The sequence below is a fragment of the Poecilia reticulata genome, chromosome 17, assembly GCF_904066995.2.
Source record: "Poecilia reticulata chromosome 17, P_reticulata-male-v2, whole genome shotgun sequence".
In the NCBI taxonomy this organism is placed as follows: Eukaryota; Metazoa; Chordata; class Actinopteri; order Cyprinodontiformes; family Poeciliidae; genus Poecilia; species Poecilia reticulata.
The window spans coordinates 486,859-558,947 of NC_088846.1; the positions used below are offsets into that span (position 1 = coordinate 486,859).

The following is a 72,089-nucleotide window of genomic DNA, read 5'->3' on the forward strand; positions in this document are numbered from 1 at the left end:
GATTTGTAACAATGGCACTTTACAAATGTTTACTGTGTTACGTAACTTTGTATCTTTTGTCTTTTATGATGTAAAGCACTTTGAATTGGATTGTGATATACAAATAAACGTGACTGATGACTATTATTGACATAACACATACAGTGCCTTGCGAAAGTATTCGGCCCCTTGAACTTTTCAACCTTTTGCCATTTTTCAGGCTTCAAACATAAAGATCTAAAATTCCATCCATCCATCCATCCATCCATCCATCCATCCATCCATCCATCCATCCATCCATCCATCCATCCATCCATCCATCCATCCATCCATCCATCCATCCATCCATCCATCCATCCATCCATCCATCCATCCATCCATCCATCCATCCATCCATCCAGTTTTTTCCACTTATCCGGGGTCGGGTCGCGGGGGCAGCAGCTTCAGAAGGGAGGCCCAGACTTCCCTCTCCCCAGCCACTTCTTCCAGCTCCTCCAGGAATCCCAAGGCGTTCCCAGGCCAGCTGAGAGACATAGTCCCTCCAGCGTGTCCTGGGTCTTCCCCGAGGCCTCCTCCCTGTGGAACGTGTCTGGAACACCTCACCAGGGAGGCGTCCAGGAGGCATCCTGACCAGATGCCCGAGCTTCAACTGGCTCCTCTCATCGTGGAGGAGCAGCGGCTCTACTCTGAGTCCCTCCCGGATGACCGAGCTTCTCACCCTATCTCTAAGGGAGAGCCCACCCACCCTGCGGAGGAGGAAACTCATTTCGGCCGCTTGTACCCGTGATCTCGTTCTTTCGGTCATGACCCAAAGCTCATGACCATAGATGAGGGTGGGAACGTAGATCGACCGGTAAATCGAGAGCTTCGCTTTTTGGCTCAGCTCTCTCTTTACCACAACGGACCGGTACAGTGCCTAAGGCCACCAAAACGGATCCCCTCAACACCTCGGCTGCGCCTAGAAATTCTGTCCATGAAAATAATGAACAGAATCAGTGACAAAGTGCAGCCTTGGCGGAGTCCAACTCTCACCGGAAACGAGCCCGACTTACTGCCGGCAATGCGGACCAGACTCTGACACCGGTCATACAGAGACCTGACAGCCCGTATCAAAGGGCCCGGTACCCCATACTCTCGGAGGACCCCCCACAAGGCCTCCCTGGGGACACGGTCGAACGCCTTCTCCAAGTCCACAAAACACATGTAGACTGGTTGGGCGAACTCCCATGCACCCTCCAGGACCCTGCTGAGGGTGTAGAGCTGGTCCAGTGTTCCACGACCAGGATGAAAACCACACTGCTCTTCCTGAATCCGAGGTTCGACTATCCGATGGACCCTCCTCTCCAGGATCCCTGAATAGACCTTACCAGGGAGGCTTAAGAGTGTGACCCCCCTATAATTGGAGCACACCCTCCGGTCCACTCAGACTCAATGTCCCCCACCTCCCCGAGAACGTGTTCGAAGTTCTGCCGGAGATGGGAGTTAAAGCTCCGTCTCACAGGGGACTATATATTACATATATATATATATATATATATATATATATATATATATATATATATATATATATATATATATTGGAAAGGGGCTTCCATAGTTAAATTTAAACATTTACTGATCGTGGTTGTTTAATTTCTATGTTTTATTTGGTTATTTTGGCCGCAGAGAGGGGCAGGTACATACAATATGCAGTGGAAAGTTTCCACATGCATTTTCCACCTCACAAAAGAAACAATCTACATCTATGTCATTTTCTCCCAAAAGTCGCTGGGCGACGTCACTTTCGTTGTGGTCGCGTAACCTCGGAATACTCAAATGAAAGCTAAATATATTTTAAAAACACGTTTAGGATTAGCAGGACAACTCTACTTTCAGGAGAGATAATCCGTAAACGTTGCCAGAATTTTAACTAATTAAATACGTAGAGCAAACAACACTATGTGTTTGCAACATAGGAACAAAAAAATGAAGAACACTATGCAAAGTTAAATTTACCTAAGCAAATTCAATTAAACCTGTGCAAGCATTTGTTCTGCCATACACTAAATTTGGCATCGAAACGGAAAGTAGATATCCACCGACAGGTTGTTGTTGTTAGCTAATTTTCCCACTGCATGTGAAGGCAGCATGGCAGAGGAGGCGGAGAGAGGCAGAGGATGAACGAGCGTCAGAGAGAAAGAAGGTAGAGAAGCGGGGTAGCAGGACTTAGCTAACACCAACACTGTCAGCTTGTTTATCGGAACCTTAGTGCCGTGTTAACGACGTTGATGCTGCACTTCCAGCAAAATTACAGTGTGACTCAGCAGACACTTCGTTTAGAGATGAAAAATGACAAAAATGTGTTGTGAGCGGGGATAGAGAGAAGACAAGGGCATCTCTGACCGATTCAGCAGCAGCAGCCGCTCGTGTTGAAGTCTGTGTGGAAAGCCGTCAGTTCAGTAGCACAACCAGCTGAGCTCTGCTGTCGAGCACAACCAGCTGATTTTTGTCAGTAAAAGCAGGAGAGGGGGAGAAACAGCAGGCTGTCGAAATGAAATTCACAGAGCATCTCTCAGCTCACATCACGCCGGAGTGGAGGAAACAGTACATCCAGTATGAGGTGAGTGAGCTTAAAAGGTTAGCCTAGTTAGATCAGTGGAGATCTGGATGCCTGTTCAGCTTTATGCCATTTATTTAATTTTAGAACGGGTGGTGGAACATGGCTACCATTAGGCTGCTCCCCCACAATGAAACAACAGGAAGAGAGGAAGTGCTTGAGTAGCTAATGAGACAACAGACCGCTGTTAGCTAGCAAACCAGACAGATGGGTTTGTTTCGTTGCTCCGCTGGTTCCTCCGCGCCTCCATGGAACCGGCTGAGGGTTGTTGTGTTTGTGTGCCATATCTGGCCGGTTGGAATGTGTTTATGGGACAACAAGATGTCCGGCTGACTCAGCGTGTATTAGTTGAGTTAATCTTTGCGCCCTTTGACCCCGGGTCAGTACTGAAACAGCTGAGGCAGCTGTCGATCATGCTGCTGTTTAAACATCAGGTCACAGAGGTGCTGATGACTCCATCTGCAACCTTTGACCCATTAGTGCCTCTTGGATGACAGCAAACCTCCTGCCTTTACTTTGCCCCAACTTGTCCACAAGCCTCACATGGCTAGAAACATGTTCTTAGAGTAAACCGAAGCCTGGCCATGATACTGTACCTTAATCAGTTGAACTGGTTTTTAACTAGGTAAACTTGTTGTTTACTAAATGGATCTGTTGCTTGTATTTAGTTTGCAGCTAAATAAATAAACAAAGTAAGTTGATGTCAAAATTTGAGTGGTCAAAAACATCATTAAATTGGAGCTGAAACGATTAATGTGATGAATCTTGAACTAAGACTCAAAAAAGGAAAAAGCCATTTGCTGAAAGGACAAGTGTTGAGCAGTAATTAGGCCAATGTTACAAAAACTATATACATTTTGCATAAAAAAATAGGCATATATATAAATTCCCTTCTCACCCTCTGCTCATGGTCTCTCTCTCTCTCTCTCTCTCTCTCTCTCTCTCTCTCTCTCTCTCTCTCTCATCCTCTGAGCTCAGGTCCTCTACCAGAGGCCTGGGATCTTGAGGTTCTCCTCCAGTATCTTGGCTGTGCCTAGAACTGCACATTTCTGGACTGAGATGTCTGATGTTGGTCCTGGGATCTGTTGTAGCCACTGCTCCAGTTTGGGGGTGACTGTCCCGAGGGCCCCGATGACCACAGGCACCACTGTGGTCTTCACCTTCCAGGCCTTTTCCAGTTCCTCCCTGAGGCCCTGGTATTTCTCCAGTTTCTCCTTTTTCCTGATGTTATAATCACTTGGTATTGCTACATCCACCACAACGGCTTTCCTCTGTTCAGGGGCGAATCTAGAAAAATATTTATGGGGTGGCAAGAGGGGGGCAGGAATTTTTTCAGGGGTAGCAGCATATGCCAGTACATATATGTATATCAGTGATGTGCGGTCAGGGGAAGCAGGTGAGTTTATTCGACATAAACTGTAGCCCACAAAACGCACATTTCATAAAAAAAAAACAAAAAAACATCTCATTGCTGTCTTACCTTTCCATGATGCCTCACCTGTCATTATGGAAAAATAATATAAAATAATTTATATTGCTATTTTCAGCCTGTGGTTTGTACTATAAAGTATCTATTTTTTACTTATCTTAATCAGTTCTGATTATTTTTTCTTAAAAATCGCTGGATTTTCCCATTCAAATGCTCAGAAGCGAAGCCGGTGAGGCAGCAGTGAGCTGAGCCTCACCTGGGATTGCGCAACCTCTCGCTAACTGCACTGGCTGCCATTATATGACAGCATGTTCGTCCAGTCTGTACGCCGGCAATAAAATGGCTAAAAAACATTTAATTTATGGACTGATTTTCCATAATTTAGCTTATGTATATAATGTACAGTGTTTTTTGTCACTAACTGTGTGTGTATCATGTTTTGTGTGCGGAGGAGCGATAAGAAACGGCAGAGAACAGACTCGAGGTGAGGCAGGAAGTTCTCCTGTCTCACCGCTGGGGGCGCTCATGATCCCAGATATTGTGACTTCACAACTGCAGAGTAAGACACAGTGAGCTAGCCATGGAGCTAGCCACACAGTAAATAAGTAAAAGTACAACGATATATTTGTTTTCTTCTTTCTTCCGACGTCAACATGAAAGATTACATTTCTACACTTAAACAGTTTTCTAAAGTGGATTTTCAATTGAAGCAGGAGATGATAACTAAAGGAAGACCAACACCGGAGCTGAAGGTTTTACTTCAAGACAGTTTGATGATTCTCAAACGGAGTAGAAAAGATGCCGAGGATAGACTTGGCTTTGGATGAACGGATATTTTTGTGCAGAATTAGGGGTGCATGGATTTCATGGATAAGTAAAGGTAAGACAGCAATGAGATGTTTTTGTTTATTTTTATTTTTATGAAATGTGCGTTTTGTGGGCTACAGTTTATGTCTAAATAATTCAGTAAAGTAGAAGCGGTAGCTAATCTACCACAGCAATTATTAATAAAACATTAAGCCTAAAACGTACTATAACAACAGACTGAATGTTCTGTTCTGTGTGCAAAATTCTTGAATGTTTTTTGGTGTTAAATCCTAAAACATGAAGTGGCATTGTTATCAGTTGCTATGGCAACGAGTCTGCGTGTAGCTTGGCGAATACACATCACTTTGCTGTGGATCATAGCACGAAATTAATACCTACATTTCTAAGTTTCACTGAGTTAACGCGGCTATGGATGACAAGTAAAAGATTAGTCTTTTTGCCCCCCAGCGTTGTGTACCTGCGCGAAAGTTTCATACGTCCAACAACATGTCTATATAAGTGAGTGTCTCACCAGCAAAGAACCTCACCGCACCTCACTGATATATATATATATATATATATATATATATATATATATATATATATATATATATACACACGCACAACGTCTCATTCTCACATTTAGCTCACACAGACCTAACATTGGACTTAATTTACTTGACTTACTTGTTGCAAAAATATTGTTTTTAACTTGCATTGTTTCAAAATGAGCTTCATGTAGCACTGAAGATTAAATATAATTTCTTAATATAGTATAGTTTATTTTTATGTCTTTCATACTCCTGCTAATTGATATGTATTACTGGATTGGACAGCGCCTATTAGTCACTATGTGATTCATTGAGTTGTGTCCAGAAAACCATTTTATCCCAATGCTGGACGAGCAGAAATCTGTCACAAAAATATTCGTAGCGCCTTCATTTATCAGATATATCTATTAAATACGACTTAAAATAAAGAGGAGAAAACTGATGTTTGATCAATTCTCCGTGATACAAATCTATAAGCAATTTTGTTTCTGTTAGTTCTGTCAAGATGCAAAAAGGGGCAAATTTCTCTTATATTGGTCAATCGTTTTATTTTAAATATGCTGTAGGAGCTTTACATGGACCCGTTGCCATGGCAACCGACAGACAGCTCAACGAGCAGATAGAGCAGAGATTACCGATCAGGGGAATCAACACCAAAAAACAAACATTTCCCACACAATAAGTAGCAAAAACACCAAACCAGAACATTCAGTCTGTTACGTTATGCTGTCAGGCTTAATGTCTATATTGTCATTATTAATAAGTTTTCGCCTGAGCACAGCGGTGGTTGATTAGCTCATTTAAACAGCTGCTCAACTTATGACTTGGTGTGCGGGTTGACCTGTTTTAGTGCTTAGTGCGCAGCACATGTTAAGGTTATCAAAGTCAATAGAAGGCTAGCAACAGTTAGGCTAGAATAACTGACCCACTGCTCACTTGTTCAATGTTTTCTTTAAGTTAAAACTTTTTCCTCACCTGTTAAATCTGAAGCCCTTGTTATCTCATTCTTAGGGTTGAATTAACTGCTAAATATTGCGTCCATTTTTCAGATTTTTTGCGTGACTGTGGTATTTCCTGACCACCCATAATGTTGACTCAATGGACAGCAACGCCGCATGTATGGCGCACGATAAGTCACATAATGTCCAGTCCAGTAATTTATATTCATCCATATTAATGCTGCTGCCTCGCGCTCTGTCCTTCTCTCGCACTTCCCGCTACTCAGCAGTAGGTGTTACAATGTAACACAGGTTACATTGTGTTGCATTCAATGTTGTCGGAAAAAAGAGATTTGTGCGCTTAATATCCGATTTCCCTTAACTATTTATTGAATTCATAGTCGCCAGCTGGGGTGGCAACTGCCACCTCATGCCAGCCCAGTAGATCTGCCCCTGCTTCTGTTGTTTATCCACCACCACAATGTCCGGTTGGTTCTCCATCACCATCTTGTCTGTCTGGATCTGGAAGTCCCACAGGATCTTAACTCGGTCATTCACCACCACCTTTGGGGGTGTTCCCCACTTTGATCTCAGGGCAATAGAGGCTCAGATCTACCAAGTGAGCGCACCTCACCATAAGCGGCACCCACAAAGTAAAAAAAACCACACAAACAAAAAAAACCACTGGAAACCTGCATATATAAGCTGCGCTGGGCTATAAGCCGCTGGTATCTCTGCCGCTCTCTGTTTTTCCACAAGGACGCAGCAGAGGGCTGAAGAGCAGCACTTTCTTCTTTGATTTCCAATTTTGACTTCCAATGATTCACTTCCTGCTAAAGAGCCCCCTGGTGGTTGAAGAAAAATCCACAGAAAAGCCACACCGGGCTACAAGCCACATGGTTCAAAGCTTAGGAAAAAAGTTGCTGCTTATAGTTCGAAAAATACCTTACTTTAAAGCTACGTCCGAGTTTTGAATAATTTCTAATTGTGATTTTCTGTTTTATTTCTTTGGGTGATGAACTGTCATTTTAGGACACAGTGTACTTAATGGTACAAAAATTCCACAAAAACACTAGTCGTTGTTCAGCTGTCATCAGCTCTTATCCAGAGATGATGGATTGTAATTATTTTTTTTGTGTTTTTTGGTGTTAGTCCCGTATCTGCAGGGTCATAAATTCGTTCATCAGCTGCTGGAATCTCTCTGTTTGTAAGAAAATGGATGGATGGATGTTTACTAAGTGCAATTATATTTGCAGTCAATAGACAGTTTAAGAACATGAAGCAATGGCAGCATAGACGATGGGATGAGAACCGTGACGTTAACTAACATTTCTTTGCTCTTTGTGCACACAGTTTTTTAGAGACTAGGACTGATCAGTGCCAAAGAAGAAGCTTCCCTTGTTAACTTGAGCAGATCTCCATCTCTGTGAACACCCACTGCTCAGGTTCAGAATGGACTAGACTGGCGTCCTGTGATAGAGAAACATGAAATAGAAACCAAACCTGCTTCTTACAACAAATACCATTTTCACACAGTTGCTGTTGGCAGATTTGTACGTTAAAGTATGCAGTGAGCTGAGCTTGCTGCAATTGATTCTAAATACGTACAATTCAACAATGCATCGTGTGACTGAACACTATGTAGTTAACATGGCTTTGAGAGGTAAATAGCAGTAATTACGTTCAAATAGGAATGTAGATAAAGATACAGTGGAGAAAAAACAATCAATTAAGAATAGTCATCCTACAGTTATAACCACGTCTACCTGGCTGAGTTAATGTTTCAAAATATGATTTGTTGCAGTTATTATGCGGATGTAAATATTGTAGCGTATTGGTCCTTTTTTGACAGTGGGTTGGTTTAAATTTAGAGCCGTTTTTGTGCTGATCTTTATGGAGTGATCTGCTGATGGCCTGAAGGACTGTGTAGAATTATTATATTTCTATCATGAAATCATAAGAAATACCAGAAACTATTGTAGGGAGAAAAGTAATTCCATATCTTAAAATATCTTTTTTAGACTGAGACCATATTAATTAAGAGAAGCGATGGGAAAATAGAATATAATATTACAGCTAGCTTTAATAAGACAGTTATGCCCAATATTCATAATGATTTAAATCACATTTAATTCAGTGAAGAAGTTTGGAAATGAGGCGGATAACTCCCAAAGCATTGTAAGGCATAATAAATGAGATATTATATTGAAATATTTTCTTATTTTTAAAAACATTTTTAACAAAAAATTGCACTTTGAAAGTTATTTACACCATTAATGATCAGTAGAATGCTTGAATATGTGTTATCCTTGCTGACCAACTTTTAGCATGTCTCCATTGGTATTTTGATCAATCATCATAACCTCAAGTGTTTGAGGTTATGAGGCCTCTTTACCATAACCCAAGTCTGGAGCTGTCTCCACACATTCTGTTATTGATTCTAGTGGAGACTCTGGCTGCTCCACTTCAGACTTCATTTAACTTTCAGTCAGAAAAGTCAGATGGGTCCAGTTAAAAGGTTACTCTGACTCTACAGCTGCCAGGTGTTTACATCAGTTTCAGATAACTGTATGTTAAAATGCTGCAGTTAAGACTGCATGTTTTTAGCTGTGGAACATTCCAGAGCTTTAGCTTTTCACTGAGAGGCTGCTGGGAAACGTAGATGTTGCTGTTAGCTCCCTATCATGTGGCAGGGAATCCATTGCTGCTGGGTTTGACCAGGGCTGTGAGAGCTCAACTGGATAGTGGTGGGTAGATGAGGCGTCATGAAGCGTTTCGACCCAAAGCAAAACTGTATTGATTCTGTGTCGATACTGTGTCACTGAATACTGACACCTGCTGGACATTAAAAATCCCTACAGGCAACGTAGTGATTTGATGACTTGGTCCATACAATAAGATTTAAGTCTTTGTATTTTATTGTATATTATATATGGTATTATGTCATATCTTCAGTTAAATTTAAAACATATCTGATATTCTTAGATAAAGTCAATACATAATGTGAACATGTACCATAAAGTGAAAATTTAAGTGAATGTTTGGAATGAGGATGTTTGTAGACTGTTGTATTTTTTTCCCACAAATTTTCATAAAAAAAAAAACGTTTTTCCAACATTTTGAAATTTAGTCTGTTATGCTTTTTGGACACAATTTCTCCTGCAGTAGAAAAAAATGAAGTAAACAATACATTTACCGGTATATGAAATAATTTATAAAAATCAACTGAGTAATTTGTAGAATGGCTGTATTTCTAAGTTTATCTGGGTGTATCTGGGACTTTATTCTCATGCCTGGCCTCATAATGCCTCAGCATTGAAAAGGTGGATTTATTTAAATAAGATAGTTTAGTTAAACAGATGCGACACTTAACCTGCAGAACATAATATGAAAGTAGACTAAGAGTCAATTTGAGCTGAATTTGGATTCAGATCAAGTAGAAACTGACAAGAACCAGATGAAACAACAAAATGAAAACAAATTTATTTTCCAATATAAGATCAAAATGGTCCCACTGCGGAAACATTTCCTTTGAAGCTGCTCCATAGTTGACGCTGTACCGTAAAAGATCAAGAATTCATTTGGCAAATGCATTCCGTTGACAGATTTGCTTCCTTAGAAACACAGTTTGGCGCGTTAATGTCATTTCAAAACAGTTCCTGTATCGGTCACGTGACTTGCTGAAACCAATACGCGCACCGACACGGATTTTGGTCTCTGGGCTTCACACATGTGCCGACGCATCGGTGTTGCCGGACCCATCACTACAACTGGGATTTCCAAACCAAGAGTTATGAAGCACACTGTTTGTTTTCTTCAGTTTAATTTCTTTCCTTATTGAATGAGTTCATAAGGTGCCCACTGTGCTGCTGGATATGCTGCCCCCTATCATGCCTCTTATCAGCACACCACTGATTTAACTTATCATATTTCAGTCCTTATATTAGTGTTTCTCAACCTTTTTCAGCCCAGCGCCCCCCCAGCCTTTATCCAGGTCCCTCACCGCCCCCACCAAAGAATTTGTAGGCTACTTTGCACTGACTATTATTTTATCATTAATATTACTATCACTATTGTAGATGTTTTGATTTTTATGCTTGTTTCTGTATTTATCATCAAAAATAATTTCCCAGAGAACAAAAAAGTCATGGGAATAGAAATTATTTTCACAGGCGTCTTAAGAAAAATTTAATGAACATTCAAGATAAAATCTGTAGGCCTAACAGCAGCCAGTCAGAGTGGAAAAAATATTCTTGTTCTTTGCCATTTTCTGATAACATCAGTCATCTCAGCCTTTCCTCAAATTTGACCAATCACCTTAGTGTTTCTTATGCTTCCTTCTTTTCTGACCAGTCATCGCAACTCATCAAAATTTTGCCCAGTCCCTTTAGCTTTTTTCTAATTTAACTTTCTGCTTCAAAATGTCTCTTGAAAGCTGAACCACGACACTGCAACATCCTCAAAGGACTGACCTATCGAACAGATTTGTTCGTATCATCCCTTACCAAAACAGGGCTTGTGTATTTCTGAGTGTTATACAATTTTAAGGCCGTTAATTTTCAGAATCACAGTTCAATATGTATGTGTATAAACACCCTATTGAATTACATTAAGCAGCATTGCAGTGCAGGTGTCATGTATCCACTTCAGGGTGGTCTGCCTGAACGCTGCAGTGACTGCAGCCTTTGGTCACAGTAGTTGCAGTGTTCTGCAAAGTAGAAACAGTGTTTTTCTCAGTGTGACTGCAGAACATTCTTTCAGTGACCCAATCCATTTCTAACAGTCTCTCACATCATTAGAGATATTAGCAATGAGTCACTTCAAACACCATGTTCTCCCTCTATGTAATTTCTTTCTTTCATGGTTTAATCATGTTATTGTAATTTTTCTCTATTTCCACTCTTGACATGTTATTTGCGTCTGTGCTTTTTGCACAGTCGCATTGGGCATGCAGCCAAAGGTCTTTTTCCATAGTTATTATGAGGAACTTCAGCAGCCTAGCACATTTTTAGAATACATTTTATCTTAGCTCGGCTCTGGAGAGCCAAAAAGGCATAAACGCTTCTCTTCTAGTGGAAAGGTCCTCTGGGAGAAATAAAAAAAAGTCTTTGTCTTAAGTCCATGTTAGATCAGAGTGCCTTAAAAGATCTATTAATATAAGTGATCTTATATGGTTTTAGAACATCAAGAAACAGAAAACTATTGACTCAGGCTAACTAAGTACAAACTAAACACAATTTTTAAGATAAAAAAAGAAACTTGTATCAATTTTCTCTCTTAGTTATGCATCCACTTTCTGTTAGACTGACATAAACTCCCAACAAGAAGCTTGTGGTAGTAACATGATGAAAATCTGAAGAGGTTATTCATATGAATACATGTTATTAATAGGCCTGTCGCGATAAACAATAAATCTATTAATTGCATGATAAATGAAAATTATCGACCTCATTTTAAGTTATTGGCTTTATCATTTCTTCCGGACTTTTTCCTCTTTCTATTGATGACACTGGATGAAAAACGGCTCGGCTCCAGTGCTCTCCACTGACCCTCACTTCCTCATTTCCTTAGCATAAAGAAGTGAACTATTGCATCAGGTAGTCAATGTGATCATCTTCTCTATCTAAATCTAATGATTATTGAAGGGCAATATAGTATACAGACTTCATAAACTGTACTCTTTTGGTTGAATGTAGTTTTTATTTCCACTTTTGTTTTATGTAGAAATAATTAAGCTGTGTTTATTTTTTATTCAAGTGCATTTTTTTGTTAACAGAGACAGAGAGTCCATTTTTTTTCTGTTTTTGGTTGTTTTGTTTATTTAGTTTACCAGTTCCAGTGTTTAGTGTTCTTTTGAAAATAAAGTGTATTCATTTTTGGCAGGATATCGCTTGCATTTTTATGTCATTGCCATTATATCAGTTTAAAATGGTCTTCAAACAATATTATCGTTTATTGCAATAATTTTTGAAACAATTAATCGCTCAGCAAAATTTATTATCGTGAAGATGCAGGCGTCCTGCTGTGGGCCAGGCGCTGTGGAGCGTTGAGGTCAACACCCGAGTGTAGGCCTGTTTGTAGCTGTGGAAATCAGAAGCATTCCCATCGTTTCTGCTTTTGTGAAGCTCCTCGCCTCTGAAGTTTCACCCAGTCTGTTTGTCCATTCCCTGCTGTGTTTGGAGACAAACCAGATGTAGGATGTTGTTGCACTCAGTTGTAATTCTAGCCTTCTGTGTGTTCACCCTGAGTTCTGTGAAGCTGTGGAGACGTGGGCCTGTGAGCTTTTCAAAGCTGTGCTCCTGGGGGCCGTTTCTCCTGTGTGTTCTTGTTGCAGCTATGCGTGGTTAGACACACTGCAGGACTGTTTGATTCGCAGGGTGAAGTCAGGGCTGTCATAAAGGAATGCATGCAGAAACATTGTTTTTTTGTTTCTATTTATCCTGGGATGTTAACTGTTAATTGAATTCATTGTAAATGTGCTGAACTTTAACTATGGGTGTTCTACCCTTTGTTTTTCTGTGTTTGAATTGCAGAAATCTACTCTGGTTTAGTCCAGAACATGACACCATTGGAGAGTGTGCTTATAAAAATGTGATGCAAACAGTTTTTTTAAAGCCGACGTGTATCTCACATGACTCTCAGACATTAACTTTAAAAATATGAATGCCTGATGGTCATCTGAACTGACTCACCAGACTGTCTGCTGAGACAGCGTTGCTGATTAGATGTTAGTGTTAGATTCCTTAATATTTAGTTGAAAATTTTTACCAAGGCTGGAATAAAACAGTCTCTTTTGTTTTCTGTTCATCATTCTGAAGCTCATAGCAATGCATGTGAAAGGAAATGAAAAGGAGTATTGACAGTACAGAGTTTTAGTTTGATGAACTCAAACTAAAATTTATATTTAATTGTAGCTTTTCTGTAACTAAGCCCATAGTTCATCAAAACAGAGACATTTTTATTTAAGTATCAGAAAATAAAATCCTACAAAAATTGCGTTAAATCGATTAGTGACTGTCTTCTAGCTTGACCATCCCTAAATGGTGAAGTCCTGTCAGAAACTCAAAAACCCCATCTGTTTTAAATTCATGAACACAACGTACCGACATCCTAAATACAACAATCTTCATCGTGGAATCTGCTACAGCAAGAGGAAAGCTTGTACGTAGTATCACAGCCGCAAAGGACAGCTTGGGTACAAACAATATTTGACTCTATATTATTGTCAGAAGTATTTGGTCTCCCATCCAGATCATTAAATTTAGTTGTTCCTGTCACTTAGATGTTCCCAGGTTTAGAAAATCCAGTACATAGGCGCTGTACCGGTCCGGCGTGGTGAAGAGAGAGCTGAGCCAAAAAGCGAAGCTCTTGATTTACCGGTCGATCTACGTTCCCACCCTCATCTATGATCATGAGCTTTGGGTCATGAATAAAGAATCAGATCACGGATACAAGCGGCCGAAATGGGTTTCCTCCTCTGCAGGGTGGCTGGGCTCTCCCTTAGAGAGAGAAGCTCTGTCATCCGGGAGGGACTCAGAGTAGAGCCGCTGCTCCTCCACGTCGAGAGGAGCCAGTTGAGGCTCGGGCATCTGGTCATGATGCGCATGTCCCACCGGGAGGAGGGCAAGACCCGGTCTGACTATATCATGTCAAGTATAAAGTTCAGTGGAGAAAAGACTAAGATGTGGGGTGGATTTATATCCTCTTCATTCCACTAAATAGAACTCCTAAAGCAGCAGTATGTAACTTTTTTTTATATATATAAAAAAAGTTTTTTATAAAAACTATATTTTGGTGGTGGCGATGGTAGATGTTTGCCCTGCAATCTGCGTGTTGCTGGTTTGTTTTCCGCTCCCTCTGCCTCTGTCGTTCAGCCGCCACTGGTGATGGTCAGAGGGTCCATGACAGAAAAGCTGGTAGCTGAGCGTCGCTCCTTCACCCTGACGTTCCTTCCCTTGGTGGGGGGTTTAGAGGGTGGGGGCGCCGATCTACTTTTTCGCATCCACCTGAATAATGTGTAGTTGCGCCACTGCCGGCTGATACTGATGATCTCTGGATAGCTACTCGTATAGGAGTCAAATTATCACACTGGCCACAATGGCGCTTTTGGAACATGACAAACCAAACGTATTATGAACGGATCCCGTTTGGTTACAGTTGAATTCAAGGAAGCCTCCTGCTGCTCCTCCGCCCGATGCGCAGCAGGAAGCTCTGCTGACTCAGTCGGTTCGGCTCTATGAACCGACATGCAGACAGCGGCAGAGATCACCTCTGTCAGACCCTACAGATGAAGCTTGGACTTAGTGTACAGATGCAGTCAAATCATATTTTTATAAGAGCGTAAAGCTGCCAGGTTAGAAGCTTCAGTATCAGGGACCGGTGACGCTGATCAGTTGAGGGATAAAAAAGCCTGACATCATGCCAAATTGTCGCACATTACTCCGGTAGTCTTTTTTTTTTAAGGATTTTTTCGGCACTAGTTTATTTGACAGCAATCTGACTGTAAGGGGACAGAGAAAGCAGATAGAAGCCTGGGTCCAGCGAATGGAGGACGCGAGTCGGACTCCTGACTACTGCGGGCTAAAGTCTCTATATGCGGGGCGCAGCGCTAACCACCTCGCCGCGCAATGCCCCTATTGCGGGAGCCTATGCTGTAATTTACAGTTTCTCTTTGTTAAATTATTTACATTTTTATACAATTTCAGCTTTCTGGCGAACTCACCTTGTCCATCTACTTTCATTTCCTTGGAAAAATCTGGTTTGTCACGTGATTGCGACTAGACGACTGGCCCAGAAAAAAGTCATTGCAGAGAAAAGAATCGACTAGTCGAATAATTGGTGCAACCCCTAGTTCTATGAAGGCGAGGATGTGATGACAGAAAAGCAGGGCGCATAACGCATTATATAAAGTGCAACGTGAAAAAGCAATGTCAATAGGCAGGGTTAATTCTGACGGCTGTTGTGAGTTAATGCTTTTCTTGGAGCAACCACAGAAAGTATTTCTGTATGAACACCTCTCTGTTCATTGGCAATCAATTCTTTCAGATATTTTATTTTTTTCATCTTTTATTTTTCTATTCGGCAGCCTAAGAGGTTCTGGAAAAATTATGGTTCTTCAGTAGCAGATTTTATCTACAAATTTAAAAAAGGAGGAAGAAAACATACAGTTTAAACATTCAAGTTTACAAACCTACGTAGTCTAATGACTACTAGTACTTAATACTAAAAAACAAAACTCTGACATTTTGCTATTGATGAGATCTTTAAAGTTTTATATATATATATATTATTTGTATGTACTGGTAGCTCTAGCTCTTTTATTCACCAAATGATATTCAACATGTCTTTTGCTTAGTCAGTAAAGTTTTGCTGTTGAGGTCATTGGATTTTCAGCAATGCTAGAGCACAGCAGCAACACGTCATGGGAAGTTGGTTGCTGATGGAAGCTGGTTTCAGGTATAGTGAGGAATAGAGAAGAAGACAGCAAAATAAGGGTGAACCAACAGTTCTGTTTTGACTTGCAGGCACAGTCCTTGTCAGCAAAACTCCAGAAATCGGTTCTCCGAAAAGGGAACAAAGGGTAAAAACACAGGCCTTTAAAATGTTGACGTCCCATTGGCTTAAAGTGGCTGAACTTGTGGCAGGACAAGTCACAAAAAATGAAGGCTATTTCAGCGTTTCCCCCAGTATATTATAAACGTGGTGGCCTGCCAGGCTTTACTTGCGTCTCCCCCACTCCAGGCTTGTTTTTGTTTTTAGAAAAAAAAAATTAAGCAGCCTACTTTTGCAGTGTTGCGCTGAGCGTTTCACCGGGGCAGTAGAATTATTTCTAAAAGATGGGGATGCTCTGATCATGTTTCTTGCTGCCGATTCCGATCATCTGTGAGGCCGATCTCTGCCGATCACTGGAATGGCTGTTCATTTTTTCACTTTAGGTAAATTATACTATGTTATCTGGCAAAATGGAATAATAATCTGACGATACATTAACCTAAGTTAGACATATTTTAATACATATCTAAAATCTTTTATTTTTTTTAAGTTACGTGCTGCAGCTTTAAGCAAACGTTCGGCGTAAGAGTTCACTGTCTGGTGGAGGTTGAGCGGCGCCATGCCTGTGAAATATAACTACCAGTAGCTCGTAGCAGCGGTCCAACAGCGAGAGGAGAACCAGCATCTTACACCGCCAGCTCGAAGACTTGAATTATTTTTCTGGTTATTTGTTTAGCTTTCTGGGCGTCATGCTAATCCGGGTGAGTTCTGCTTTACCTGCTGTCTGGCCACTCCGGATGTCCTTTTTTTCCTGCAGTGAGCCTCGATGCAGCCAAACTCCGAATAGTCCTTGTTTTTTAAATGCCATATCAGATTCGTTGTGTTGATGCATTGCGACGTGCTTCACCCCCGAAGTAATTCTCCGCCACAACATGCACACGTCCCCATTCACTCTCAGAGCGTTATAGTTCCACACGACAAGATTTGTTGCTGCGCGTTTGCGCAGTGTGAAGGAAAGGGGAGATGAGCTGTACACGCAGGCTGGGAAGTGAGATCAATGTGATCGGTTTTGGTGATCGCCGAAAAGAGACAGTGATCGGGGATCACCGGTCATACCGTATTTTCCGCACTATAAGGTGCACCTAAAACCTTCAATTTCCTCAAAAGCCAACAGTGCGCCTTCTTCTTCTTCTTGTCGGTTTTATGGCGGTTGGCAACAAACTGTTAGTAGCATTACCGCCACTTACTGGTATGGAGTGTGGTTCGTGATGGTTTAAATATTTATCCTTATCTATATATACACATATATTCTACCTTAAATTCTATCACACATTCACACGTAAAAACACATACAACTTCCAGCACTACTTCCATTTCGTCTTTCTCCTACAATCTTCATGCCTTCATTCACTAACACACTTACTATACAGTGGGGCAAAAAAGTATTTAGTCAGCCACCAATTGTGCAAGTTCTCCCACTTAAAAAGATGAGAGAGGCCTGTAATTTTCATCATAGATATAAACCTCAACTATGAGACAAAAGGAGAAAAAAAATCCAGAAAATCACATTTTCTGATTTTTAAAGAATTTATTGGCAATATATGGTGGAAAATAAGTATTTGGTCAGCTACAAACAAGCAAGATTTCAGGCTCTCACAGCCGTGTAACTTCTTCTGTAAGAGGCTCCTCTGTCCTCCACTTGTTACCTGTATTAATGGCACCTATTTGAACTCGTTATCAGTATAAAACACACCTGGTCACAACCTCAAACAGTCACACTCTAAACTCCACCATGGCCAAAACTAGAGAGCTGTCAAAGGACACCCGAAACAAAATGATAAACCTGCACCTAGCTGGGAATACTGAATCTGCAATAGGTAAACAGCTTGGTGTAAAGAAATCAACTGTGGGATCAATTATTAGAAAATGGAACAAGACCACTGATAATCTCCCTCGATCTGGGGCTCCACCAAGATCTCACCCCGTGGGGTCAAAATGATCACAAGAACGGTGAGCAAAAATCCAGAACCACACGGGGGAACCTAGTGAATGACCTGCAGAGAGCTGGGACCAAAGTAACAAAGGCTACCATCAGTAACACACTACGCCGCCAGGGACTCAAACCTGCAGTGCCAGACGTTCCCCCTGCTTAAGACAGTACATGTCAAGGCCCGTCTCAAGTTTGCTAGAGAGCATTTGGATGATCCAGAAGATGACTGAGAGAATATCATATGGTCAGATGAAACCAAAGTAGAACTTTTTGGTCAAAACTCTACTCGTCGTGTTTGGAGGAGAATGAATGCTGAATTGCATCCAAAGAACACCATGCCTACTGTGAAGCATGGGGGTGAAAACATCATGCTTTGGGGCTGTTTTTCTGCTAAGGGACCAGGACGACTGATCCGTGTAAAGGATTGCACTCATTTGTCCACCATGGCACCATTTTCTTATCATTCTTACTCCCTAATTTCTTTATAGAATTATCTGCTGCTTCCATTATTATCTTACAAATTATTAAATTTGCATCATTTATATCCATACTCATATCTACTTTTTCTAAGTTTATTTGACTCAAATATCTAAATTTAATCCAGTCTGCCTTATTAAAATTGAACTTTTTCCCAAGCTTTATATTCTTATTTAAATCTAGTCCTACTCTTACTGTTATGGGGTAATGATCACTGCCTATTGTAGATATTTTATCAACCATTAACACATACCATCTAAAACATTTGAAACAATTGTTAAATAAATAACTGATTCCATCCACGTTCTTATATTGATTCTTGTTCTCCTTCCATCATTATTACATACTAGATTTTTCATTTCCATGAATTCTTCTATAACTTGTCCGTTTTTATCATTACATTTACCCAACAAAGTACTATTTGCATTAAAATCTCCACACCAAATTACTTTTCCTTCCAAATATTCAGTTAACTCCTCCATTATTTCAATTGATAATGTTTTACATGGATTATAAAAATTTATTATTTTAAATTTACCTTCTTGTTCCCATATCTCAATTACCACATATTCTAGTTCTTTCCCTTTTCCTAACACCTGATATTGTATCCCTTGTTTTATAAATATTCCACATCCACCTCCTTCTGGTCGATCTCTTCTTACACTATCATATCTTTTAATCACAAAATCTAATGTTGTTTTTAACCATGTTTCCTGTACAGAAATAATTTCCGGTTGTTCTTCGAGCTCATCTATATAACCTTTAAGTTCCTGTCCGTTAGCGATTAAACTTCCAGCATCCATTGTAATATTAACATGAACCATATTCACCTGATGGTCCTGGTCTCCCATCATCCTCCAACTTTTTATTTATGTTTTCCCATGATCCTTCTTTAAAGCCCAAAAACTTTTCAGCTCCTCTCACTATTATTTTAATCTTCTCAGTTTTGTGTTTGGCTTGGTCAGTGCAGTTGATGACATAAGCTATGAATATTATTAGTTTTTCCACTGGTATTGTGACATCATCTTCAGTCTGTACTTTGCTTTGCTGTGTAGTTTGACTCACTGTTTGTTTAATCTCTCTTGTTTTCTGTTCCTTCACATTTTTAACTGCTTATGTTTTTAGTTGTTTTAATCTGTACGATTTCTTTTGCTCTTTTCCTTCACATCCTCCAGACGTGACTCTGATTCCCTCCACAGTTACAACATTTTTCTTGTGCTTCTTCTTTACATTCTTCTAATTTATGATCTTCTCCACATTTTGGACATCTCTGCTTCTCTTTACAAACTGCTGCTATGTGTCCATATCTTTGGCATTTGAAGCACCTAAGTGGTGGAGGTACATAGGGCCTGACCTGATAATTGAGGTATCCTATTTTGATGTTTTTTGGTAACTCTTTTTCTTCAAACTCAATAAGTATTGACAAACTTCCCACTCTTTCTCCATTCACTGTTTTTGACAATCTTTTCAAGTTATTCACTTTTGCTCCTGCAACACTTCTCTTAATTTGATCAAGATCTTCATCTAGAGGGATCCCATAAATCACTCCCCTAATTTTTTTATTTTCTCCCATGATTTTTTTCTCCAGCACAGATCTTTTGCAAATATTATCCACATTTAAAGCCTTATTCTTTTGTTCTATATCTTTACGTACCACCATTAGGTTTCTGTCTCTCAAAATCTTTACTATGTCAACATCTCCAATTGTCTTTTTAATTTCTCTTGACACCACAATGGGGCTGATTTTATCCTGTGCTTCCTCGTTTTTAAGTTTTAATATTACTTTATATTCCTCCCTCACCACTTTCGTCCTCACTATCCTTTCTTCTTTTGAGCTACTTCCTTCAAGTTCCCGTTTACTGCCTTGGCTATCACCAAATCCCTTTCCTTCATCCATTTTATTTCTTCCACGAACTCTCTCCCTCCCTCTTCCCACTGGCGTCTACCCTTCAAAATCTCCGTCTTTCTCATTTCCTATCTCCATTTCCATCCGAACCATTCACATACCAGTTCATGCCAAATCCGCCTTTTGAAGAAGCAATGTTTCTGTTTCTGTTTTTGTTTTCTCCACGTCGCTCTAACAAACAACTCTCCAGGTTCTGCATCTCACAGGTGGAACCAATACACCGCGGGCGACAGTGCGCCTTATAATCAGTTGCGCCTTATATATGGACCAATATTGAGCCACAACAGGTCTAACAACTACGGTAAGCAGCCGCTGACTTCATTTTCCCCGTAGAAGAAGCAGCGCGCGGTGCATGCTGGGATAGTTGTCAGAACGCTGGTTTGTTAATAAAGTTTGACTGACCTATCTACCTACCGACCTGATAATTAAGTCGTCTGCAGGTCATTCAGCACCACGTTCTCCACCAACATGCTGTGTCCGAACGGAGAAGGGTGACCATCGTCCGGCCCAGGAATGGAAGGCTCTCCTCACCGACCCGAGTCGGACTGTTTTGTTGACATTCTTTATGTCAACAAAGTGGCTTTAGACATTCATCCGGGGAGCTTTGACTAGGGTTACCAAGGGACCAGCCCCTATACATTTAAAGCTGGGGGGGAGAAATAGAGACAGAGACTGTGGCGGCAGCGTGTCGGTTGGTCTGTTTTACCCAAAAAGCAGTTGGGCACAATATCGCAACACCGTGAGTGAAACAATGACTGGGGCAGACTACTATATAAAGTACTCGGGGACCACTTCTTTACAAATGTAGATGTGTAATAATAGAGTACGGAACAAATTGGCAACCCAAACTGAAGCTATATATGACAAAAGTTTTAAAATAGGCCATTCATTGAAGGTGCGCCTTATAATCCGGTGCGCATGATAATGCGGAAAATACGGTACACTTTTTCACGGAAATTGGCTGATTATGATCAGTCGCTGATCGATCAGTACACCTCTAGTTTATAGTTGAAGTATAAACCCACAAAGCCAGGAACGCTGAACAATCACAACGCTGGCTCCTCTGCGCCTTGTCTCGCACACTGTTGCTGCTTGATGTCTGAAGTCTACCTCAGCGTAGATCACACATGCCTTCTTTACTCAAACTGGACACAGGCTGAGCTGTATGGATATTTACATCAACCCTCAGTGAAGACTCAGGGTTGATCTATGCAGAATTTTTGATTGAGCTTTGAGCGAGTGGTGAGAATGATTTATCTTTGAACAAAGAATTATGTCTGGCGTTTACATCTCAACATGTTGCCCAGTGCGTGGCTATGTGTCTGTCTGCCTTCCTTTTAGGGGCGCACCGATTGCAGTTTTCTAGCTGATAACCGATCTTTGAAAAGCTTGACCTGCCGATTCCAATATTGGCCAATACAAAATGTTTTGACTGAAATGTTGCAAAATATAGCAAGAAAGTTGCTGAGTTGGTAAAAGTGGGCTACTATTATGAACTACAAATGCCATGGTGGGCCGGTCAGTCAGTCAAATCTCTCTCACAGGAGAACAGAAATGACAGTGGTTTATTTTTAGGCTTTTCTTGAGGTAGATAAGATTGGAGGATAAGATCAGCTTCACATGTATCGGCTGATCACCATTCTCCCAAAATTCAGAAAATCAGCATCGATAAATTGATGCATCCCTAATATCTGTTGTTGAATTCCTTAATTGTTTCTTGGGGTATGGATACTATTTTGTTTTTCTGGACCACCCTCCCTCCAAAAAACAAGAAAAAATGCCAATTATCTACCTGTGAGGTTGTTTGAAAACATGCTAAAATTGTATTTTAATATGTGGAATCCAACATGTGAAGATCTAAAGTAATGGTCACAAAAAGCACAAAGCCAAAAAATAGATAATTTAAGGCATCTCGGTAATTATTTAAATTGATAATTGGTAAAATGTATATAGACAATTTAAGGCAATTAATAACTTGGTGTTAAATGCCAAGATATTGTTTGTATTTGTTTTTTATGTTTGTTTTTTATTTATATATAAATAACAGTGCATTAGAAGTTACCTCAAGGTAAGGATTCTGGTTTACCTTTTAGTTTGTCATTTCAACATTGCAACGTATAAAATTACCATCCTGCAGTCAACATATATCCAAAACTATATATATTTTTGAATTTCTGAAGCCATATTTCTTTCTTACTGCATCCCCATTGCAGATAATATTTAAAATCTGAACCTTACTTCATCTTGCCTTTTTTGCTGCATTAGCTTTGTGCATTACATAGAATTGGGAGAACTACCAGCAGCAGAAATGGGAACAACATAACGATCTAAGGCTTCTGGAAGACACAAATGCAAATATAATCCAGTTATGACTCACATAATCCTTTTGACAGTTTTGTGTCGAGATGTTTGTTTGCCTGGATTTGAAGGGTTAGGGGAAAAAAGAGGAGAAGTGTGTTATAAAGATTAGGGGTAAGAGAGCACGCAAGAAAGAGCGGTTATAGGGCATAGATATCAGTAATTTTATAAATATGCTGTTAATAAGGAATCCAGAATAACAGAAAGATAAAATAGAAAAGTATTGTAGAGCTGTGGGTTTGAGTCTGGGCAAAGGTGTAACAGGAGGAGTGTTCAGGGAAGCCTATAGGAACAGAGTGTGCACTGGAGAGGGAACAAGGAGAGAATGGAGGGGGAAAGGTAAGAAGTAGGGTAATCTGTGGGGGATAATGTGCGCTGCCCTCCTTCCTGCTTAGATATGTGTGCTTTGTTTTGGAAACTTGCATATTAGCTTGTGCTGAGCCAGCCCAATGAAACACACAGGCATTTGTGGGCATAAGAGAAAGTGTGGGGAAGTTTATGCTTCTTTGGTTTGCTGCAAAGGTTGTGGTTTTAGTGCTAATGTCAGCACAATGCAAGACTGGTGGATGAAGGACTGTGCCACCACAGGTTACTGTCGGATGAAATGAAAGCATGTGCTGTCCTGTGTGCTGCTTACTAAAACCAGCGATCAGGCCTGAAACCTGGGAGTAATGATGACCTCTGACCTCTGACCTGAACCTTCAGAGCCACATAAAGACAGTCACAAAGTCGGCCTTCTGTCACCTGAAGAACATTTCCAGGATTAGAGGACTGATGTTTCAGCACGATCTAGAGAAGCTCATCCATGCATTTATCTTCAGTCGTATCTATTATTGCAGCAGCGTCTTCACAGGTCTGTCTAACAAATCAATCCTCCAGCTGCTGCTGATGTTCTCACTAAAACCAGGAAGATGGAGACATAACACCAGCTCTAAAGTCCCTACACTGGCTCCCTGTAGATCAGAGAATAGACTTTAAAATACTGTTAGTTTATAAATCACTGAATGGTTTAGCACCACAATACATTAAAGATCTGCTGTTGTTGTACCAACCTTCCAGATCCCTCAGGTTTGTTATAGTTCTGTTAATACTTTATTTAAATCTCAGAATATTACTGCCTGCCTGAAAAGAGAAATTGTTTTATTTTACTGCAACATGCAGTATTATCAGTTTTTAAGAAGTTTAATATGGCCAAAATGGGTTTCCTCCTCTGCAGGGTGGCTGGGCTCTCCCTTAGAGAGAGAAGCTCGGTTATCCAGGAGGGACTCAGAGTAGAGCCGCTGCTCCTTCATGTCGAGAGGAGCCAGTTGAGGTGACTCAGGCCTCCCTGGTGAGGTGTTCCGGGTACGTCCCACCAGGAGGAGGCCCCTGGGAAGACCCAGGACACGCTGGAGGGACTATGTTTCTCGGCTGGCCTGGGAACGCCTTGGGATTCCCCCGGAGGAGCTGGAAGAAGTGGCTGAGGAGAGGGAAGACTGGGCCTCCCTACTTGAGCTGTTGCCCCCGCGACCCGACCCCGGATAAGTGGAAGAAGATGGATGGATGGAAGAAGTTTAAGACATTTTAAATAACGATATAATGAACAGACTTTTAGTTTATTGATTTCTTTGTTTAGGATTCACCTGCTGATTCAGATTTTCTACAAGCCTGTTCAGCTAGACTTAGTTTTTATGTGATCAACGTGGAACGAGCATTTAGCTGCTCTGGAGGTAGTAGTCCAACATAATATTAAACAATTCCTAGATTATTTTCAGTTTTCTATAAAATCATGCTTCTGAAGAGTGATTAAAGAAAAAAAAACAAAACAAAAAAGAAATCAGCTGGTGACGGGAACAGACCAGTCCTGGCCTGGGAGACGATTTATATTTCCAGAATCGATTTGATTTGACTCACAAGGAGCCGATTTGATTCATGATTCAATTTGATTCAGTTAAAGTGAAAGTAATCACAATTTTACTTGGACTTGGAAAACATTCTCTGAAGAACTAATGCTGCAAATAATAGAAACTAACCCTAATTTGGTTTATTAGTAAAAATATGAATATTTTGAATTTAAAATCATAGAAACCTCAGAAGGTGTAAGACTTTGGTTAGCAAAGATGTACGAGATTATCCTTGTGAGGTTAGAATCTCATTTATAGAAGGTGTTGGATTTGAAAATGTTCTTTAATCAAATCGCCTGTTTGAACACACATATTGTTATTTATCAAACAACCTCATAGAATGTGGTCAACGCCCAGCAATCCACTTTGACTTTGTTCCAGATGTCGATGATAATTCTACAGCTGGGTGGGACTCTAGTACTCGCTCCTGTCTCAGCACACTTCAGCACCACACATCGTATGTTTGTTAAGACGACAGTTTACTTGATGAGATGCACCGCTACTCTCCTGATGTGTGATGCAGGAGCCTGGAGTGTGAATGATTTAACAGTTTAACACTTTGAATAGTACATGAGAACACCTTCCTCAAATATTAAGTTAGATTTGTGTTACTTATTTTGAATGCATACTATGTTTTCTGACATTTGTATTCATGTTTGCAAAAATAAATCAAACTATGGAGCTACCGAATACCTTGTTTTGTAATGGAGATATCAGTTATGCAGACATCTGCTCTATAATCTTAGGGGTTTCAAATAATTTGTACATTTAAAGAAAGGCAAATCAATATATCACAGGGAGTTTTTCTAAAAATATGCTCATGAGGTTATTGACCTAATCAGGTCTAGGCAGTGTGCAGGCTTGCAGCATGCATGCACACACACACACACACACACACACACACACACACACACACACACACACACACACACACACACACACACTCCTACATATTGCTTTATTTTGTTCGTATTGTTGGAGCTGCTTGACACCAGAAAGTCTTACGGTGACGATATTACATATTTTGATGATCATATCATTTGCCATATATTCCAGTCGTTTTCGATTCATCTGCTGCCATAAGAGTCTGTATGGCTGGCTGAATATTACATTAGTTTCAAACTAGCTCATCAGTTTCAAACTAGAATTAACTGAGTCCCCCTTAGAGATCGGGACTCCAAGCAGTCCTTTATGATGTGAAAATTGGCTTTGCAATTGTGGTACATTGTGCAGGCCTGGTTTGAAACGTCCTCTTCGTCTGCCTCACCTCCATCTTTTTCTTCAGGGATACACCAGGAACAGCTTTATGTTGATCCTGATCCTTAGTGGGTTGAAATGAACCCTAAACTTACTACTTCCGTCTGGAAGTGACTTTTGCAACCCCATGTACCTATGTCCACATTAATGAAGAAAAGTACTCAATGTATTCCCCTGAAGTCTTCTGCTGTTTCCCTCTTCTAGATGGGCACTAAGTATGACTTGAGACCTGCTGTGTGGGCTATATGATGGTTTTGCCTTGCTTCACTGCTGGAGACAGAGGCATGTTTGTCCTGCTTGGCTACTTTAGCTGACTGACCTACTGGTGAACAGTGACTTTGTTGTAGTCTTCAGCCTGTCTGACTTTCTCAAATACTGACTGACCACTCTACTGTCTGCCCATCAACCAAAAGAAGACAAAAGACAGTGGCTGTCCTGTTGTCCTCTCCATCCTTACTGGGACTCAGTGACCGCTCTCTTCACACCCTATTCACAACAAATTACCGTATTTTCCGCACTATAAGGCACCTAAAACCCTTCAATTTCCTCAAAAGCCGACAGTGCGCCTTATAATCCGGTGCGCCTTATATATGGACCAATATTGAGCCACAACAGGTTTAGCAACTACGGTAAGCAGCTGCTGACTTCATTTTCGGTCGTAGAAGAAGAAGTGCACGGTGCATGCTGGGATAGTTGTCAGAACGGTGGTTTGTTAATAAAGTTTGACTGACCTATCTACCTACCGACCGTCTAGAATCAGGTCATCTGCAGGTCATTTAGCACCACGTTCTCAATGAACATGCTGTCTGCGAATGAAGAAGGGTGACCATCGTCCGGCCACGCCCTGGCCCAATCACGGAAGGCTCTCCTCGCTGACCAGAGTCGGACTGTTTTGTTGACATTCACTTTAGTGCAGCTCCATCTAGTGGATGCATAACGTAACTCCAGCCTCTACTGTAGCGTCTATGCGCCTTATAATGCGGTGCGCCTTATGAAAAAAGTTTTAAAATAGGCCATTCATTGAAGGTGCGCCTTATAGTGCGGAAAATACGGTACACATCGACTATCAGTATCAACTGTGGCTCCATTTACTGTATGTGGAATCAGTGAAAGCAAGAATTACATAATCAGAAGAACTGAAATGCATGAATAGGTTTCTGACACACTGATCAAAAATGTTGCAATTTTGACTTTTTTTTTAAATTATTAATCACAAGAAAATACAGAAATGTAGAAGGTCATTTCATCTACCTTTTCATTGTCTGGGGTGTGTCGATCCACACTTACTACCAACTTGACATCTTTTCAATTGCATATGAACACTAATGGTAACCCTAACCCTTACTACATGCTTACTAAATACATAGTTGTATTGAAGACAGGTTGCTCAAGCTAAAAAGAGAACATCAGATTCAGAGAAAGGATCCACGTATACACACACACACACACACGCACACACACAGAGGTGTTTAAATTCAGGTGTTTTCAGATGCAGCACTCTGTTGGAGCAGCACTCTGCAGTCACCACTAAATACATCTTGTAATAACCAGCAGTGTTCTTTTCTTTTCATAGATGCGGTTATTCTTACATGTTGTTTGTCCCTATGGTTTCTCGGTTCTCTGATTGTTTTTGTTTTCTTTCTTTCTTTTCTCTCATTGCTCTGTAGAACCAGACTTCTGGGGTGTTGTCTTATATTCTTTCAATCCTTCCTTTTCTACTCTTACTTGTTTATTTCACTTTAAAGATTCTCCACACCTTTTTTTTCCCCTTTCTGTGTCCATTAAATTTTAAATTTTACACACAAACAGACGCAAACGCGCAAGTGTATGTGTGTGTGTGTGTAAGTTAAAATGGCTTTTCACAGTCTAAAACTTAGAGAAGACAATTATTTATGGTGCATTATTGGTTTCTTTTTTCTTGTTTTGTCTGCAGGCGTTTAAGGAGATGCTGTATGCTGCACAGGACCAAGCTCCATCCATTGAAGGTATTCCAAACACACACAGTCCAACTAATAATAGCCCTTACCTAATATATAGCTATTGTATGAATAATTGTAACCTCAAATGGCTTAATTCACACCTTAGTCTCCAACCTGCAGATGTGATTTTGGGGCTAATTAGTTTTTAGCCCATACGGATCTTACAGAAGTACTTAAAACATTTGCGCAAAACATTAAACGTCTCATTTTTCACGTCATTGGTGTTGTTTCATTAAATATAACACATTACACTGTTAAATACAAATATTTCCATTAGCAATCAATGCAGTATTCTCCTCGGCTGTGCTCCACTCCATAATTAAGCCGCATCATTATGGAAACACATCACTGTGTTCTGTTGTGTCCTTTAACAGACTGCAGTAAGGCTGGCATAGAAAATACAGTCCTGTGCCTGGCATTATAATACATCATTCTCTCTCACTTGTTTTCTTTTTACATGTACTACCTCAACTTGTGTTATTCCTTAATGATATATTTCTTGTAAAGTTACTCAACCAGGAGCCATAGAATCATGTAAATGAAGCATTTTGTGGACTAGCCAGTTATCAGGGCTCTTTTTTTGGGGTTAATTACAGGCCTGTTCATACTAAATAATACTTCTTATCATGGCATGTCTATTAAATATAGAAACTGCTTTCACTGGAATCTGAATCCACTGATTTCTTCTGTTCTTGTAATTAAGCCTCACACCACTGCTGTACTCTCTTTTTATTTGGGCACATGTAACCCACAAGAAGGGTTACTTTAAATACCTTTTAATAATAGACGGCAATACCAACACTACAAAAGTATAAGTAAGTTGGGCCTGATCAGGAGATTCTAAATTCGGGGGAGCCTAGGTGTGAACAACAGAGGAGAGCACACAATGTATATAAAAAAGTAGAATTTAATTTTAGAAAGTAGAATTTAATATAAACAACATTTGTGGATCCACATTGCACAAATAAACAAAAATTGCACGCTTTAAAAAAAATAAAAAAATAACCCAGTCTTTTATGTGTCTGTCAAATGTTCTTTCAAAGTTTGTTTAGTCTTTCCAATATGTCTGTGAAATATTTTTTTATGTTTCGTCACTGTCTATCAGTTCACTTGGTCCTCTGGGCTGGGGCTCACCATCCAAGTTCTTGTAAGGTTGATCTTGATGTCTCTGGCACAATGTTTCAAAAGTGCACCATAGAAAAAAAAAACCTGACCTGGAAGAAGGTCAAAGTAAAGCATCTTAAAACTCAGGATGCTAATATCAACAAAGCAATTCAACAATTCAAATTTCAATCTAAAAGTGCCAAAGTACATCTATAACATTAAATCTACATTCAAAATGTGGATTAGAAACCCGCATTAGCTCTGACCTACAGAGAACAGAAAGTTCCCAAGTAATAAGAACACATCACAGCACCATCACATTAACAACGTTGAAATATTAAAACATGTACTAATAGAAAAAGAAGTAAATTTACATGGAAAAGACAACATACACAATAATAATGATATAAAATTTATAATACAATTTTATTTTTTATTAAATTTGAACAGTTATTAGGTATTTTATCCAATTTTTAGTGAATTTACTGGGCCAACGGCTAAGCGCGTGCGATTACTCACCGATGCTTCAATGCTATATAACTATCAGGGATTTTTCCGGACGTCAGCTGTTAGAAGCTTTTGGAGATCTAATAAAAAAAACCAGATTCACTATTTTGAATTATGAATTCTGAGATACTAATTTAACATTGTCTTACCAATTTCCAAGATTCTTTGTAGAATTTAACAGAATCTTACGGGGATTCACGGAAGAACCGTCAGCTCTCAGCTCTCACGGCAGTTAGACGCAATCTGAGCTAAATCTCAGCGCTGCAGTTAAAGGGGCGGGACAATCAACCTGATTGGCTGATGAGAAATCAGACGGTGCCAGTTATTGGTTGTTTAAAATGTCACTAAAAGCAATCATTAAAGGGATATTTCACGGGTTTAAAAGATTTTTAGCACTTTTTAAAAATCAATATTTAAGAACATATTTACAAACATTCTTTTTTTAAAACTTAAATACTTTTTAATCTCGTTGTGGAATGAGATATTAAATCAACATCTTTTCATTTTACTTGTGTTTTTAACAGTGGTGGAGCCAGAGGGGGGGGCAGGGGGGCCAGTGTCCCCCCTGTCATCTGATTGGCCCCCCCCAGCTGCCCCCCCTGATGATTGACATGTAACAGCACCCGGTTATTCCTGTACATTATTTGGAATCATTCTAAGCCAACCTAATATCTAAAGAAGAAAAACAATAATAAATATATGAAAAGAAAATGTATAAAACTTTATATAAGTCCATGTGACATAAATAAATAGATTTTTATCAGGCGCGATACCAGCCTCCTTTATACTCATAACAACAAGCTGATATTTTTCTCCTGGATGTTTCAGTTGTGCTGCGCTGTGATGCAACTCAAAGGCTAAAGCACTTCATACCTGGTGGTTCTTAAAACACCAATAAGTTATTTACTGATCCTCCGAAAAAAGAAAAAAACCGAAGAGGGGCAGACAATGTTCGTAGTTTGGAGCAGAGATGGCGCTGGAGTTTTTTCGTTGCCCATCAAAGAAAAAAATCATTTTATTTCCAATTTGTAGTCATCCAACAAAACATTTAGTATTTCTCTGTTAGAACGTTTTTGAAATCAGGTAACATTTCACGAAATGACGTGATTAGAAGACGGCAGAACTCTGATCGGTTCCTGATCCCTCAGCGGGAGAAAAACTCCGCAGAAGCGGATCAGCTGCTGGACGCTCCAAAGTCTCTGGTCCGTTAAAGTGACCAGATCAGAGATGATTCTCTGACAGATATTGTTCTTATAATGATTAATAATGAGCTCCACGATGTTCTCTGTGCGTAAAGTTGAAACTGTCTGAGCACCAAGTGGTCAGCTGATCACAGTCTGGACAGAAACCAGTGAACTGCTCTCTGTTCTTATCAAGATGAGGGTGAGGAGGGAATCTGACATATTAACTAGGTTAAGTTATGATGCTGCCACCACCACGTTGGACAGTAGGGATGGTGTGTTCAGGGTGATGAGCTGTGTTGCTTTTATGCCAAACATATAGTTTTGCATTGTGGAAAAAATGGTGGATTTCAGTTTCATCTGACCAGAGCAACTTCTTCCATATGTTTGGTGTGTTTCCCAGGTGGCTTGTGGCAAACTTTAAACAAGACTTTTTATGGATATCTTTGAGAAATGGCTTTCTTCTTGCCACTCTTCCATAAAGGCCAGATTTGTGCAGTGTACCACTGATTGTTGTCCTATGGACAGACTCTCCCACCTGAGCTGTACATCTCTGCAGTTCATCCAGAGTGATCATGGGCCTCTTGGCTGCATCTCTGATCAGTCTTCTTGTTCCAGATGAAAGTTTAGGGACGGCCGGGTCTTACTCAGTGCTCCTTGAGATGTTTAAAACTTGGGAAATCTTTTTGTATCCAAATCCAGCTTTAAACTTCTCCACAACAGTATCTGGGACCTGCCTGGTGTGTTCCTTGGTCTCCATGATGCTCTCTGCGCTTTAAACACAACCCTGAGATGATCACAGAGCAGGTGGACTTGATTACACACTATGATGATTGTATTTATCATCATCATTCATTTATGACACACTGGATCATTCAGAGATCCTCCCTGAACTTCTCAGGTGTGTTTGTTGCACTGAAAGTAAAGGAGCCCAATAATATTCCAAGCACCACTTTGCAGTTTTTTTATTTGTTAAAGATTAAAATAGCCAATAAATTTAGTTCCACCTCACGATTGTATCCCACTTGTTGTTGATTCTTCACAAAATAATAAAAATTTTAGATCTTTATGCTTGAAGTCTGAAAAGCAGCAAAAGGTTGAAAACTTCAAGGGAGCTGAATACTTTCGCAACGCACTGCATTTTTTATTTATATATAAGTTTTTTTTTTTAAATAATGTGTGATTATGAAAGCCAGGAAACCCTTTAATATAAAAACTTCACAGCATATGAGGAACATACTGTATGAATGCAGTATAGCAGGAGGACAAAGGGACAAAGACAAAATGGTTTCTGCAAATAGAAAAATCAGGAAGTAATTTCTAACTGAAATATGCTGATGTAGGCTTAATCTGCTGCACATGCAGGAACTCTAAGTTTGCATGTTTTGACATTAATATCAACATAAGCTAGCACAAGAAAACGAGTGAAAATCTTTATTTACTTGTGGAAAAACAAGAAGGGTTTTGGTCCAACTGAATTTAACATAATATTAATAGATATGTCACCAACAAGGCTAGATTACTTTTTGGAAATAATTGATCTTATTAATTATTGAAAATGTATTATTAATAAGATAAGATTAACAAGGTACAAGAAAACTGTACCTGTACAGATAACTAGGTGCAGTTTGATGTTAATGTTTGTTTTCTTTTATTTAATGTTTTAAGCAATCTCTTAAAGAAATAGCCACAAATCTCTGAGTGTGTCTAGCATTATCAATAAAAATCTTTTATTAATTGAGCCCCGTCCAGTGGGTCCATGTATCTTAACAATCTTGTAGTTGACAAACTGAGTGACCTAAACACGGAACACTGCTTTTTCCTGTACATCTGTAGGAACACAGCATCTTCTTGTCTGGTGGAAGATCTGTTTGGGGTTTCATTAACAAGTCAGTTGGCAAAAAGTTAACAATCAGAGGGAAGACGTCTTAGGTGACAGTTAACATGACTTCTGACTCAACAATGTCTTTATAAACACCCCTATAACATCCAAAACGTGTATTACCCACTGACAGTAGGATTTCACTTTTCTTTTTTTTTTTTGTAATTCAGAGAAACTGTAGTTTAGGAAACTGGATGACTGTGGCAGTTTTGCTGCGCTGGCTTCATCATTTTGACCAAGGACCAAGAATAAGGAACTTTATCTCTTGTGATGAGAGAGATTATACAGCAATAATTTTTCCAGACATGACTGATCATTGATGCCTCTGAGGTGGAGATAGCTGAAAGACATGTTGAAATTAGGAATAAATAGAGATGGTGATGATATACATGTCAGAGTGATACAATCCCTGGGTGGATTATCAGGTTAGTCAGAAGATAAAAATGGAACAGCCTGTGATTCACACAATGTTAAGTAGGACCATCTGACCATCTGCACAGGGATCGACACATAAGATGCTGATTAAATGCTAACCTAGCAGACAGAGCTGATACTGTGATGTTTTTGTAAATAAGCATAAGGTAAACAGTTTGTGTCCAGGATGTTTATCTGCAGAGATACTGACTTCGATTTTCCTAAACCTTCAGAAGTCCTGGATGGAAACATTATCAGCCATGATAATGTTCACTGCAGACCTGAACATTTGTTGCAGTTTGGACCCGTCCTGTTCTGAATAAGCCATGAAGACAATGAGCAGCTCCTTTGTTGGATTTCTTGAGTTGCTGCAGGAAGTTCAGTTTTGGTCTATATTTATATTTCTATAAATGTACAGTGGCTTGCAAAAGTATTGGGCATACCCCTTGAACTTTTCCATAATTTGTCATATTACAGCCACAAACATAAATATGTATTTTAACTTAATATGAAACACCAACACAAAGTGGTATACAATTGTGAAGTAGAAAGAAAATTATATGATTCAAAACTTTTTTTTTTTTTTACGAAGTGTGGAGTGTAAAAATATTCAGCCCTCTGAGTCAATACTTTACATAACCACCTTGTGCTGCTATTCCAGCTGCTAGTCTTCAGGGTTTGTCTCTACCAGCTTTGCTCATCTTGTGACAGAAATTTTTGCCCATTCTTTTTTGCAAAACAGCTCAAGTTCAGTCAGATTAGTTGGATAGCTGGACTTCTTATGGTTTTCTTCTTGCCGCTCTTCCAGAAAGATCACATTTGTGCAGTGATGACTAATAGTTGTCCTGTGGACAGATTCCTCCTCTGAGCTGTTGATCTCTGCCTTTGGTCCAGAGTCACCATGGGCCCCTTGGCTGCATCTCTGATCAGAGCTCTCCTTGTTCAACCTTGGACATCTTTTTACAGCCCAAGTCTGCTTTAAACTTCTCCACAGCTTTCTCCTTGACCTGTCTGCTGTGTTCCTTGGACTTCATGATGCTGTTTGCTCCCCAATATTCTCTGAACCTCTGAGGCGTCACAGAGCAGCTGGATTTCTGCTGAGATCAGATTACACACAGGTGGACTATGTTCAGTCATCAGCAGGGGTGAAAGTAAGGGGGTACGGCAGGGTACCGCGTACCCCTAAAAGATTTAGCGGGGGTACGCAGTTCCTGCAAGAGAGAGGAGAGGCTGTCTGCTGCATGAACGGGTTCACTCTGCAGCAGTGAGTGCACCACTAATCAGCCGTGACTGATTAGTTTTTCAAGAACAATCTAAAACACGACTTAATCGGTTAATAACTTTTTTCCCATTTCATATCGTTTCTGAACTGTTCGTGCTTTGCTAGAGCAGCGGTGCAACATGTGGATCGCAGAAGGTTTTGAGTCGATCTCAGCATCAGGTGACAAACTGAACGCAGCCAGGAGGCTGAGAGCAGCACGTCCTCTGACTGGGTTAAAACCTTCAGAACTTTATGAAAGAACAACAACAACAAAATCAACAAAACGTTTTCAAATTAATGACCCAACAACAATAATAACCTCATTAATTATTGTTTCAACAAGGTGTTGCGCAATTCTGTGCGTTTCGTTTCCATTACCAAAATATTCAATGTCACATGCTGTTTTTATTTTAATTATGTAAAGCACTTTGAAATGCCTTGCTGCTGAAATGTGCTATGCAAATAAAATTCGATTGATTGATTGATTGATTGATTGATAACTAGCAGAGCAGGAGTTTAAAATGAACTAATCAACCACCTCTGTTTATTAATAATCGCAAAATAAATATCAAGGCTGAAAACCTGATATCGTAACGGGCTGAATGTTATATTTTTAACATAATCTCTGGTCGGCTTGTGGAGCGCAGGAGGTTGCCATGGCAACGGGTGTGCTTAAATGACAGAGAGAGAGTATAAACGTGCAAATCGTTTAGAGTTGATCACCTCTTCAGGTTGTTTGACCTTTTTTTACTTTTGCCTTGGCTCATGACAGCCGCTGTAGTTTCTTAACGTTCAAAAAGCAACAAACTTGGACTAATTACCTTGTTCTTTGTGAGTATACGTCATTTACAACAAACATTAAACACGGTAAATATGTTTCATTAAGTATTTAACAAACAAATGACTTCTATCGTGATAATTATGTGAAATTAAATTAATTAATTAAAATAGTTTGGTGCTGTCAGGCTCAGAGTCTGAGAGGCTTTTCCTTAATCAAACAATTTTTTTTGCCTCTTATTTAGTGGAAATATTGATGTTGATGAGATTTTGTCCAAAATGTTAACCTTTTTCAACCTTTATAGCTCCACTATTGAAAATGAGGCTCTAACATTCACAAATGACATTGAAATAAAATCCAGTCCAACATCTGGTTTGAGGTGATTCCTCTGGAACCTGTTGGAGGAAAAATATCCCAACTTCAGAAGATGAGCTTTAACCTAACAGAGCTCTGTGGTTCCTCCTGTCAGTATGAGAGTCAGGGTGAGGAGGCGCCATGTTAGGAAGAGAAGTGGAAGCTGCAGGATCTTCAGAACAAACAGGTCATGATGCTGGGCTACTGATTATCCCTCTGTCTGGACACAGTATCAATATAACCAGTTTAAATACTAAAATGAATGGTTATATGCCAGACATGGAAAACTGGAATGACTCCATGTCATGATGTTCAGAGTTTAGGTCACATGGCATCTCAAGGTGTCAACATTGCAGCCAGTGGGCTGAAGGAAATATAGCTTCATTTTGTAGCAATTCTAGAGCTACCAGCTTTTATTGCTTCAAAAAAAATGAATCAGCACAGAAACTCCAAAGCACACAAAGAAGTAATATATATATATATATATATATTTTTTTTTTTTGTCATAGTTCCCCCAAGAATTTAAAACTACCTTCACCCCTGGTCATCAGGACATCAGGAAACTTATGAAGGAAACTGGTTGCACTCAGAAAAAAGGGGGGTGTATACTTTTACACACCACACTTTAAAGTTTTTATTTGTAAAAAATGTTTCGAGTCGTATAATTTCTTTTCTACTTTACAGTTGTAGGCCACGTTATGTTTGTCTTTCACATAACATTTCAATTAAATTTATTCTTGTTTCCTTCTTTTTATATACATACCTAAACTATAAAAAATTACCAGTAACAATGTTTTCTGATCTTTTGGAATTGTGACTCATCAACAGCATCCTAACATCGTGTGAGCAGGTGGTTTTGAGTCACACCATGCAGACTAAGTGAATCAGCGTGTTCTAACTTGGACTCTTTTAGACAAAACACCAAATTAAGTCAGTTGGAGTGCCGACCACTCCCTGTAAGGCTTTCTGCAGCACACAAACAGCTGCCACAGTCAGAAGACAGTAATCTTCTTATCCCTTTTTGGCCTTATTCTGCTGTTTTTACTCTCTGTCTCAGCACATGTCATCATCATCATCATTATTATTATCATTATGACATGTTTGTCTCAGTAAGAGCCTATACTTTCCATTTTAAAATTGAGGGTTTTTAGGTTTATTTTTTAGCAACACCCCTTTTTACTCTTACTCAGCTTTCTGCAATAAGCGGCAGCAACAACACAAGGCTGCAGCTGGTCCACAGATAAGGACTAGTTTTATTAAAAAAAAAAAAAATAAAATAATAACAACAGTTGTCCTACACCTGAGAACTGATTTCCTCTTTCTGCAGGGTCTCACCAGTTTATAAAAAATATCAAGGCTGTACCTTGTAGCTATTGTGGCTTTAGTTGTCAAACAGGCTGATGAAAATGCCAATCATTTAATCAATTCTATCACATTTAATTGTACATGTGCCAGTATGAATCACCATAGTAACTTGTGTATAACTACAAACATCAACAATGAGCATGACAACCTCTGGATCACATGGCCTCTCTCAGTTGGGTGGATCCTGAATAGATCCTACTGTTAATGTGGATAATGTTGTTCTAGGTGAATTCTGTTGTCAATACACACAGATTCATGTAACTAGTATTCGCTAACAGCTCTGGCCTGATTCAGGACATACCAGAGGACAAGTGAGCAAAATGGCTCCACAATGGTGTCTGGAAAACACACAACTTGGACTGTAGGACAAAACCCCCCAGATCTCATCTCAGGATAACAAAGCAGAGCTCTAGACTAAAGAATCTATACATGTCTGGTCAAAGTGAGAGTTCATCTATTAAATTGACTGAGGATGAATACATAAACTAAAAACTGGTGTATAGACATTTTTTTAGAAGCGTGTTTGTGAGCCTGTTGCTTTTTTATTAAATTGAATATCATTTCATACTTTTTTTAATCATTTTTGTCCAGGGCACCTTAAAAATTGAGCTATTATTGTTACAGGTTCATTCTCTTCAGAAAAGTACTTGTTAGGTACGCGCAGACATAAAAATGTTGACTTCAGATGTTAATACTGATGTTATGGCAGTATGTACCAATATTTTATTTAATCAAACTTTTCATTTGTTTACTCAATAAATCGTCAGAATAACCAATAGATTACTAAAATAATCGTTTTCAACAGCCCTAGTAACAAAATGGTGACAGTTTGGACAAATATGTAAAAACCATATCTTTTATAAAAGTTACATTACTGTGCATCAATGAGCTGAAAGTTCAACTTAGAAACCTCCTAAAATAAATAAAAAAACGTGGAATGATGATATAAAAACGATTTAAATTATAGGTGCAAATATCTTAAGAGCTGAACATCACATGAACATCTCAAACAGAACATTTTAGTATATTCAAGCCATTTTTCTTAAGAATTATTTCAAACTTGAACTTAATGAATATTGTTGGCATCGTTAAGTCTCCGACATACTTCATCTAATGCAGAACAGTCAATGCACAGCCACGGGGTTTTGGTACGTTTGTATCTGCACACACCTCTACATCATCTCCACATCAGTATATGTCACACTCCTCCTCACAGGGTTCTAAAGAGAGGCTGGCTTGGATTCTTCAGCACCTGCATGTTAAAGTCCACAACCCGGATTTGAGGCCTCCCTCAAATCTTATCCGCCACTTTAGCCAGGTTACGAAGCCTGGCTTCACCCTAAATTAATAATGAAATGATTCATAATCAAGAAAATGACATTTTTGTTCCTTTAGTCCAGAATAAATTCTTCAGAAACAAAATATCTATAAGCATTCTCCAGTTTGTGAAAAGCTGAAAAAAAACGAACACCATCAGACATTTTACAAAGTTCCTTTTAAATGAGTTCTAACAAATTTAAACTTAAGATGTCTTCTGACATGGTTGGTCTTGAGCCGGAAAAGGGTAGAGTGCCTTCTCCGGGTCAGGGGGGTCGTCCTGCCCCAAGTGGAGGAGTTTAAGTATCTGGGGATCTTGTTCACGAATGAGGGAAGAAGGGAGCAGGAGATCGACAGGCGGATTGGGGCGGCGTCTACTGTGAAGCGGGCACTGTACCGGTCCGTCATGGTGAAGAGAGAGCTGAGCCAAAAAGTGAAGCTCTCGATTTACCGGTCGATCTACGTTCCCACCCTCATCTATGATCATGAGCTTTGGGTCATGACCGAAAGAACGAGATCACGGGTACAAGCGGCCGAAATGGGTTTCCTCCGCAGGGTGGCTGGGCTCTCCCTTAGAGATAGGGTGAGAAGCTCGGTCATCCAGGAGGGACTCAGAGTAGAGCCGCTGCTCCTCCACGTCGAGAGGAGCCAGTTGAAGCTCGGGCATCTGGTAAGGATGCCTCCTGGACACCTCCCTGGTGAGGTGTTCATGTCCCACTGGGAGGAGGGGAGACCCAGGACACGCTGGAGGGACTATGTCTCTCGGCTGGCCTGGGAACGCCTTGGGATTCCCCCGGAGGAGCTGGAAGAAGTGGCTGGGGAGAGGGAAGTCTGGGCCTCCCTTCTGAAGCTGCTACCCCCGCGACCCGACCCTGGATAAGCGGAAGAAAATGGATGGATGGATGGATGGATGGATAGATTGTAACATATGAAAGTTTCATGGTGCTTCCTTCTACTTATCTCTAAATTATGTCTTGTAATGAAAGGTTATGTATGTTATTATTTTTCTTATTTTTATATGTATAAATAGGCCAGATTTGTATCAATTAGAACAGGCGTGTCAAACTCCAGTCCTCAAGGGCCACTGTCAGTTTTTAGATGTGCCACAAGTACAAACACTGGAATCAAACGGCTTAATTACCTCCTCCTTGTGTAGATCAGTTCTCCAGAGCCTTGCTAAACCTACCGGTAATTATTCTATTGAGGTGTGGTGCAGCAAAGGCTCATCTAAAAGTTGCAGGGCAGTGGCCCTCCAGGACCGGAGTTTGAAACCTATGAATTAGACTATGCAGTTTCTCACCTGCAACAATTGTTGCAGGCTATAAAACCTACATCTTCACTAACATAGCCAACATTGTAATAATTCATAAATAGTATGTGTTAGGAACATCCAAGGATTGAAGTGCATGCAGATATTTTGCACAAAAATACATTTGTATAAAACGGGTTAAACATACCCCGAAGTTCTACTGTTTTTGTTTGATTTGATTTCACCAAATGCTTAAGTGCTCACCAATCATGATTATTCAGGGTTTTCTTCCAGCCACATTTCTTCCTCCTAACAGTTGTTAATAACATGTTGGACAGTTCTTTACCCAGTTTTAGTAGTTTCTGCAGTCTCCTTCTTTGCTTGATGCATGCCACTGATTTGACCCCTCTCAAACAGACTGACATCTTTTCTACAACCACAAGATGTGTCTTTCAACATGGTTATTTAAGAAATGAGAAGCAACTCAGTGCAGCTGTTGGGGTCAAATAATTTGTTGCCAGTTGTAACATAATTGCCAATGGAGTAATTATCCAATAGGAGACTCATACATATTTGCTTAGTTCATTTTTATTTTGGACAGTCAGCATATAAATAGTTTTTTTGTGTGTTTTCCTTGCTGTACATATTGAGGTTATAGTTTCTGTTAACCTTGCCACAAAACTACACTCTGTTAGCATTAAGGGATGAAATAAAACTGCAATTATTGTCCTAAAAAAGTGGATGTTCTGTCAGTATGTCTGTCATATTGAACAGACCCCTAGAAAAAGCGCAGAAGCACAAAGGTAGAACATTCTGTGCCTGTTATTGTGGTAGATCTGTCTGCTGTCTCATCACTCCCCCTGGTGGTTGAAAAACAAAATAAAGGGTTTTTGCATTGAGTTGTTTTTCCAAGACCCAGGGAGACTTTAGTGCATTAGTTCAACCTTCTGTGTCCCTTTGACTGCTGTAACTTAGTATCTACATGGAGTGGATGAAGACAAGTTTTCCTTATTGGTGTAACAAATTGCTTTATTTTATTTTTTGCAGTCACAGATGATGATACAGTCAAGAGGTATTATGCCAAGTTTGAGGAGAAGTTTTTCCAGACTTGTGAGAAAGAGCTGGCCAAAATCAATACCTTCTATTCTGGTAATTCCAACAGTACAGTACTATGAGGCAGAACTTCCTTCTACATCTTTAGGTCACTTTTGTTTCCTGCCCAACAGAAAAGCTGGCCGAGGCTCAGCGACGGTTCGCCACGCTGCAGAACGAGCTGCAGTCATCGCTGGATGCCCAGAGGGAGAGCTCTGCCACCGGGCTGGGCCTCAGAAGAAGGAAAACCATGTTCGCCCTTTCACAGAAGGAGAGATGCAAACATAGAAACATTAAGGATCTGCAGCTGGCCTTCTCCGAGTTCTACCTCAGCCTTATACTGCTGCAGAATTATCAGGTAGATAAGACAGTTTATGTAGTCTGACAAGTTCAAATATCAGCACATTACAATGGCTCTTTTCAGGTTTTATTGGAGAATTTTAATCTATAATAAAATACATTTTTAAACAAGGACATAGAACAGTGCCTAAGGATTATTTGCTCAGCGTATCCCACTGGCGGCCTTTCTGTGATCAGTTTCCATGTTCTCCCTGTGCAGACAGGGATAGCCATCTGTCTACCACAACGTTTAATTAGCCACTCTGACGTTTCTCTTACTGTAGGTATTTGAACACACATGGTTCTCTTGCTGCGTTCCAGTTATCTGGGAAGTGTGAACTCAGTGCTGGGTTTGACGTGCGACCCGAGGTAACAGAATTCTAGTTAAGAAGTCAGAACTTCACTGTGGCGACGACGACTGTAGACATTGTTCACTGAGGGTAGATGGAGTTGCTTCCAGGCTCTGTGAGAAATCTGACTTCAGAGAATGTTAAAGATGATTTTTCAGATTGGGAAGTCAGAATTTCCCAGTTCCAACCACAACTGGAATGCAGCATCTGCATCTGTCCTGGTTAGGTCTACCCTGTTGACAGATGGAGGCACTGGCGCCGCCCTGTGGGTCATAGATCTGATGGATGGACAGGGTGTGGTGTTAAATTGCAGTCACAATTTAGACAGCTGTGCTAACATTGTGCGTCACCTGTGTCTACTGACCTGTGGTTGGTGGGCTTCACTGACTCACTGTTCCTCCCTTCACTTCCTGTCAGAACTTGAACTTCACAGGATTCAGGAAGATTCTCAAGAAGCACGATAAGATTCTGGAAACTTCCAAAGGGGCAGATTGGAGGGTGGCCCACGTTGAAGTGGCTCCATTTTATACATGCAAGAAGATCACTCAGCTCATCTCTGAGACTGAGGTGAAAGTCTCTCACACACGCACACACTCACATTCACACTCACTCACACTGCAGTAAACTAGATGTTTAAATAGTCATGTGTAAAAAAAGTTTTAGTAGAACAATGGTCTCTTATGTTTTGTTCTGTGCTCACTAGGCTCTGGTCACAGCAGAGCTGGAAGGCGGCGACCGGCAGAAGGCCATGAAGAGGCTGAGAGTTCCTCCACTGGGAGCTGCACAAGTCAGTCACACAGCTTAAACTTCCTGTTCAGAATAACATTGTTCTGTTGCTCCAAGTTAATAAGAAAACAAAAGGATTCCATTAATATTGTTTGAGATTTTTCTATATTATCATAATGCAGTGGTGCTCTGTACCACAACCACACAAACTAACACCATAGAGTAATCTTTTATCTTAAAATAAGAAAGAATTAAAAATCAGAAGTATAAGAAACATTGTTACTCATAGATATAGACAAAAGATCTTTATCTTTTGTCCATCTATGACAAAAGATATAGACATCTATATCTGTCTGTATCTATATTTCTGTAACTAAGATAGATATAAAGACATCAATATCTATCTTCTGTCTCATATAATGAAAGTATAATGTCACTCTCATTATACTCAGAGGTCAGAATTTTCAAGTTCTGAAGTCTAAAACTCAGCGTGACGCTAGCTGCAGTGATGCACCAAATCTAACATGCTGGCAGAGATCATGCTGCTGGCTCTGTCCAGGCCCCAGCCAATAAGACTCTGCCTCTGTCTCCAATTTCACGGCTTCAAGTGGAACAGCTGAAGTTGATGATTAATTTTACAATAAGGCCAATCAAATGATGAATTCAGGTTCTGCCAGTCTGTTCAGTCTGACCAAATAAAAATCATCTAATGTTCAATCATGCATATAATATTAGTTTGGATTTATCTGTGTATAGACTTGTCCCAGCTCGTCTGCTCCAGACTGTACTCACCAGATCTGAATGTAATTATTTGAGCCAGTGGTTCCAGTTCCAGAAGTTGTAGTTGTTTGTGATGGTGTGGATTTAAGAAGTGTGTGTGTGTGTGTGTGTGTGTGTGCGTGCGTGCGTGCGTGCGTGCGTGCGTGCGTACGCGTGCGTACGCGTGTGCGCATGTGTGTTCACAGCCTGCTCCAGCTTGGACCACCTTCAGAGTGGGACTTTACTGTGGAGTATTCCTCGTCTTGATTGTCACTGTGGTCATTACAGGTATTACACGCACACGCAGTCAAACAGACATGTTGACAATGAAAAGTTGACTCAGTTTTTACTTCATGGAATTTGATATTGTCCACAAGTTATTTTTATTATAGGTCACATTGTTGCTTGAGGGAACATGTGACCTTGACTCAATGTAGACTTACACATTAGCTATCTTGAGTTGGGATAAAATTGCTACAAATCCCTCTACAGGTGGTGATCTTATACAAAGACTTAAATGTTCAAATAATTTATTACTCCACTCTAATCAATTATTGTGATCAGTTTCTCGTGTCCTATCTGCTGCTAAATTTGTATTAAGCAGATCAAATGACAAATCCTTCTGGAGAATATTAAGGAAATAAATAAGTCATGAATCATGAATGAACCAAAATGCATTTTGATTATTATTTTATTAAAAAATTAAGTAAAGAATACAACAATGACTCCCCTCCCTAGTCCAGGGAAGTGAAGAAAAGATGAAGCTACATCGCTTTTCATTTCCTCCAGCTCTCTTACAAAGATTGGAGAAAAAGGGAGAATCCCACCAGTTTCAGTTTACTTCACAACTCTGTTATTTGACCTGCAGACTGTGACCCTGGATGGTTCAAACCCAGACCAGAAATACCCTTTAATATGTGTTTCCAGCGAGCTGCCTCCAATATGAAGGGTGCTTTATAGCTAATTGATTGCTTGATTGAAATAAAAAACTTTGACATAACAATATGCAAAGGTTAATGGCTCTTCTGCTTGGTTCTCCTTTGGGTCGTTGTGTGTCATGCAGAAGTTCAACTTACTGTCCGTCAGATCAATTATCTCACTTCACAAAGTATTCGGTTAGTTTTCTGGGTTTGTTGCATATCAAATTCTGGAGTCTGTAGAGTGGAGAATATTATTTATGATTGCTTTGATGCTTTTAAAACTGCATGGATGATTGAATGTCAGTTTTGATGTTTGCATACATGCTGCCAGTTTGCCAGGTCCATCTTGAAAAGGTGATTGTGAATCTCAACAAAGATTTTTATCTGGTTAAATAAAGGTTATTACAAATATGTGTTCTAAGGATGTCTGTAAAGCCACAACTTAAAGATGTTAAAAAAGTAGGAATTTTCTGATCAGGTGTTATTTTTCTTAATATAATCCAATTCATTTAAGAATAGTTTAAATCCCAGATTTTAACTATAAAATTCAGATTTTCAGAAGTTCATCCCTATTAATTTACACCAGATGAGGTGGACGATATGATACGTGTTCTATTGATGAAATGAAATCACAAACGTGATGATCATTTAGTGCCCATCACGTTTTTAATCTAACATAAGAATGATGAATGTTAATCATAATTCTTTTATTATCTTGGTGATAAGATTAGCAATTGCACAGCTTGTATTGTGCTATTAAGAAAGTTCAGTTTTTTTTTTATATAGCATCAATTCATAACAGATGTTATCTCCATGCACTTTACAAAAGTCATTTCAATTCAGTCACCCATCCAACACGCGTATCCCCCCTGAGGGGTCGGTAGGGGTGCTGGTACCCATCTTCAGCAGTCAACGGGCAAGAGGCGGGGTCACCCTGGACAAGTCACCAGTCCATCGCAGTGCAACACAGAGACACAGGTCAACCCCCCCCAGCCCCCTACCACACCCCCACCCCCACCTAAGGAGAATTTAAAGAGCCCAATTAACCTGACAGTCATATTTCTGAACTGAGGAAGGATTGACAAACATTAAAGTGACACTGATATAATAAAACCACTAACATTTAAAGATGAACTCTTGTGCTTTTATTCTGTGTTCACAAAAGCTTTCAATAAAAAAATATTTCTCACAGAATACTATAAATGAATAACTATTATGATCATAGATGTATTTATTACCATTCAGTGATTTGGAGGTGACAGATATCCAGCTCCAACCCCTCACTGTTGGAGAAATGTTGGAGTCATCGTTCCTTTCTGATCAATATGGCTCAGAAAAACAGCGTTAGTCCTTCAGTAGAAGCAGCTCCCTCTTATTCATCACTCCATCTGGCTTCCTCCTTCAAAACTGCAGATAAATTGCTCAAATCTTTGCTCAAATCCTCACAATTTCCTCCACTTTTGCGTTTACAGTTTGACTTACCCTGATTACATCACAAGACAGCGCTGGCGTTTAACCCAGTTACTACAAACGAAAACAGTGACACTCTGCATTCCAGTATTCTGTGAGAAATATTTAAAAGCTTTTATGTACACAAAGTGAAAGCAAAGTAGTTAATTTTTTTAAATCATCTGAGTGGTTTTATCGTGTCAGTGACACTGTAAGCTCAGTTTATTATTTCAATTTAAAAAAAGCAGAATGACCTTAAATGTACTTATACTACGGACACAGGTTCTCTGCATTAATACTTTTACACCACAACATATTCAGGAATGTGACCTCTTCTTCCTTCTTCTGCTGTTGTCTCTTCCAACAGGAGCTGTGAAGATTGGTGGTTCTAAAGTCTGGCCTGTGGTCAGGATCTACAGAGGAGGCTTCCTGCTAATAGAGTTTCTCTTCCTTTTAGGTGAGTTCACACCACAGTCACTGCATGGAATTTTTAATCACTTTTTAGAATCATTTCACTACGAATGGTTGTTGCACTGAAGCTCTTTACCCCCAATTATACTGCTTTGACATGCTTTCATGTAAGTAGCTTTTATAATTGAATTTTTTGTGCTCGTTTGGTTTTCTTTAATAAGACATAGAGATGCACCAATCAGAATTTATTGACCAATTTCAAACAGACAAATTCATGTCAGAGGCTTCTCCTTCAGGAAAGCACTACAGAGCTTTAGTTATGGAAGATGTGATTTTCAGAACACACTGATGTCATGCATGAGCCCTAAATTATGAACTAAAGGATATGATTCTATTCTTTTCTCATCTTTTAGGGATCAACACCTACGGCTGGAGGCAGGCAGGAGTTAATCATGTCCTCATATTTGAACTTAATCCCAGAAACAACCTCTCCCACCAACATCTGTTTGAGGTGAGAACTCTCTCTCTCTGTCTCTCTCTGTCTCTCTCTGTCTCTCTCTCTTTCTCTCTCTCTCTCTCTCACTCACATCCATCCATCCATCCATCCATCTATCTATCTATCTATCTATCTATCTATCTATCTATCTATCTATCTATCTATCTATCTATCTATCTATCTATCTATCTATCTATCTATCTATCTATCTATCTATCTATCTATCTATCTATCTATCTATCTATCTATCTATCTATCTATCTATCTATCCATCTATCCATCTATCCATCTCTGAATCAGTCTTTATGTTTGGCTGCAGATTGCAGGCCTGTTGGGGGTGCTGTGGTGCGTCAGCTTGCTGTCAAGTCTTTTCTGTGATAACATCAGGATTCCGATGCAGGCCAACCCTCTGGCTCTTTATGGCTTCTTCCTTCTGTTTCTCATCAACCCATCAAAGACCTGTTACTACAAGTCCCGCTTCTGGCTGCTCAAGCTGCTGGTAGGGCCTCTCAATCACAATACAATGTCTTCTTATTTAACATTTTATTCAGCAACACTGCTATGCAGTTTTTATGATGCATTACTGTGACAACAAGGTTTTATTTTTCACCTTTGGGGGACACCTGTTTAACCAATTCATCAATCAAGTTTATTTGTAATGTGCATTTCAGCATCAAGGCACTTCAAAGTGCTTTACATCATAAAAACACAAAAATCAACAACTGAAACATTATATTTTGTCAAGTGACATCATTACACATGAAAATGTTGGTAAGCGTTTCATTTATTATGGCTCAAAAGCAACTCTAAACAAGCGGGTTTTTAGTCTCGATTTAAAGGAACTCAGTGTTATGACTGTCTTGCAGTTTTCTTGAAGTTTGTTATAGATTTGTGAGGTATAGAAGCTGAATGCTGCTTCTACATGTTTGGTTGTGGGGATGCAGAGCATAACTAGAACCAAAAGGTCTGAGAGGTGTGGAACAACAGTAGATCTTTAATGTATTGCTAAGCTGTTCAGTGATTTATAAACTAACAACAGTATTTTAAAGTCTGTTCTCTCAGTGAAGGACTTTAGAACGCGATATGCTCTATCCAGCTTTTAACCAGCGTTTTCTGGTTAAAAGCTGGTTTAGCTTTTAACCAGAAGCTAATTTGTTAGACAGACCTGTGAAGACGCTGCTGCAATAATAAATACAACTGAAGATAAATGGATGAGTTTCTCTAGATCTCGCTGAGACATCTGTCCTTTAATCCTGGAAATGTTCTTCAGGTGATAAAAGGTCGACTTTGTAAGAGTTTAGTATTTCAAGAACACAAACGATACCTGAAGTATAAATTGGGTTCTTTCTTTCTGTACAAATTCTGACATTTTCATGTTTAATTCTACACTATTTTCCAAAAATATTGCAGAATTAAGCAAGTAAGAGTTAGTTGTTCTTACTTGAGTATATTTTTGTCTATTCTTCCCACCTCTTCCTATGTTCCATCCCTCGCTGCCAGGAATAAACACGCTTCTCTTTCAGCAGAAGTTGGGCTCACTATTGTTTTTTCACATATTTAAAAGAAGTCTTTATTTTCACAATAGAAAGAGAAAAGAGTCAGGGAGGAGACATTAGACCAGAGGCAGCAGCAGGGCGATGATGCAGGGTCTGCTCAGGTAAGGAGCGATTAGAACCAGGCCCGGGTTTTAACAGATATTTCAGAATCACATTCCAAAATATCTTTTGTCTGAATAGCTAGCATAGGCAGCATACTGTTCCCCTTTCAGTCAGTTTGTCTCTCACACATTGTTGTCTGATTTTGCATTTACAGAAACATACTTCAAAGATCGGACACATTCATTTCTGAGATGTTTGAGCTAAAGCTTATGCTGAGCATGATTACTCATCATTTTCTGGTGACTCATCTAAACCTTTTGTCATTTTTGTTTATTTTGTATGAATAAACAACTTGTTTATATCATTTTACATAAAGATTTATTTATATTAAATAAAAATCCTCTGGAGCCGGGTCTGCTGTAGCTGTTGGTTACAGCTTCAGTTTCTCCCAAAAAATCAGTGAAAAAAAGTAGAAGTAGAAAACAAAACCTGGCAACAGTTGTTTTCCTTGTACTAAGTCAATATATAAGTTATATAAATATTACACAATATACAATTTTCAATGTTCCAGTGGCTCAACAGCAGGTAGTGTTCTCTACATCTTTACTGTATGCACAAATGCATTTCATATAGAGGTGTGCCGATCGATCAGCCACCGATCATAATCGGCCAATTTCCATGAAAAAGTGTATGATCGGTGATCGCCGATCACGGTCTCTTGTTGTCGATACCGATCACCTGCATCTCATTTCTCAGCCTGCCTGTGCAGCTGGTCTCCTCTTTCCTTCACACTGCGCAAACTCGCAGCAACAAATCCTAAGCGATGTTGAACTATAACGCACTGAGTGAATGGGGAAGTTTGCGTGTTGCGGCGGAAAATTGAAGCATGTCAAAATACATCAACACAACGAAGCTAATACGACATAAAAACAATGCCATACTTGATGGAGTTTGGCTACATCGAGGCTCACTGCAGTAAAAAAGACATATGGAGGATCAGATAGCAGGTAAAGCAGCGCACAGCTACAAACACTCACCTGGATTATTAGCATGACGGTCAGAAAGCTAAACAAATAACCCATAAAATTATTTAAGTCTTGGAGCTGCGATGTAAGACGCTGGTTCTGTTCTCACTGTTGAACCGCTGCTACGCTACAGGTAGTGATATTTGACAGACGGAGCGCCGCTTCTGCTCCACCTGGTAGTGACTCTCACACCGAACCTCTGCTTAAAGCTGCAGCATCTAACTTAAAAAAATACATTTTACATACGTATTAAAACTTTCGCTGTCCTAACAAGAGACAGATAATCTCTAAAAAAATAATCGATCTCCTCCCTGTTCTGCATAATTACTCTGCTCAGTCAGAAACAGCCACTCAGAACTAGCAGTAATCAGCTAGCCGCCATGCTAACAGGAAGTTGTCATTCAGTAACTCAGGATTGTTTATTGTAATGGATCCTGTATTTGCCTTTGAATGTTAAGTTTTATACTTAATTTTTTTGGCAATGTTGAGAGGTTTTATTTTGGCTCTTTGCATTATTTAGCCTCTTCAGAGCCTCCATATGTTATCAGTCTGTTAAAGATAGTATTATTGATAGCAGGACAATTTGCACAATGCCTGTTTTGTTTTTTTTCTTGGAAAAAGTTATTAAAAACAAGTTTTTGTCTAAATTAAGGTGAATTTTGGTTCCTTTTTCCACATAATGTAACCGGTAGTGCTTTTGATTAAAAAACATAATAATTATGTGATCGGTATCGGTGATCGGCCCTCATGGGTGATCGGAATCGGCAGGAAAAAACCTGATCGGCACATCTCTAATTTCATATGTATGAAGTTATATATTAGATGCATCAGTCTTGGAATTAATCAGTTCTGACTTTGAAAACGTATGTCAAATTTTATTTCTACACTGACTTTCAGAGGATCTCATGTCCACTGATTGTTTTTTCCACATTTCTTCATGTAACAAAGCAGGTGAATATTTTTGATGAGACAGTGAACTGGACCTATGTGACTGTGTCCTGTCTGCCTTCCTCCACAGTTCAGAGTGGTGACCGCTCCATTTCATCATGTTGGATTTGCAGACTTCTGGCTGGCTGACCAGTTAAACTCTCTGGTGGTGGTTCTGATGGATCTGGAGTACATGATCTGTTTCTACAGCTGTGAGCTGAAGTGGACAAAAGAGGATGGGCTTTACAGTGACACAGGTGGTATGATCTGAAAGGTCTCTTGATAGAAAAATATCTGGCTGATGCTGATAGATGTGTTTGTGTTCAGAAAGCATGTGTAACACCTACTCCTATGGTGTGCGGGCGGTCATCAAGTGTCTTCCTGCGTGGTTCCGGTTCGCCCAGTGTCTGCGGCGCTATCGGGACACCAAGCGGGCTTTTCCTCATCTGGTTAATGCTGGGAAGTACTCCACTTCCTTCTTTGTCGTCACTTTCTCCGCCCTGTACAGCACACACAAAAGTAAGATGTTTACTTCTACACATCTGGTTTTGGTAATGAGATAAAGTCTTCCTACAGTCTGGAGAAACTAGAATGTCCTCTAGATCTGGAGAACTGGACATTGTTTGTGGAAAAACAAAATAGTTTTTATTCCCTGTCCAACGTCTTAATACTTCATCTGTCCTTCTGTGAGCGCAATCATCCAACCATCTCACACACACACACACACACACACACACACACACACACACACACACACACACACACACACACACACACACACACACACACACACACACACACATCCATACATGAAACAGTCCAGAGGAAGGAGACCTGTGTCTGTCCCTCTCTGACATTAGAGATGTCTGATCAAACTCACCCACATGTACAGTGCAGAGGACACTAGTTCACTGTTTTTGGAGCAGTTTGTTGCTCTTCTTAATGTCTGTGAGTTGGTGAGTCTTTACCTCCTAACTAACTGCCAACTCCTTCCTCCACAGACTCTGAACCCGAACACAAAATCTACCTGTACTTGTACATTGCCTGTTTAATTGTAAGCTCTTGTTATACACTGATCTGGGATCTGAAGATGGACTGGGGCCTGTTTGACCGAAATGCAGGAGAGAACACCTTCCTACGGGAGGAGATAGTCTACCCGCACAAGGTGAGCTTCAGCAGAGCGCTGTGGGATCTGTGTTCACTCATGTCTAATCTACTGAGGTCTGTTTCATGTCCTCTGTCTCTTCAGGCCTATTACTACTGTGCCATAGTAGAGGATGTGCTCCTGCGTTTTGCCTGGGTTTTAACAATCGCTCTCACCTCGCTCACCAAGTTTAAAGACATGGCTGACATTCTGGCTACCCTGCTGGCTCCGCTGGAGGTCTTCAGGTGCAAAAAGGATTTGTCTTCCTAAAACATCTCTTCATTGTCTATTTTTTGTTTCTCTTTCATGCAAAACATGTTAATAATTTTCAGAAAAAGATTCAGGCATTTTTTAAAATTCCTTTATTCACCATTAATAGCATCAATAATCAGGGACATGGATTGTTTTCTCATTTCCAGACGCTTCGTGTGGAATTTCTTCCGACTTGAGAACGAGCATCTGAATAACTGTGGTGAGTTCAGGGCGGTCCGAGACATCAGTGTGGCCCCTCTCAACGCCGATGACCAGACGCTGCTGGAGCAGATGATGGACCAGGAGGACGGAGTCAGGAACCGGCAGGGCAAGAAAAGCTGGAAAAGAAGCTACAGCATGAGTCTGCGCCGGCCACGGCTGGCCTCACAGTGAGCATTCATCCCAGATAGGCATTCATCATATTCTGCTATATCACAACTAGGCCTGTCGCGATAAACGATAAAGCAATTAATCGCAGATAAATTAAACCTATCGACCACATTTTAATTATCGTCTTTATCGTCTCTTGCTGCCTTTTTTTCTTTCTATTGATGACGCTGAATGAAAAAGGCTCAAAGAAGCTCTTCACTGACCCTCCCTTCCTCATTTCCTTAGTCTAATGTCCAGCGCACATTACACGAGTTGTCGGTCCATTTTCAAAACCTGAGACACATTAGCCGACAGAAATCCCAGATTTAACGGTTCGATCGGGTTTATCGTCGTGTGGTGTCCAGCCACATGGGCACAAGATAATGGCTGCAAGTCCAGTTAACTAATTTTAATATCAGGCATTAATCAATGTTTTACTAGAATCTACCTGTGATGCATGTGGCTCAGCGTAAAGTCCTGACTGAATGAAAATAATTATAACCTATTTATGTCACGTTAACGAAGAACAGCTGAAAAGTTACCGGGTTCATCAACTGAGGTAGCAATTTGGCTCCAACTCCTCCCCTTATCATTTCTATATTCTTTGCACGAAATGTTACATAAATATTAATGTTTCCACATATCATCTCCGATGTCCGCTGGACTTCGGGTTGCGCCGTGTCAGCTGTTTGGGATTCTCCTCCGTAATTTCCCCTCAGAAAACACGGAGGAGAATCCGCGCCTTCTGATTGGCTACCTGCCACATTCAGCTTTAAGCTCCCAGTCGGGGAAAACCCCTGATTTAGATCGGAGCGGCCACGACGATCTAAATCACACTGCAGGATGATCGGTTATGAAATACCAGCGACAATCTTAAATCGGCCATCGATCTAAGATTATCTTGAGGGGAAAATAGAGGCAAAAAATGGTGTAGTATGAACTTTTGCATTAGGTAGTCGGATGTGATCATCTTCTCTATTTAAATCTAGTGATTACTGAAGGGAAATATAATATACAGACTTCATAATCTGCACTCTTTTGGTTGAATGCAGTATTTATTTCCACTTTGGCTTTATGTTGTTTAGTTTTTATTCAAGTGCGTTTTTTTGTTAATGGAGACTGAGAATCCATTTTATTTTTGTTTTTGGTTGTTTTGTTTATTTAGTTGATCAGTTCCAGTGTTACGTGTTCTTTTGAAAATAAAGTTTTTGTGAAGTTTTGGTTTTCTGCTATCATTTCATAAATGACCTTGTTGGCAGCAGTGGGTACTACTAACAAAAAGGTTAGCTCTGCTAAAACTGAAGCACTAATCGTAAACATTGGTTCAACTAAAGTCCTACACCAACATGATATCTAGCAGAAGCAAATGCCACTACTAATTTGCGAAGCTAATGCTAAAGCATTAACTTCAACAGTTGAGATGTTTCAGTGACAAAATGTGTAATATCTCCTTACACTGGGCCAAACTGTCAGTGGTTCAACTGACCTTTCACTCTGTTGGGAATGGAAATCCAGATCCATGAATCATAATTTGTATTGACACACGGAACATAAAATCAGCCAAGAAAAGCATTCAGACTTTACTTATTTTATTCACTTTCAGCGCTGAAAGGAGACGCTTTAACCTTTACATCCGAGAAAAGTTTCTAAAAAGGTCTGTGCAGCGTCTGAGGAGAAGGAGGAGGGCAGCTGATTATATGGACTGAAGACACTCCCTGAAATCACATCATGTCTCTGTGGCCTGAGAAACGTTTCTTTTTCATGAGAAATGGACCTTGGTGTCTGACAGAATCATACATGTAGCTCTTTACTTTGGCCCTTTGTCTAACAGCGTGTGACTCTTTCTCCACCTGGTAAAGCGTCTCAACACCTAAAGGGATCAGGATTAGCTGAACTTGTCGTTTTCCTGTCATCGCCTTCTTGAGCTCAGAGCTTCATACTGATGAAGAAAAGGATGATTTCTATCTGCTCAAATATTCCTTGCTGTCTTCCACGTTCTTTCAGCAAACAGATCAGACAGAGCTTTTTGTCATTATTTCACCATTAACTACCTGCCATTGAAACAATTCTTAAAAGTTTGTCTTTTATTCTGCAGCTCATGTGACCAAACCAGCTGAGGAGATGAAAAGTTAAAACATTCTCAACTATTGTCTTGTACACAACCTCTGGTTTTCTAACCCCAAGACAACCAAGTCTTCCTAAAAGATTGAGTCTCTGTGAGCTTGTCTTAGTGTTTTTAACAAAGTTGAGATAAATGTCCAGGAATGACCCAAGGTGACTTCAAAATAAGAAAATGAACATAAACGTCTCACTACTTGAAAAATAACTAAACCAAAAAGCACAAAGTGAAGGTTTACTTCACAATAGTCAAGTAAATTTGCAATTTAGAATTTATTTTGGAAAATGAATTTAAAGAAATGTGCCATACAAATAAAATTTGATTGATTGATTGATTGATTATTGTATAATTGTGTGTTTTCTGTGTCTCCTTTCTACCAACAGATCCAAGACTCGTGACACCAAAGTTCTGATCGAGGACACCGATGATGACTCCTGACATCAGGCCACGCCCCTCGCCTGGGTCCAGAATTTATTCAAAGGAGGAAACTCCGCCTCCTAAGATAGAGATTACCCAGCGAGCGGGCGATGAGCTCAAGAACAGGACGAGGTTTGACCTCTGAATCATTTTCCCATCCACAAGCCTCTGCTGGAGTTCACAATTATTTCAAGGGAAGAATTGTCAGCATTTTAAAGCAGCTCTGCTTCTCCTCCACCTCCAATGAAAACTCTTCCCAACCCAGTGGGGGCCATGATCCTTCCTGATGATTACCCAGCAGTGGACTCCTCCATTATCGCTCTGAGTGTCCTCAGAGCCTCAGCATGAACAATGCAGCTACTGAAAAAGCAAGCACCCCCACCATGACGTTGATGCTCAGAGAGGGGCCCTCAGTGGCACCGGGGGTTCCTCTGTTCATTTGGACCAAACAGTGAGAGAGAATCTCTTCTTCCTGAACAAGAAAACTGAAACGGTCTCTTCCGCTTCCCCTCCATCATGATGCAGCAGACAGTTCTGATCAATGTATGCCAAGCCAACCACTCCCCCCGGCCCCGCCTCCTCTCTAGCTCCTCCCACCTCATCATCACAGAGCTGCCTTCTTGCACTTTACATGCTTTGGAAACACCAACATGCACTTTGTAGAAAAGGTCATTCACTAGAGCAGTGATTTATTTCAATGTTTCTGCATGAATGAGGAACCCAGGCTGACGATCAACACACTGACTGTCATCAAACATGTTTGTAATCATGAAACAAACTCATTAAGTCGGTTTGTGAAAATGTTCAGAAACAATCAAGCAGAAATACAAGTGAAGATCTGGCTGTTTGGGACAGCAGCTGGAATCAAGTTCCTAATGAAGCAATGAAGATCCCACAGCCAACTTCCACTGGGAATGTGTGAAGAAATACTTTCTGTTAGAAGACAGTTTGACTGAGAGAGATGTCCAAACTCAGTGTCTGTCCTCAGAAACCCAAACTGAAAATCTAAGGGCCCGAAACAGGAAGGCTAATTGTTCTGTTGTTAGCACCTGTTCAGTTGAAGTGCATCAATGATGATGAAGAGGAGAGGTCACCTGTCTGTCCCACACTCATTTACACTGCCAGCATGGACATCATAACGGTGAAAAGATGCGTTCGCTGCAGGACCATGTGGCAAATGAAACCATCCAGTCTGAAATCTACCTTAGAACTGGTTCTAGTGGCGCTGGTGCAGATCGAACATCAGCTCATTGGGCCCAAATAAAGTATTCAAACCCAGTTTATTATTGATGCATACCAAAGTTTTACTTTGCTTACATTTAGGTACCAATAAAATTAGTTAAATGGATCTCCCTTTATTTCTGAAGTGCATTTAAAAGAATTCTATTTGAAACAAAATGCTGTCCATTAGGCATGGAGTTAATACTATTGTTACAGCTGTTTTAAAAATGTAAAGCAGTAATGTGAAGTTTTAAGCCTGTTAAGTTGAGCAGTAATGCAGTCATGTTCCAGTCGTTGTATGTGTGTCTTTCAGGGGTTCATCTGGCTGTGAGTGTAAGCAGCACCGTGATCAATCACAGGTTCTGCCTGAGGAACATTTCTGCTTCAAAAGCAAGAAATCTGTGTCAGAATTCTGATGACCCGTCCACAGGTTCTGCCTCGACTCTTCACAGGTTTTAAGATGTAATCACTGATCTGTTGGTGTTTTCTTACTGGCTTTCAGTCAACAGTCTGCAGTAGGACGAGTTAGCAGACGCAGCTTCCATGTGCTGGAAACACCCAGAATAAGATGGAAGGTTCTTGGACATTAAACTATGTTAACTGATCTGCCTCCAATGTGCTGCTGGGAATCTGAATATCTGGTATACATTTGGGCCCAACATGTACACGTCCATCATAGTTTTCATTTGAAGCTAGTATGTCGTCCTAATGTCACCTGCCAGGTTGTGCAAACTCAGATATTCTTTTCCTTTAAGGCGTTCTGTAAGGTGAATATGTTTGTCAGTGAGCAGCAGTAGAAGCTAATGCAGTGCATGTTCTTCATGTGTTTGTGGCTCATGTCGGAGCAGAACCTTTAGATTCTGGTGGTACAAAGAGGTTGATGATGCTTTGTGTCTAATGTTGTGGATTTCTACCTGGTTGAACATTAGAGAGCCTCTTGGACTGTTGTCACACTTAGTTTCTTTGCTGGTTGGTTTAACCAAGAGTGGAGAAAGAAAAATCCATCCCATCTTGATCAGAAGGAACCGGCATGTGAGTCGGCTCCTCCTTCTGTTGGCTGGCTGGCTCTGCTGTAGAGAGAGAGAGGATGAGGAGCTCACCTTCATATTTTCAATAGGTACATTTAAAAAATCATGAAAAATCTCTCTTGTGGTGTTTTGGCTGTTAATGTCAGCATTTGGACCATATAAGTGCTGTTCAGTTTTGTGTGTGGACGTTTCCTTGTGTTTTGATGAGGCAGCAGTTGTAGAGCCATAAGGAGCCTCAGTGTTTCCCACCAGGGCCTGAGATGAGTGGGAATCGGTTTGAACTCAGGATATTTTCACCTGCTGATTGTAAAGCATCGCAGCAGCTTCTGGGCTGCCTGGCCGACATTTCTGCCTCTTCTTGTCAATTGTACATTAACTTAAAATCTCCATTATTTTACAATGAGAAAATGGACCAAGAAGTTGACTGACCTAAATGTATTTATTCTCACTTTAACTTAATTAAATGTTCAGCCTCATTTAGGCCATCTTAAAGCTTTTTAACATTCCATAGAAAGATACAGTCTGTCAAACACAGCAGCCCATCATGAGTGAAGATGCTTAACTCTGGCTCAGACAGATGACTCATCCTCCCCTTTTCATCCTTCTGCTAAATATTTCCCAAAGTAAAGCGTCGCCCATGTGGTCAAAATCTTTGAAAATGCTTGTCTGTGATTTTTATTTCTTGTGTTTGTCTTCAGATGCAATGTTCACTTAGATCTTACCATTTGGTAAAAGCGATGTTTTCTTAAGTTGTGGGCCATAGCATATTTAAAAAAATGTTATTTTAGAAAAGGTGTTAAAGAACCTTGATTTAAATGGTGGAATTTGCAGGACCAAACCCAAGTTCTTTCAGAATGTCTTAGGAATGTCAAAGTTGAAGATCTGAATCAGGAATATCTCACTCTGTACCAGCAGATCCCAACCAACTCCTGACAACACTCCAGAAAGCTGTGCTTTGCTTCTGCCTTCAGGGAACTCTGTGTTCCCTGAACACAGGGAACACAGAGGCCACTCCAACAGTTCCCCTTGTTTGAGAGGCTTGACGAGGGGAATGTGACAGCTGAAGTCCAGGTCCTGCATGTCTGTGTGGTGGTTCATGAAGCTCTGACTCCAGCTGCAGTCCACTCTCTCTCAATCTTTCCCATATTTTTCAACGGGTTTTGTTTCACAGCTTCTAACAAATCAACTGTTCTGATACAGAGGTCACTGTGTCAGTTACATGAGTCATAAACTGCAGAAACCTGAAGAATTCAAGTTGCATGTCTGCAGAACCTTAAACTGACTTTGGACTGAGCAATAAGTCAACAGTGTTACAGTGTCAATTGTTGAGAAACTGCTCTGATTAATTCAATGTTCTCTGTATGCATCATTCGGCAATCAGGGTTGCTTCTGAGGTCTGTGACTGAGCCGACTGCTTCAGGCCAACACCTTCCTCCATCTGTCCCTCTGGACGGTTTTTCTCCCCAAAAGGGGTCATGATTTTCCAAAGTGTGACTTTTCCTTGGATGAAGAACAGACTGTGGTCACATCAACTAACTGGTGTCCGCTTCCAGTAAAAGTTATGATGCTCTCCGTCAGTGGATGATGTTACAAACAATGAAAGTTACTGACATTTTATATGTGACACTTATGATTTTCAAAGAACAGATGATTTAAAAAAAGTTCAACTTTCACATCGATCAACACTCTGTGACATCATCGTGTTTGTTTGTCTCTTCTAACCAGTTTTCAAAAAGAACACAGATGACTTTATCCACACCCTGATCCTGCTGCACCACACTCTGGAACTCCTGATTACATCTTCTATATGTGTATATATATAATTATGAATAAATGATTGAGAAGCGTATAATCAGTGACTGTGCTATTGTTGTCTACATGTTAGCAGTGTGATGATACAGAGGTGCCTGGTTCACCAAACTGTTCCAATTTTGTAGTAAAAATGGCTAAAACTGCAAATTGTGGCTCTGAGTTGTTCTTTCATGTACAGGTGCTGGTCATAAAATTAGAATATCATGAAAAAGTTATGTCAGCAATTCCAGCCAAAAAGGGAAACTTGTATATTATATTCATGTGTTACACAGACTGATACATTTCAAATGTTTATTTTAATCTTGATGATTAAAACTGACAACAAATGAAAACCACAAATTCTTTATCTAATAAAATTAGATTATTTAAGACCAATAGAAAAAATGATTTTTAGAAATATTGGCCACCTGAAAACTATGAACATTAAAAGTATGAGCATGTGCAGCACTGAGTACTTAGTTTGGGCTCCTTTTGCCCAGATTACTGCAGCAATGCGGCGTGACATGGAGTCATCAGTCTGTGGCATTGCTCAGGTCGTGCTAGTGACCCTCAGCTCTTCTGAATTGTTGGGTCTGATGTATCGCATCATCTTCCTCTTCGCCATAGACCAGAGATTTTCTATGGAGTTCAGGTCAGGTGAGTTTGCTGGCCAGTTAAGAACAACCATGGTCCTTAAACCAGGTCCTGGTAGCTTTGGCTCTGTGTGCAGGACCTAACTGCTGCTGGGACATAAAATCTGTATCTCAATAAAGTTGGTCAGCAGCGTGAAACCTGAAGTGCTCTAAAACTTCCTGGTAAGTGGCTACATTGACCTTTCACCTCAGAAAACAAAGTGGACGGACACCAGCAGATGACATGGCAACCCAAACCGTCACTGACTGTGGAAACTTTGACTGGACCTCAAGCAACGTGGATTCTGTGCCTCTCCTCTCTTCCTCCAGACTCTGGGCCTTGATTTCCAAAAGAAATGAAGAATTCACTTTCATCAGAGAACATAACTTTGGACCACTCAGCAGCAGTCCAGTCCTTTTTGTCTTTAGCCCAGCTGAGATGCTTCTGATGCTGTTTCTTGTTCGAGTGGCTTGACGAGGGGAATGTGACAGCTGACGTCCAGGTCCTGCATGTCTGTGTGGTGGTTCATGAAGCTCTGAGTCCAGCTGCAGTCCACTCTCTCTCAATCTTTCCCATATTTTACAACAGGTTTTGTTTCACAGCTTCTAACAAATCAACTTTAATGTTCATTTGCTGCCTATATATTCACGTTTTACAACTTGCTTAGTTTACAAACTAAGTTATTGAGTTATTAAAAATTACGGATGGATGTACTGACTGCAGTAGGCATGTGGCACCAGAAGGGGGCGGTAATGATGCAAAGCTATGAACCCTGAAGTCTGCAGTCTTTTTGTTTTTCCTGTTCATTTATCAGACTGAATATTTGAGCTGCTGCAGCAACAATGTCTTCAGTTCAGCATCTGAGAGAGTTTGTCAGTGACAGATGATGTCCAGTAAGGAGAAGAGCTGGGCCGTCAGCATGGACCACTGGACATCACTGGGCACCCTGCTGCTTGCATCCAGAGCTTCATTAGATTTTATTTTACAGACCATGATTGTGAAATCTGAAATTTAAATTCAGATTTTTGTTTATTCATCCTCTTCAGCCAATACTTGGAGAACCACTTTTGGATGTGGTTGACATTTTATTTTATTTTTTAAACAAATATCTAAGCAGCTGTGCAGATTGGATGGAAAACATCTACAAACTTCAGTTTGCAATTTTTTCCACAAACTCTCAGCTGGTCTTATGTTTGAACTTTGACTAGACCAGAGGGGGTGGTTACAGTTACCTTAATGGTCAGCATTGTGTTGTGTGCATAGTGGTGCCACCAGCATTAAGGGCAGGTTAGTTTTCCTCCACGTGTGCAAATGATTTTCAGTAATCTGTCAGCAGATGGACAGGCCTCAGTCCTCAGGTGAGGTGATTCAGACATGATCAGCATCCCCACTGCATCTCCGTCCCAAGCTGTTGTTATGGGTCTCTAAACCAGGGTTTTATACAAACAGTGTTTCACACTGACTTTAACAGAGAGAGGGGTTTTTATTTTTATTTTTAAAAACTCATTTATTCACACAGTACAGATCCAGAGAAATATTCAACACAGTTTCAAATTAACACATCCATAAATGAAAGTTCAGAATTATTTATATTAAATAAAACACCTTCAAAAATATCTAGTTCCTCCATTTTTAGATAATATTTGAATTCTAGCATAACTCTTGCTCTAACTATACCCTTAAAGAGTTTTACACAGTCAGTATTCTGTCCATTATTGATTTAAAATTTTCTACTCAAATAAATTGAAAGCTTTGCTTGACCAAGAAAAAAATTTAACAATTGTCCAATTTTCTTCTTTCCTTTGTTATATAAAAAAAAAACAAAAATAAAGGACTGTTCTGTAAAATTTTCTCCAAATAATTTCCAAATATCTTAGTAAAGTAAATAAATCCATTATTCTGAAACACTGTACAAAACAATGAAAGATAGTTTCTCTTAATAAACAAAAGGGACATTTATCTGAAACACCAGGATTAATAATAGAAACAAAAGCATTAACCGTAATGACACCATGCAAGATTCTCCATTGTAAATCACCAACATTTTTAGTCAATGGTGGTTTATAAAATGACCCCCAAACAGGTTTCACCTCAAGACCAACTTTAAAAAAACCTCTCCAAGGGATATCTTTTTATCTTTTAGCTTTACTTTGTCAAAGCCTTAACACATTTCATATATATTACCTTTCCACTCACAGAATCAAAAAGTTTCCATTCATTTTTTTCTTTCTCTAAAAAATGTCCAGGACATTCAAAGTCTTTCAGTTGTGCTTTAAAACACAGCTTAAAGAAAGGATCTGCTTCATCCGGTGTTAGACGTCCATCGATCCCTTTATGAGTCTTTTGTCTTCTGACAACATTCGCTTAAACATTGTCAGCATCATTCCTACAGTTCTTACAGAGTGAATCTCCAATCTTCAGGCCAACGAAACAACATCATCCATTTCAGTTCCAACAAGTTGGAGCAGATGTTTCAATGTGACCACCCCTTTTCTCATCAACAGCTCAGAGATCACGGCCATGTTGTCCCAAGCTGAACCCAAACGAGATCCAAGGAGGACGGGTTCCAATAATAACCAGTTTAAAGATGTGGACGCTCCAACTCTCTTCATTTCCATGAGGGTCCAAGATTTTAACACACTAACATAAAAAGATGACAAACACTTTACACTATATTTTGAAATATCAACAATAAACAAAGTTTGACCAGAACCTAAATTACCAACTTTTGAAAAAAAAACATTCTGTAACTTGTTTCCACAAAACATTTTGTTCACCATACAAAAAACTGTACAAACTGTAATCTGAAGGCTGCCTTCCTACTTTCTAAATGAATCAAACCTTGCCCTCCTTCTTCCTTTGGTAGAAACAAAACACTCTGAGGGACCCAATGTAATCTGTCCCAAAAGAAATTTAAAATTATAGTCTGTAGTTTTATCAAAAAATCTGGTGGAGGTTCCAAAACAGATAAACGATGCCACAAAGTTGAAGCAGCCAGATTATTAATAATTATTGTACGGTCCCTGTAAGACAATCGTGGCATTTCTTTAACCTACCTTCCATCAGTTCAATAAAACCTTCCCAATTTTTCATTACGTCTATTTGATTCCCCAAGTAAACACCCAAATATTTAAAACCATTTTTCAGCCACTTTAACTCACCAGGTAATTTAGGTTCTTGTTTTGGCCACTTACCAACTAACAAAGCTTTACTTTTGCTCCAATTAACTTTGGATGAAGAAATGTTGGCAAAACACTCAATAATTTTAGTTAAAGTAAAAACATCTGACTCTATGATTGCCACAATAATATCATCTGCATATGCAGAAAGTTGAAAAGGTAAAGAAACTTCATTTAACTTTACCCCCTGCAACCTTTTCCTGATTTGACATAAAGGTTCAATATTCAACGAATACAACATTCCTGACATTGCACAACCTTGGCAAATACCTCGCTTTACATTAAAAGGTGCACTTAAACCACCATTGACTTTCAATACACTTTCAATGTCACAATAGAGGGTTTTAATCATGGCAATGAAACTATAGGAGAAACCAAAAGCTCTAAAACTATTCCATAAATATTGGTGCTCCACTCGATCAAATGCCTTTTCTTGGTCAATAGAAATCAGACCAAAGTTTAAACCCAATAATTTAGAGACGTCCAAATAGTCTTGAATTAATATCATATTATCTCTGATTGATCTGCCAGGGATGCAGTAGGACTGATCGACATGTGTAACTTGATCGATCACTTTTCTCAGTCTGGACGCCAGCACTTTTGAGAAGATCTTGGAATCAGTACCCAACAGACTGATAGGTCTCCAGTTCCTTATTTCACCCTTCTTAGGGAGAAGAGTGAGACCAGCTCTGTGACAGCTAAGGGGTAACATTCCCCTTGCCACACTGTTATTGAGGACTTCCAACAGATCTTCAGCCAGCACAGGCCAACAAGATTTATAAAACTCCACAGGCAAACAGTCTATTCCTGGAGCTTTTCCATTCTCCATGCTCAGCAGCGCCTCCTGCAGTTCTTCCAATGTCAGAGCATGCTCCAAAATGACATCGTCTTGGTCTGACACCTTTGGCAAGTCATTGAGAAACTCTTTTGTCATCTCAGAATCTTCTGTAAGCTCACCGGCATATAACGTTGAAAAAAAGTCCACAGCTCTTTTCCGCAGTTCGGTGGGATCTGTCAACTCTTTTCCGTCTTCAGAACGAATGCAATGAATAAGACAATTTTGTCCATTTTTCTTCTCCAAACTGAAGAAAAATTTAGAGGGAGCATCCATTTCAGAGATACTTTGAAAACGTGAACGTACCAGAGCTCCCTGCTCTGAGCCCAAGCAGATCAGACAAAGCAGATTTTTTCCTTGTGAAAATGGCCTCAATTTTCTGTGGACTCACAAAAACTCTGAAGATCCACAATTTCAGTCTCCAATTCCTCAATAGATCTTACCAATTCTCTTGTGACATTGTAAGTGTATTGATTACAAAACTGCTGAATTTTAATTTTACCAATATCCCACCACTGCTGTACAGACGTAAACTGACATTTCATAAGTCTCCACTGCTTCCAAAAAAATGAAAATCCTTTTTTAAAACGACCATCATTTAACAAAACAGTATTGAAATGCCAATATGCACTTTTAGGTCTTAAGTTATTAATAAACACATTCCCTATAATCATAGAATGATCAGAAAAACCCACTGGACATAAATTGCATGAGTTAAATATTTGCAAATGGTGCCCAAAACAATAGAACCTGTCTAATCTTGCCAAAGTAATATAGTTCTCTTTACAGTGAGCCCAGGAATATTGCTTATCTTTCCATTTTTAGATCGCCACCCGTCAGCTAAATCATGTTTCAATAATGCGTTTCAATTTCCTCCTTGACTGTATATGTGGCTCCAAATGATTCCTAACTAGATCATCTATTGTACAATTAAAATCATCTCCCAAAATTAAATAATCTGTTGACACACAATTTAAGGTTTAAATATGAGATTTTAAATCTACTCATATTCACACAAAAAGATCCAAAGGAAGAAAAAAGAAATACTAACTTTCATGAAACTCCCAAAATTTGAACTCTAACTTTTTGCACAAGTTTTCGAAGTCTATAAACTTCAGTGTCTATTAACCCATCAGAAGTCCTTTGTCTCATTAACCAGTCAGCTGAGTCAAAAAACAGTTTTTTATTTGGAAAAAAATCCTCTATGACAAAATCCCATTTTCCTTTTGTCACTTCCAAAAACCTTCTAATCTGCTCTAGACTGTATCCATTAGTACTCTGGCCATCAGGACTAGAGGAATCAGATTCTCTATTGCTATCAGAATCAGATAAAGCCTCCAAATCTCTTTCTTTCCCACTCTTTTCTTTCAACTGAGTTTTTTTAGGTTTTACCCCTTTAGCTTGTCTAGATTTTCTTTTAGTGTTTGGTATTTTAAAAACACTTTCCTCGTCCCTGATCAAATTCCCTCCACTATGAACCAAGTCATCAACATCCATTTCTTCTTGCAGTCCTTCTTGTGTTGTCGTTTGACTCCCTATACTCTCTTCAGGAGAAGTAATGACATCTTCAATGTCACGTTCTGAAACATTCGACTGTTTTTGGTCTCCTGTTGAGACTCCCTCCCCAGGGTTAGTTTCTTGAGCTCCTTCCCCAGCATCAGCTGCAGAAGTTCCCTCCCCAGCTGCGCCCATTGTCGCTCCATTCAGTGTCTGCTGATGTCCCTGGCTCTGGATTTTCATTAACCTGAAATCTCTTTTTGAACTTTTTCAGGGCAATTACGAACCGAATGTCCCTCCTGGTTACACCCAAAACACTTCATTGTTTCAGTTGTTGCAAAAATAGTGTAATCAAAGCCGTCAACTTTAAATTTCATAGCTATGCTCAGTCCCTCAGTATTATTTTTTAGAATCATAAACACTTGTCTTCTAAATGCTTTGCTGATTTGCATCCCGACGGGAGCATTTTCATTGTCGACATGATCTGGGTGTGACGTGACAATTCCTTCAACACTTCATCACTGATGAAAGGTGGCAAATTAAACAGGATGATCTTCTTAGCAGGGTTCATTAAAGGGAAAACAGTAGTTTGCGTATTTCTCAAAACAATTCCCATCTCAACTACGCTGTTCACCTTATCGATCGAGTCCAAAAACATAACCACTGCATTATTCATCCTGGACGCTGCCTTCACACTTTCACACCCAACAAGTTCCCCAACAGCTAAACCACACTCCTCAACCGAAAAATCCACGCCAACTGGTATTTTAATACCATCCCGACGTGAAAGGCTCCTAAGGCCTGCAGCACCGTAACTTTCCCCGGCCATCGCACCGAGCTAAAAGCTTGGCGCGGCCGGAAAAAAGACACTATGGACCTTACCAAGCTCCGCCCAGAAACGCCCCTCAAAAGTCCCACGTGACTACATGTCTCACATTAACTCCTCGCAGAGCTTAGCTTCTATGGGATTTTTCGTTTCGACTGACTCTGCAGAGTATTTCTGAGTCGATTAGTTTAGCATTTCTGCCGGATTTTCACAAAATATCAGCCACGACAAGGGAACCAAAAAGTTCATGTCATATTTTTTGGACGACATCAAGATGTTTTAGCCACGCGATGCTTCTAACATTGTGCGAGTTGCAGCTAAATGCTACCAGTCGATGAGGAAAACAGCAGATCCTCAGACCCTCAGCATAAATATAGCTGTGGACAAGATCACTGATGGCTGTTGTTCTTCCAAGGCTGGGTGAGTCGGGCATTCATGGTTTAGACCAGGGGTGTCAAACTCAATTTCACCGAGGGCCACTTCAGCATATTGGCCTCCCTCAACGGGCCACATCGACGGTACAAATCAGAAGTGCCCAGGTCCAGTTCTCCACACTGCAACTTTTACATGCATCCCTGTTAAAACACCCCAGACAAAAGGTTGACTTTCCTCATCAGCAGCAACTCAGTTCTGTGGAGGCTGATAATGAGTCAATGATCCAGGTGTGATGGAGAAGGAACGCATCTAAAGTTGCAGATAGTAGCTCTGGAAAACTAGACTTGGGCAGCCCTAGCATAAACGTATGAAAATACAATGTTAAAAATAAATTAAACACCTCATATTGTTAAATATCGCTTTGGAGCGTCTGGTTAGGAAGCGCATTCAAACCTTTTGGTAGAAATGGCGTGTTAAATTCAAGTCTCCATTACAGACTAGATAAAACTAAAGATAATGTAACGTTGTGTTAATCCGTTTGAGGAGCCGGGAGTTTATCTTGAGGAAATAAATGACGACGCAGAAGTTAATTAGACTGTAACATGCGCAGTCCGCTGCTCAACCACTGCGGAAGAATTAAAAACCGCTGGAAGTTACTCATCCAGAAGATTTAACAAATGGAGCCTTCTCGGTGCACATTACCCAGGAGAGCGGCGCTCTGGAGGAGCTGCAGACGGAACATCTGTCCGTTTCGGAGAAGCAAAAACACGCAAAACAACAAAAAATCCTGGTAAAAGCGCAAACTGGACCGCGCACAGGGCAAAACACTCAGAGTTCAGTTGATCTGTTTGGACCAGACAGATCCAACTGACTGATGAATTAGCGCAGATTTTTCTGCAGAGGAAGAAGTGCGTTCAGACCCCAGCGGGTGAAGTGATGCTAATTTAAGTGAAGTCGCTTAATTTATTTTATTAAAAGTTACTGAGGCCTCAGTCAGAAGTTTTTGTCACTACGGAGAAAAATGTAGACACATTTACCTGCTTAATTTGTGATGGGATCTGGATTCACGGTGAATATTAGCTAAACCGCATAAAATGCGGCTAAATAGCCGATGTTAATATGGTTGTAATTTCACGGATAAAAATAGTACATGAACGATTTTTTTTATATTGTCGGTCAAGATAACGGATAACAAAAAAAGTCTAGCGCGACCTGCCGCCCTGACACCAACTCACACACATCTTCATTCACAGTCTTGTAAATCGATGTTTCTTTTCTTGGACATTTTGACGTTAGCTTGTGATGTCTCAGTTTTATTCGCTGGGAAAATCAACAAGCAGCTTGAGGTGACTCTACTGCTCTCTAGTGGCGAGAAGCCGTAATGTTGGCTGGTAACAATCGGAATGCATTATGGGAGATGTAGTTTGTAGTCAATTCGTGCTGAAAACCTATTTTAAGTCAATCATGGGCCTATAAAACGCTGGGGGGCCACATAAAATGACATGGCGGGCCACATGTGGCCCGCGGGCCTTGAGTTTGACACATGTGGTTTAGAGGGTTCGAATGTGCCTAGGACTTATACACGGTACTCTGTGCTAGCGTGGCTAACACGATTACAGTTTAGTAAAAGCTAGTGTGGCTAACACGATTACAGTTTAGTAAAAAGCCTTTTCAGGTAAAATAAAATCTTTAATGTATGTCAGATCTGTTCAGCTAACGTAAGACTGTAACAGACAGGCTTCAGGATGTAGAAGTTGTATCGGTACTGCCATTATGCTGTACTTGGCTAAAGGGTTTTCATAATGGATGTGTTTATTATTGACTTTTTCTTTCATTCACTAAACACAAAGAAAGCAAAGCAATAATACTTACACCAGCAGACACTTTGTTCTTATTGATCCTACGACGGTTGAGCTGCAAATGCGGTCAATGTGCACAAGCTTTGATCCAAGCAAGGCTTTCCGTTTCAGATTTTGGAAATCTGTGAATTTTAGTTCCACAAACACGATCAGGATACCTGACATCACCTGTACAGATACCCCACTGATGGTGGAGAACCATTCTTTATCGAGTCCTGATGCAAAAACTTTCTGTCGGTCTGTTAGTCCACAATGTACATTAGGATGAGTTTGTGAGCCGGTAACCCACGTGATAGCTGCGCTGTGACGTAAAATGGGCATTAGCCAATGAAAGGCGGGCCCTGTGGTAAGGTCCGTTGAAACCCCAGTGAAAACAGATCGTGTTAAAGTGCGAAACAAGACTTGTTGTTACAAGACTTTCTTGTAACAACATGAACAATTAATTGTCAAATATTTAGAAAATTTCCCCTTCGGACACATTGGATCAGATAGCAGTACCGTGCTGGAGCTTCCTGAGGGGGAGGCATTCTTTAACAGTCTGTGAAAGCATGTCTGCATGCCAAGGTGTTGGATCTTGTACACCTGTGGACATGGAAGGGATTGGAATTCAAGGAGTCTGATAGGCTGGTGAAAAGCAGCTCTTATTCACAGCTTTGTGATTTGCAGAAACAGCAAGCTTGACATTAGTTTTTAAAGTAGCTGTAACAAAGGATTTTATATGCTTAAAAGACATTTATTATTTACTTTGGCCTCTGAATTTTCTTCACATTAGAAGATCACATTAGCTTTTTCATGTGCTGCTCTGCCTTTCCCAACGCTGTGTGGAATAGAGTGGCAGTGGCCTGTCGTCACAGCATAGATGGCATATTGCAGGCTCTTTCCTGAGGGCGGACATGGTCCATCCTCCCCTCAGAGGGAGCTTGACCCACATATTATTACAAACATGATTCTGTTGTGCTACAAATGGGGCATTTGTATTCAAGTATGCTAACCTTAGAAAAATAGGTCTTTAGATAGATAGATAGATAGATAGATAGATAGATAGATAGATAGATAGATAGATAGATAGATAGATAGATAGATAGATAGATAGATAGATAGATAGATAGATAGATAGATAGATAGATAGATAGATAGATAGATAGATAGATAGATAGATAGATAGATAGATAGAAAGAAACAAACTTTATTCATCCCTTTGGGATTTAACCTCAGGGAAATTGTAGTTCAGTCTCCCACATCGCACCAATACATCAAATCCTTAAACAATTTTTTTTTAAACATTAACATTTAGTCTGATTCTATAGTTCTTGTATTTCTATTGTACTCCTGTTAGCCAGTGAGGAGTTGAAGAGTTTTATTGCACGAGGGACAAAGGAGTCCCTTAGTCTGTTGGAAGAAGCAGTCTCCCACTGAACCTGCTTTCCTGGCTGCTGATGACAGTGTGCAGAGGGTGGCTGGTGTTGGTCTTTATGACAATTTTATTGAACCTTGCGTCATTAAACTACACCTTACTCCAGAAAACGATATATTGGCACGATGAAATATCTTACAAGGTTGTTTACATTTTTGAATTGAGGTTCTGTCAAGTTATTGGTATCTTTGGATCCCATGTCATGTTAACAGTTGGCAAAGACCCAACAGCAAAAGCATAATAAAAAATAAAGAATCTTCAGAAATGGTAGGATGAAACATGGAATATAGAACATGTGAACATGTCCAAAAAAATCCGTACAGGTGGTACTGAAAGACTTCAGTGGTGCCATAGTAACTTGTTGGAACTGAAGCCGTTTCTAATTTTGCCCCTGATTTCCATTGAACTTTTCAACCCCAAGGGTTGAGAACAGTTTCAATTTCTTTTGGCCTGTTTGTTTTTCCTCAAAGCCTGCTGTGTTTGCTTCAGTTTAATGATAGTTTTACTGCCATTTGAATACACAAAGATAAATGTTGCGCAATTATTACACAAGTTGTGTAATAGGTTGTAGTTTTGAGGATTAATTTTATTGTTGAACAATTCCAGCTCTCTCGGTCAGTCCAAAATGTTAATAACCTCTCAAGCCTGAATATTTAAGAAAGTAAAAGTGAGACTTTGGCTTTCTTAGGACAATATCTATGTGTGCACAATTATTAGGCAACTGAATTTCAACTGAACATTTTCCCTTCTCACTTGTTTATTGTGATAATAATAAACATACAACTAAACATTGACCAATAAACATTTCTGATATAAAAATAATAAATCAGTGACCAATATAGCCACCCTTCTTTTCAGTAACAGTTATAAGTCTGTCAGTCTATTGATCTGTTGATGATCAACTTTTTGTGCAGCCACAGCCTCCCAGACACTGATCAGAGATGTGTTCTGTTTTCCTTCACTGTAAATCTCCTGTTTAGGAAGAGCCCACAGGTTGTCCATGGGGACACGTCATTATTCTTTCATTTTTAAGGCCTTTACTAACTGTGACCAGGTTCTGCTTCACTCCACTGTACCAGGCCGACCCAAGTAACCCCTCGACTCTGCGCTGTGCAGTTAATTTGAATGAAGACAAGGAGTTTCTGGGTGATCTGCAGTTTATTTCCTGAATGAGAACATATCGGGTTCGAATCAGTGCAACGGCTCAGCTTCAATCAGCACACTACAACAGAGCGAGCGTTATGTTAGCTTTTAACTTAGCACATGAAGTGTTTTATAATAAAATTAAAAGTACAAAAATTGGTGCCAGGCACACATCTAGTAAATATTAATTATACACTGTTTATCTAAGTTAATAAAAATTATGTTTTATCTGTTGCTAACATATTTCTACTCGGTGTGCTGAAGAATGCAACTCACCTCTCATGCAGCTTTCACAGACTGGCACTGAGCACAGGGGCCAGCAGCATATAACCAGCCACACAGAGAGGGGGCGCTATTTCCCCATTGCACTGATACATAAAGCAAACCTAAACACTGTTACATAACAGAACCACTGCTTCAGGACAGTGTCTTCTAAAAACTTGCAGTAGGTTCAGGAGTTGATTTTAATCCATCTTCAACCCAAAAAAGTCCAACTAGCTCAGTGTTTCTCAACCTTTTTCAGGCCAGCGCCCCCCCAGCCCTTAACCAGGTCCCTCACCGCCCCCCACCAAAGAATTTGCAAGCTACTTTGCACTATTATTTTATCATTAATATTACTATCACTATTGTAGATGTTTTGATTTTTATGCTTGTTTCTGTATTTATCATCAAAAATAATTTCCCAGGGAACAAAAAAGTCATGGGAATAGAAATTATTTTCACAGGCGTCTAAGAAAAATTTAATGAACATTCAAGTTAAAATCTGTAGGCCTAACAGCAGCCAGTCAGAGTGGAAAAATATTCTTATTTTGTGCCATTTTCTAGTTGTTCAATCTTCCACAAAATGACCAGATAAAAGATGAACAACATGCCAGTTTAAACTTTGAACTATTTGCAAAAAGACTGAGCTCTGCAGCATTAAAACATGGATAGAACTGTAACTACATTAATCATAACTCTTCTTCTCTTCAGTGTTTGTCAGTTTCTGGTGGTGCAGCTCTGTGCTGCCTTCAGGAGAATGGGACATCAGAGTATCATCCATAAAACTTCACCCTCATGGCATTTATTGTGCAAACCAGAGCTTTCAGTGGAAAAACTAAAGTTCCAGGTCCTTTTAATGCCATACAAATATGAGACAGAAACATGGATTATATCTTTATATAGACATGTCTATTGATTATAGATTAATAGTTTTACTGGACAGAAATGACAAAGAACAAATCTGGTTCTTAATCAAATCCTAATGAGTCAAATTCAAAGTGTCATGGAGTCATCAGCCTCATGATATTAACACTGACATGAAAAATAATATTGAAGAAATAAAAATATCAAATCTAATTAAAAACATAAATAAGTGATCAGTTCTTTACTGTTATGGTCTGTAAGATATATTTATTCTCAGTACTAGATGTGGTCTCAACAAACCCATGACACTTCAACAATATTATTTTACCTTTTATCTGGAAATAGTGTCTGTTTATTCTTGCCATACAGTCTCTGTATTAATTATTGCTCTAAAGGTCTTGCCATACCAGTTTATTCCTCTGTATTTACTTTAGTTTCTTAGTTTATTCTTGCATTTTGTTCTTCATTCATTTCCATTTAGTTTCCTTTGATTATTATCCTCTCTTGGTTTATTGCTATGTTCACTTTAGTTTCTTTCTTGTTGCTACATTTATTTTATTGTTTATTGACCATCAGTAATCTTCAATCACCACCTGCTGCTCTGTCTAATCATCATGTTTCACGTCATGTATTGATTTTTCACTGTTCAGCATCAGATTCTCTGTTTTTATGCCATAATTCACATCTAGTTCGTCGCTCCGTTTTATGTCCCGTTTCTCCTGTTTCAGAGTTTTGCTCAATGTGCTCGTCGTGTTTTTAAGCCCCTAAGGTGCAGGCCGGTCGGGAAGCGTGTTGATGGGGAAAAGGCAGACTGACATAAACCTTTTAAAACAATTTCTGCATTCTGATTGTTGAAATTTAAAATGCTGTGTTGTTCTATCACCCCGTTTCATACCGGACCACTTACAGCACCGTGTTAACGCTATACAATGAACGCTCTCTATCGTGGTATCAGCCATGGAGAGATTTCTTGATTTAAATGGGTTCATTTTTCAGAGGGATACTCAGTGAGGGTATCGTGATTTTAGCTACCAGTAGCAGGAGAACGGAGCTGCGCCAAGAAGCTAACAGAAGCTACAAACACTGAATAGAAGAAGAGCTGCCATCGATACAGTTGCAGCCAAGCATGATTTAATGTTACACAATACAGTTTTACCAAGTTGCTCAAAGTCTAAACTGGTATTGTTGTTCATTTAAGGTGTAAAGTTTACCTTCGACCAAACGCCCCGCAAAGGCATCCCAGCGCCCCCCTTTTGTAAAAATGTCCGCCAGCGCCCCCTGCCGTCCTCTGAACGCCCCCTGGGGGGCGGTACCACCCATGTTGAGAACCGCTAATATAGAGTGTTGATCTTCTTAAGACCCACCCTCCCCCATTAAGCAAATACACTTGAGTTTATATACATATTACTATTATTATTGCTGCTGCTGCTTATTGAATATAAGTATCCTATAAGCATTCACGTTTATACATCTTGGAATTGGAAAATATGCATAAAAATGATATGGTCAAAACTAAAACTTGCCTAATAATTGTGCACAGAGTGTAAACCTCGTGATGTGCATAAGCTCTTGTGTCATGTAATTGTGTTCTCTGGACTTCTATTCAAAAGGGAGATTAGTTTACACCTTTTTTATCAGTGGTTTGTATTGGCAGGTCTGAGTATCTCAGAAAATGTTAATCTTCTGGTGTCGTCACACACAGCCATGGCTTACAGA

At 39.9% G+C, this 72,089-nt stretch overlaps 1 protein-coding gene and 1 long non-coding RNA gene across 3 annotated transcripts; one reads left to right on the forward strand and one right to left on the reverse strand.

Annotated features, from left to right (window-relative positions):
* The first annotated feature begins 2,121 nt into the window (after positions 1-2,121).
* LOC103479245 (solute carrier family 53 member 1-like) lies at positions 2,122-57,655 on the forward strand. 2 transcript variants are annotated; one of them, XM_081598817.1, is made up of 17 exons: positions 2,122-2,578; positions 3,554-3,771; positions 27,597-27,648; positions 40,102-40,203; positions 40,281-40,504; positions 41,253-41,402; positions 41,539-41,622; positions 42,527-42,608; positions 45,057-45,146; positions 45,514-45,611; positions 45,916-46,095; positions 49,238-49,403; positions 49,474-49,665; positions 50,148-50,311; positions 50,396-50,535; positions 50,710-50,931; positions 53,414-57,655. In XM_081598817.1, exons 3-17 carry the CDS (start codon positions 27,609-27,611, stop codon positions 53,466-53,468), a joined length of 1,989 nt encoding a protein of 662 aa, XP_081454943.1. In that variant the 5' UTR covers positions 2,122-2,578; positions 3,554-3,771; positions 27,597-27,608; the 3' UTR covers positions 53,469-57,655. The 2 variants fall into 2 exon arrangements, with proteins under 2 accessions (XP_081454943.1, XP_008431792.1); XM_008433570.3 differs by lacking the exon at positions 3,554-3,771.
* On the reverse strand, positions 28,532-29,492 carry LOC108167101 (uncharacterized). Its single transcript, XR_001777498.2, has 3 exons — positions 29,403-29,492; positions 29,266-29,333; positions 28,532-28,856 (listed from the first exon to the last, which is right to left on the reverse strand). It is a non-coding gene; the product is annotated as an uncharacterized LOC108167101 (long non-coding RNA).
* Positions 57,656-72,089: the final 14,434 nt, after the last annotated feature.

Bases quoted from the DNA above. Each gene is read 5' to 3' on its own strand.
- LOC103479245 (XM_008433570.3), top strand. From the start codon at position 2,510: ATGAAATTCACAGAGCATCTCTCAGCTCACATCACGCCGGAGTGGAGG. The intron at 46,096-49,237 runs GTAGGGCCTCTC...CTTCCTCCACAG, and splicing joins TCTGGCTGCTCAAGCTGCTG to TTCAGAGTGGTGACCGCTCC. The intron at 50,536-50,709 runs GTGCAAAAAGGA...TCTCATTTCCAG, and splicing joins GCTCCGCTGGAGGTCTTCAG to ACGCTTCGTGTGGAATTTCT.